The 72089-nt window shown below is 44.8% G+C and overlaps 1 protein-coding gene and 1 long non-coding RNA gene across 2 annotated transcripts in view; one reads left to right on the top strand and one right to left on the bottom strand.

Moving 5' to 3' along the window:
- Positions 1-10461: 10461 nt before the first annotated feature.
- On the bottom strand, positions 10462-49712 carry LOC118833054 (homeobox protein CDX-4-like). The gene is made up of 7 exons (XM_036740439.1): positions 49449-49712; positions 48800-48815; positions 48381-48555; positions 29155-29215; positions 25817-26261; positions 14861-15003; positions 10462-10602 (listed from the first exon to the last, which is right to left on the bottom strand). The coding sequence occupies exons 1-7, from the start codon at positions 49710-49712 to the stop codon at positions 10462-10464; spliced, it is 1245 nt and encodes a 414-aa protein (XP_036596334.1).
- A 16715-nt stretch (positions 49713-66427) lies between these two features.
- Positions 66428-72089, top strand: part of LOC118833000 — an 8300-nt gene continuing 2638 nt past the window's right edge. Inside the window, exons 1-2 of the long non-coding RNA XR_005009265.1 lie at positions 66428-66560; positions 66684-66776. This is a non-coding gene — a long non-coding RNA (uncharacterized LOC118833000). The remainder of the gene's footprint in view (positions 66561-66683; positions 66777-72089) is intronic.

Consider the following 72089-nt stretch of genomic DNA (forward strand, 5'->3'; position numbering starts at 1 on the left):
ACAGCCCCCAGCACTGATTTCTCACCAACTTCAGGGCCACAGGCAGGGGGTGGGGATGGACCCAGGTGGGCTTGAGCTCAAAGCACTCCAGAGAAATAGGACTTAGGTTATGGTCCACAAATGTTGGGCTAACTGCTAAGGTTTGCAGCAGGGGAGTTGGCTGGCCAAGGGGGCCAATGCCTGTAAGGGCTTTACCTAAAGCAGTCAGCCCTGCCTCCTCCCCCCCCCCAATCATCCCCAGTTATTGAGGCTTCTCTCACTGCTTGGGATGCCATCCCTCTCCCCTCCCCCCTCCCTCTCCCCTCCAGCCACACCCCCTCCCCTGAACTCCTACAGTGAGGGCTAAGTTATTTTATATCCTGGCCCAAGGCCCATTTCCCTTCTTGGGACCTTTAAGAGCCTCCCAAGCTAGCAGACACTACAATGCACCCGAGGCTCCCAGCAGAAGATATCTGACCACCAGCCCTCAAATGTACTCCGAGAGATGCCACAGCTATGGTTTCTGTTGTTTTTGGCCTGGACCTTGAAGGGCATCTAGTTGAACGGCCCAGGAGGCCCCAGCTGCACGTGGTCAGCTGGTCTCTGCTGGAACCCGGGGCCGGCCATTTTTGCCACAGACTCAGGAGATTCAAGGCTAAGAAAGGCTCTTTGAAATCACCCCATTTTACAGAACAGGAAACTGGAGCCAGGGTCCAAACCCAGAGCTCTCTGGCTCCTTTTCTTTTCTTCATCTTTCTTAACTTTAAAATGAAATAAAGTATGTCAAGTGCTTTGCAAACCTGAATTGTTGGCTATTAAATGGGCTTCCCCCCACTTTCAGTCAAGCATTTATAAAGCACCTAGCATTTATAAAGTGATGCAGTGGATAGAACCTTGGGCCTGGAGTCAGGAAGACCTGAGTTCAAATTTGGCCTCAGATACTTACTGGCTCTGTGACCCTGGGCAAGTAACTTCACCCTGTTTGCCTCAGTTTCCTTAACTAGACAATGAGGATAACAATACGACCTACTCTCCAGGGTTGCTGTGATGATCAAATGAGCTAAATATTTATAAACTGTTTAGCAAAGTGCCAGGCACACAGTAGGCACTTAATAAATGTTTGTTTCCTTCTTTTCTACTATGGGTCAAGCCCTGGAAAACACAAAGACACAAAACAGCCAGCGTTTGTCTCAAGGATTTCCCATTCCACCACATATCCCTGCAACTCAACCTGACTGAGGCAGAGCAGCGAGGGCAAGATTTGCTATCTAAATGCCTATGTGGCTATATATCTATGCTTCCCCCCAAGATTTTCATAGCTATCTTTTGTTTTTATGTCACCCTAATTTCTGAATATATTCCTCCCTGCCACCCCCAACTCAGAGAGCCAAAAATGAAGACAAAAAGTAATAACCAATATATCCACCAGGTCTGCCAGTGTTTACAATGTTTCACACCCAGAGTTCTCTATTTCTTCGAAGAGGCAGAGACATATTTTCTTCTCTCTTTTCTGGGGGTAAGTTTGGCCTGTACACCTACACAGCATTCCAGGAGGACCAATTGTGGATTCCATGTACATTGTTAGAATCATTCAGTATCAATTCCTGTTCACTTCTCTCCCACCCCATGTTAAGCATTCTCTTTAAAAACAAACATGTTTTTATTGCTATCTTTTTTTCTAACACCATAGCTCCTTCCCTCTTGAAACAAAGAAAAACAGTTAAGCCAAAACAATGGACGGGTCTAACAATGCATGAAACATTTTGCACCTCCCAGGAAGGACATTTGTCTCATTCTCCATTCTTCAGAGCCAGAATTGTAGTTCTTTGGTTATACTGGGCTGATCTGCCTTGACTGCTGAGCAGAGGTCCTCCCCACTTGGGCCTGGACTCAGTGCAGGATGAATGGAGTGGGAGAGCCAAAGATTCTACTGGGCATGCTCAAGGTATTGGCACAAATTGGGCTGACTCCGTGTGTGAACTGCAGATTCCCTCCCTGCTCCCAACATCCCATTTCAGAGTATGGTATTAGCTAGCTGGGCATCTGCAAGCCATGCATAGTGATTCTCAGTCTTAGAATTGGTTCTACCCACTCAGGGTCCCACCCTGGGACCCTGAGGAGCAGACACCGTTTCTAGACCCAACCCGGCCTTGCCAAGCTCCTTCCTGGCCATCTTCAAGCTTCCATACTACCAGGCTCTTCTCCCCTACCTTCTTCCCACCTCAAGTTCTGAAAACAATAAGCAAATAAATACTACCATTCCTGGAAAGGATGCATCAACCCATTGCCTTATGGCTCCATTTACCAGCCCTGTGATTTCCCTGACCAAAGCACTCCTGTGTTTCTTCCCTTATTAGAATATAAGCTCCTTCCAGGCATGGGCTGACTTGATACTCAACTAAAAGTGGCACAGTCTATATAAGCCTGGACTTGGGGTCAGGAAGACTTGGATTCTAGTCTTGCCTCAGACACTTACTAGCTGTGCGACTCTAGGTAAATCATTTCATCTCAGTCCACCTCAGTTATCTCATCTGAAAAATGGAAATGATAATAGCATGTACCTTATAGGGTTGTTGAGGATCAAATGAGATAACATGTAAAGCATGTTGCAAATCTTCAAATACTATACAAATGGGCACTATAGTTATATTATATTGTATTGTATTGTACTGCATTGCATCATATATTATTAGTATATTATATTATATTATTATTATTGTAGCTTGTATTTGTATCACCAACACTTAGCACAGTGTGTAGCTCATAATAATAGTATAATAAGTGTTTTTTTCATTCATTGACTGATTCGTTCATGACTAATAAATCTTGGATTCCAGCCTCTTCAGAAACACTTTACTTCCCTCAAGATCCTAGGAAGGTGGAAACTCACCCCAAGGATGAGGAACCCCCTTTTAAGGACAGCTCTCTCCAAGGACAATTGACTTAGAAATGCAGATTCTGTATGATGGGCCCTTCCTTCATTAGGCTCCTCTGGCTTCCAGGTCTGGGGAAGTCTGGGATGGTGCTTATTTTACCTCTTAACTTTATTGTAAAATGGAGATGAAGAATCATCCTTGTGATATTAGCCTCCCCTGGTTGTGTGGAAAGAGCTTTGGACATTGAAACATGCTCCAGACACTTGACAGGTTATTATTCCTCTATGTAAGGCTTCCCCTGATGAATGATGGCATTAGCTTGGGCCCTAGCGAGGTGCCAGTGGCTGGAAAGCCCTGGCAGGTCCGGCCACAGTGGAAATTCATTGAGATTGGCCCTGGGAACAGATTGGCGATGACATGATCATCAGTAAGTCATTGGGTTGGAGGAGAGCTTAGAGGAGCTTAGAGGCCATCTTGTCCATTCTATACCTAGAAAGGAATCCTCTTCACAAAGGTGTCCAGCCTCTGCTCGGACCCTTCTGGTGAGGAGGAGCCCCTCCCCTTTGGGCACTGCCCCAAAGTTGTTAGTAAAATTTTCCTAGCCTTAAGCCCAAATTGGCCTTTGAAACGCTCCCCCAGAGCTCCCAGCACTGGCTTCTAGGGCCAACCCTCTTCCAAGAGACAGCACTTCGTGCACCTGAAGACAGCTCCCAAGTCTCCCAGCTTGCTGATTTTCTCCAGGCGAAACATGCACAGGTCTTCCAACTTGCTCAAATACCAATCTGGCTGAGACTGGAGAGGCTCCTCCCAAGAGGGTTGGTCACTAGGGAAGGAATGTTTTAGGCCACAGCAGCTCTCTGGAGCCAGTCTATTAAAGCATTTAGAGTGTTTGATCTTTCCCAGTGGAATGAGCACTCAGACTGATGGTGTTCTCATCACATTTGCAGCTGACACCCAGCTAACACACAGTCAGCAGCCAAAAAGATCTTGACAGGCTCAAGCGATGGGCTGAAGAGGAGAAGATGAAATCTGATAGGGATGAATGGAAAGTCTTTCACTTGAGACCAAAAAAATCAACTGCACATGAATAAGATAGGGAATTGTGGGAAGATAGTGGTATGCTAGGACATAGAAGAGCCTGCATACACACACATACACACACACACAGACACACAGACACACCAGTAAAGCTCTAAAAATCTGCCAGACAAAAAAAACAAAGAAAATCCACTATAAGTTCCTCTCTGTAGTCCAGAACTGCACAGAAAGAATCTTGTGGAAGCTTGAAGCAAAGACAATCCAGGGTAGGCAGAAAGCAAGAAATGCAGATACAGAGTGGGAGATAGGGCCAGACCAGTGTATGGGCATTGCAGCATCCAGGCAGCCCACCCTAAAGCCACAGCAGCAGAAAGAGCCAGGGCAGCATCTGGGAAGCAAGTCACCTGGGGTCTCACAGGAGGCCTATTACCAGTGTAATCAATGACATTTTACTGAGGGCCATCAGCAAGGGATGGAGCCAACTCTAGGATTAGGATTGCACAAGAAGACATTTAGCGAAGGAACCAATGGCCAAACTGAAGACAAACAGCAGGAGATTGAGTCAAAAGCCAGGAATACCTGCTGGAGGCCAGACCTGTCAGAGTCACAGCATCCAGGAACAAGCAAGGTCCATTTAAGCATATGGAAGCTGTGGAGTCTGACCCAATCACAAAACCAGAATCCAGAGACAGGCTGCAGATATGAGTAAACAGAAGAAAACATCAAATACAATGAAGAAATACTATTTACTCAGAGAAACCCAAGAGATAAACTCAAGAGAGGAACTGCTCAAGTCTAGCAACAGTCTTGGAGTAAAGAATGTTCTGACCACAGGGACTACAAGCATACCTGGAAGAAATTAAACAAGGGATACAAAATGTTCCACTAAAGGAAATGAAGGCTGGGGGTGGAGGGTGGTGGAGAATGGTAAGGAGAATTAATAGCTCACAGCAGATATGATAAACCTCAGTCAAGAATTGAACTCCTTGAAAATGAGAATGGGCCAAAGAGAAAACAATGATTCCATAAGGGAACAAGAAATTTTCAAGCAAAACCAAACATAAGAAACCAGGAGAAAATGTAAGCTATCAAACCAAACAAATAAACAAAACAACTGACCTGGTAAAGGAGAGAGATTCTAAAAAAAATTAGACTACCTGAAAATCATAAGCAAAAGAAGCACCTAGATATCATATTTCAAAATATCATAAATGAGAACTTCCCAATCTTCTTAGAAGCACAGGGCAAAGGGAAAATAGAAAGAATCCACTGGTCACCCACTGAAAGAAATCCCCAAATCAAAATACCCAGGGATATTAGAGCTGAAACCTAGAGCTTTGGGTTCAAAGAAACTATACTGTGAGCAGCCACAAGAACAGGATGAGGGACAGGCATGGTTAGAAATCAGTTCATCTGAAAAAAAATATCTTGGCATTTAAGTGGCCTGAAAGTTTCTTATGAGTAAGCAGAACGAAATGGCAACCAAACTAGTTCATTTAATCTTCTCGTGAGAGGCATAGCTTTCAGGACTAGGGAGGTGATAGTCCAGCTGTCCTCTGGCCTATTTATGCCATGTCTCTAGACCTGTACTTAGTTCTGGGATCCATGGCTTAGGAAGGAAATTGACACACTAGAAAGTACTCATAGGAGATCAACCGGAATTGGGGCAGGGGTCTTGAGTTCATGCAATAAGAGGATGGTTTGAAGGAACTGCATGTTTAACCTTGAGAAGAAGAAAAAAAGTATGGAGGGAAGAGTACATCATAGTGGTCTATGTTCTAAGGTTCTGTCCAGCTTTAATGTTGCGTGCTTTCTATTCATTGGAAAGAGAAACAGAAGTGATTCTGTCATCCTAATCAGATACATATCACTTGGATGGAAAGATGGATAAAGAAGGCATATTGGAAATCAAAAGCCACCCTCACCCAGAGACATGACATAGTAGTGAGGGGGGACTTTGATTATTCAAGTTGCTCTAGGAAATCTCTCTGCTAAAAGTAGCTAGTAACTTTCCCCCTGAGTGCCCCCTCTTTACTTCCCCAGTTCTGTCAAGGGCACCCCCATTCTTCCAGGAGCTCTAGTTCACAAGGCTGGAGTCTTCCTTGATTCTACCCTCTCACTCACTCCAGTATCGAATCTCTTGCCAATCATATCTCCTCAACATCTTTCATATAAATCACCTTTCCAATCTCCACAATCACCCCAGTTCAGGCCCTCATCAGTACACTTGCTATAGTCTCCTAACTGGTCTCTCATCCTCCAGTCTCTCCCCGTTCTAATCCATCCTTCACATAGCCATCAAACTGATATTTGTAAAGCACAGGTCTGACCATGCCACTCCTCAGCTCAAGAAGTGTCAGTTTTCCCAGCAATTTTTACCAAATAGTGAGTTCTTATCTCAAAAACTTAGATTTTTGTATTTATGAGGTTATTATAGTCATTTACTACTGTGCATTGTATGTCTACTCTGTTCCACACATCCACCTTTCTATTTCTTAACCAGTACCAGATAGTTTTGTTAATTACTGCCTTATAGTACAGTTTAAGATCCAATACTGCTGGACCTACATCCTTTACATTTTTTTCATTAATTCCTTTGAGATTCTTGATTTTTTGTTCTTCCAAATAAATTTTATTATTATTTTTTCTGGCTTATTAAAATAATTTTTGGTGGTTTGATTGATATGGCACTGAATAAGTAGATTAGTTTATGTAGAATTGTCATTTTAATTATATTGGCTCAGCCAACTTGTGAACAAGTAATATATTCCCAGTTACTTATCACTTTATTTGTATAAAAATGTTTCATAATTATGTTCACAAAGTTCCTGGGTTTGTCTTGGCAGGTACACACCCCAGTATTGTGTATTGTCTGTGGTTATTTCAAATGAAATATCTCATCTCTTCTTACAGGGCTTTGCTGGTGATACATAGAAATGCTGATGATTTATGTCAGTTAATTTTATATCCTGCTACTTTGCTAAAATTATGAATTATTTTGGTATGCTTTTTGGTTGAATTTGTAGAATTTTCCAAGTATACCATCATATTATCTACAAAAAGAGATAGATTTACTATCTCATTGCCAATTTGTATTCCTTCAATTTCTTTTTCTTCCCTTACTGCTATAGCTAGCATTTCTAGTACAATATTGAATAATAGTGGTGATAATGGGCATCTTTGTTTCGCCCCTGATCCTATTGGAAGGGCTTCTAGCTTATCCCCATTACAGATTATGCTTGCTGATGGTTTTAGATAGATGCTTATCCTTTTAAAGTAAACTCAAATGTTTTCAAGTGGAGGTCCTGGGCTCATTTCCTTTTCTGATAGGATGACTAGACTAATAGATAAGGGGAATGCTGTAGATATAGGTTACCACCTAGATTTTAACCAGAGACTTGATAACTTATCTTGATAACTTGATAACATACTGTTCTTGTAGAGAAGATAGAAAGATATGGAGTTGACAATAATATGATCGTATGGATTCAGAATGAGTGAGATGCCAACTCAAAGAAGAGTCATTAGTGGTTCAATGTCAATGTGACAGGCAGTTTCCAACAGAGTATCTTAGGGTTTTGTGCTTGGCTCTGGGCTATTTCACATTTTTATTAATGATTTGGATAAAGACATAGACGGTACACTTATCAAATTTGCCAAGGACACAAGATAGGGAGGGTGAGCTAACACTGTGAATGACAGCGTCAGGATCCAAAGAATCCTGACAGGCTGGAGCCTTGGGTTGATTCTAAGGAGATGAAATTCGATAGGGATCAATGTAAAGTCTTGCACTTGGGTACAGGAAATTTCGATATGAAATTAAACTCCAAGAGCCAAATATAGAGACTCTCCAGGCTGGCAGGAACTTTCACTATGCAATTTACGTGAGCCTGAACTATTGCTATCAGATGATCCACCCAGCTCTAAATTCTAAGGGCCTGTGATTCTATTTGGGCTGACCACTGACTACTTCTTACTCCAGTCCTCCTCTTCCTCCCTCCTCCTCCCCCCTCCCCACCTCTACCTCCTCAGTTTTTTGGCTGAGGGAACACCATCCTCCGGGGCTGAGTAAACACAAGACTCAGAGGCCCTAGAGGCTCTTGGGCACCCAACCAAAGAGTTTAAAAGAGATTGACTGACTTTATAAACTATTTCAGCCTGGCTGTGTGACATCATTTAGGGTATAATTCACATAAAATAAAAGCCCAAAGAAACAGGTGTTGATTTTTTTTCCGAGTAGGGAAGGAGATAGGCATCAGGAAGTGATTGTCGTGTCCAAACAAAATCAACCATTAAAATATAAAACTGAAAAAAATGAAGAGGTGCCAATTAACACACTGACTTCATGGAAAAGGTAGAGTTATTTATTGAGATATAATATTTGTTTACAAGGTTTTTGCATTCCCCCCATACCATATACAAAATTACTCTAGGTTATTGATAATATTTTATCAACCATTTACTAGAGTGTAATTCATAACAATCCCCAAAGTCTCCCTTTCCCATGATTAGGAGTTCCCAGCTCTCTACTGGGACGTTGAGTGGCTAAATGTCTTCAGTCTCCCTTCTCCCACCTCTTATGTGAGCCCTTAACTGATCTCCCAGCTGCTAATGCCCCCCACCCCCTGACAAGTTACCTTGTATATATTTTATATACACTTAACTATGTGTCTCCCCATTCCAATAGAATTTTAGTGCCTGGCTTTAGTGCCTGGTATATGATAGGTACTTAAAAATGATTGTTGATTCATTGATTGTCTTCCTTCCACCTCTGACATGATCTGATCGTTCTGTTGGCTCTGGTGCTATGCTTTGAGCACACTAGACATTTTTTTAGAATAGATTTCACTGATTTTTTTTTGTTTTTATATTTCCGAGATTTTTCCCTGTACACTTCCCTATCTCAAAGTAGATATTTAATGTTTGTTGAATGAATGAGTGAACCCAGGATGTCAGAGATGGAAGAGACCTTACAAACTATATCGTATGATTTCCCAAGGTTGAGATCCCATTGCTGGTAAGTCAGAGAGTTGGGTCTTGCACTTGAGCCCGGGGACTTGTTGCCGATTGACTCCAGAGCCTGAGGCTGGAATTGAAAGCTGGATTTTTTTTCTTTTTTTGGCCAGCTCAATCTTTTCTCCCATCTTATTTATTTTTGTTTCATTTCCTAACGTCTTTAGAATGGAAATAACCCAAAGCCACCCCCCAAAACAGGAAAGGTCAAGACTTGGGCATATTTAGAAGAGGTTTGGGGGAAGGCAAAGTACTTCTCTACCCTACAATCTAACCTGAGAGGACCATGGTCTGGATTGACCAGAGATCATGGTAGCAAGCACCCATCTTGAGATTTTTGTGAACTGTGTGACCATGGACAAATCACTTAACCTCTCTGTTCTTTAGCATTTTTTTCTGTAACATGGAAGAGGTTGGATTTGATGGCCTCTGAGGTCCTTTCCAGCTCTAGATTGAGGATTCTATGCGTGACCTTAGATAAGTCATTTCCTTTCTTTGGGCCCTAGTTTTCCCCTCTGTAAAAGGAGTTTGTACTAAATGGCTTTTGAGGTCCCTTTCAGCTCTAGAGGCAGCTTTTATAGTCATAGAGGTTGGAGGACTGGACTCCAAGTCAGAAAGACCTGAATTTGAATCCTGCCTCAGACAATTGCTGACCTTGGACAAGTCTTTGAAGCTTATTCAGTTTCTTCCTTTGTAAAATGGAAGTAGCACCTACCTCACAGGTTCCTTGTGAGAATCAACTGAAATAACGTATGCAAAGAGCTTTGCAAACTTTAAAACACTATATAAATACTAGCTATTATTATAATTATTATTAGATCTAGGATCCTAGGTGTGACCTAACACAACTCACTTCCCCTCCCTGGGCCTCAGTTTCCCCCTGTTAGATGGTCTCTGAGGTCCCTTCCAGCTCTAGAGCTATGAGCCTATAAGTGTAATCCTTCATTCATTTACACAAGTATTTTTTAGGCAACTAGTATGTGCCAGGCACTTACACATTGGCAACCCTTTGGAAACTTATCTACAACTATCATTCCCTCCCCTCCTCACCCCCCCACCCAGGTTTTCTCTTTTGCCCATTCTCTTCTGATACTATATCCAGTCCTCTCATCACTCAACACTCCAAACCCAACCTAACGCCCTAGATAAAGTGACCAGAAAAGAGGAAAATAGGAAGGGAATAAGCATTTATATAGTACCTACAATGGGCCAGGCATTGTGCTATAAATGGACAGCTTTTTACAAATGTGATCTCATTTGATTCTTGCATTATCTCCATTTTACAGATAAGGAAACTGAAGTCAAGTGACTTGCCTAGGATCACACAGCTAGTGTCTGAGACAGAATTTGAACTAGGGTCTTCCTGACTCAAGGCCCAGTGCTCTATCCACTGTACCACCAGCTGCCTCAATGGGATTAATGGGAATGGAGAAGGATTCTCCCCTCCAATCTAGCCCCTGCCTTTCACCTTACTGAGAGCTCACTCACTACCTCCAACTATAAGTCAAGCCCTCCTGGGTGAGAAGTGACCAGATTGGAGGGACCAGGGGATGAGTCATATGAGAGCTAACCCTTGAGCAGGGCCAGCCAGGCCTGAATCCCATGCTAAGGAGCCTTGGCTGTTGTCAGCAGGAAGGGATCTCCTGTTCATTTGTTTTTTTTCTTTGGCTCTACGGTTCTGGAACCAAATCTTCACCTATAAAAGAAAAAAAAAAGAAATCATCATAATATTGATAGTGGACAGCTCTGGAACACTTTTAACATTTGCAAGATGCCTTATGTCTCATTTGCTCCTAACAAGGTTACTAGGCGGTAGGTATTTCAAGGGCTGTTCTGCCCATTTTATAGCTAAAGACACAAAAAGGTGGAGAAACTTGACCACAACCACACAGGAGTCAAGTAGGAGAGAAAGGATAATATTGCACCATCTACTATGTTGGCTCTGAATGTCACAAGATTTAAAATTGAGAGAAACTTCAGAGCCCATCTGGGTCAACCCCCTCATTTGACAGAGAGGGAAACTGAGCCTAAGGAGAGAAATTTGTCCAAGATCATACAGAGTCTAGAATCTACTATTAAAGATATGGTAACTCAATGACTATCTGGAAAATGACATGTGAAATGAAGGAGAAAGAATCTCATTTCCTTTTTTGACTAGTTTCCTAGACTTCTAGGATAAGGGAACAGTGGTGATAGAGTTCACCTTGATTTTAGCGCATTATTTGACAGTCTCTCATGCAGCTAAGGTGGGAAGACACAGGCGAGATTATGCTATACATTTAGGCAGATTCAGAACTACACTTATCCCTTCCACATCTTGGGGGTTAGCGGCATAGCGCCCCAGTGATCTAGAAAATCCTCATAAAATTTCTGGGCCCTCCCTTCATACCAGAGAAAAGAAATTGTGTATATTTATGGTATTAAAAGATAACATATGTTGACATCATATAATACTATACATATATTTTATGGAATTCTGAGTTGCCAAAACTTTTTCTCTGTCATCTGCTGACCTTCCCATGTCATCAGTGGCTTCTGCAAAACTCCCCCCAAATTCCCATTTAATTTCTGTTGCCGACGTGTGATATATTGAAACCATGATGGGGAAAAGTCAAGATGTGGAAGGGAGAACTGTGGTTGCATGGCCAGCCTCAAATGCCCCCTTAGAAGGAGATCCACAGAGAGGGATCTCCTTGATATTTTTATCTAGGACTTGGATAAAGTCATAGATGGCATGCTTGTGGAAGAATTCTGGAAAGGATAAGGGAGACTGGACCACAGTATCAGGATCAATTATACTAAATCTAATAAAAGAAAATTTTATAGAGATAAATTTTTACTCTTGGGTCCAAAAGAAAAAAATCACCTTCACAAGGCCAAGATAGGGAAGCATCATGGATAGATGGCAGTTAATCTGGAAAAGATTTGGGTGGATTGTAAGCTCAATAGGAGTCGCCAATGTGATATGAGGGCCCTCAAAACTAAGGGGGTCTTAGGAAGTCCTCTAGAGTCTCCAGACATCTCCCAGAGATGCACACAACTGTGGCGCTGCTGTGACCAAAAGAGCAAGACAGTTGCTCTCTACATCTCCGACCCCAACATTTCTTGAATGCTGGCCAGTCCTCACAATTTGGGGTAAAAGAAACAGGAAAGTTTCAAATGTGTTTCCCCTTTCATAAACGGGTAGACTGAGGTCTAAAATATTTAAGTGATATAAGAAATAAAAACTTAAAACTGTTAGAGAACTTTTAGCTCTTAGAATTATTGTAATTTTACAGGTTGTGCCCAAATTCACCATCTTGAGAACTGGTAAAAAAGGACTCATTGACCCTCTAAGTGGTCTCTGGGAAAGAGAAATATGAAACAAAAAGAAACCAGGTACCTCAACAAGAAAATGAAGCTTCTGGAAGAGATCATGTAAAAGGTCCAGTGTTCTGGATTCCAAAGTTCCCTACAGCTTGGCAATCTGGAATTTTGGTGGTTTTTGAAATTGGTCTTCTTGGGCCCCTCCTGTCTCTAAGTTCTAAGGCTGTTCCCGGCTCTGACATTCTATATTCTAAGGCCTCTCCCAGCTCTGGCACTATAATCTAAGATCTTTTTTTAGAAGGGGGAAGGCAAGGCAGTTGGGGTTAAGTGACTTGCCCAAGGTCAGACAGCTAGTAAGTGTGTCAAGTGTCTGGGGCCGGATTTGAACTCAGGTCCTCCTGACTCCAGGGCCGGTGCTCTACTCGCTGTGCCACCTAGTTGCCCCATATGATCTAAGATCTTTCCCAAATATTACATTCTCTCTTCTATGTTCCCTCTGTAGAATATTGTATGTTCTAAAGTCCCTCCTGCTCTGACATTCTATGTTCTCAGGACCATCCCAACTCTCACACTCTGTTTTGAAGTTGTTCCGTGCTACAACCTTTTGGTTTCTAATGACCCTTCAAGATGAAACATTCTCTATTCTTGGTGGTGGTGGTGGTGGTTTTCTGGAATTCTTTCCATTTCTAAGCTCTTATGTTACAAAGTCCCTCCAAGTAGTACCATTTTATGCTCTATGGCCTAAAGTCCTTTTCAGCTTAGACTCCATGATGCTCCTGCTAGACTCTATTAGTAGCTAACCTTGGAATAGAATCCCAAGCTCCTACTGGCCTCTGCCCTCATTTTTTCAGCTTGGGGGGAAAAAGGAACAAATATCTGCCATTAGGTAGATGGGCCAAGATCAGTTTTCAGTCCCCAGTCAAGCCTACCCACAGATATCACTGTGCATTTTGTGCTGTGCTGTGTGTGGGTAGGAACAGAGAAGAGGAAACTCGAGTAGTGTTTCCGAGGGGGCCAGAGAATTGGAATTAGAGGCCTCCTCAAGGCCTGCATGGGGCCACATCCAGCTGACCTGAAAGGAGGAATTGGAAGTTTAGAAAAGGCAATGATGGGCAGGACCAGCCTCTCTTGGCAAGAAACTCCTGTCACACCAAGTAAAGGCCACCTCAAATTTTGCCAGGTCATGAATGGCCCCTTAGGCCTTTATTCACTATGGGACAATGGGAAAAATTCTCAAAACTCTCCCTGGTTAAACAAGAACCCCAGGAAGGTGGAATGGGAAGGGATTCATGCTTAGAGAGGTAATGATTACTTAGAAACAAAGATAACTGTACTGCTCTCCCTTCTTCCCTCCAGTAGTACCCCAGGCCCTTCTTCCTTGTATCTCCAGAATCAATCAATCCATCAAATAACAACCATTTATTAAACTCCTACAATGTATCCTACCAGGTACAGGTAGGCTCTGGAGATACAAATACAAAGAATGAAACAATTCCCAGTCTTCCGGAACTTCCAGTAGGGAGGAGTAGGCCATACTGCGTCATGCCCCAGAGCCCAAACATGAAGTGATATGGCTGCTAGAGAGCCCACTCTGTAGCCCAGGAGCGGGATAAAGCCAACTGGTTGGCACAGGCCTCCAACTTTGACTGCTATCACCTGGTAAATTCAAAGTGGATGAGGTAACCTGCCAGAGGTCAGCTCAGACAATATACTTTGACTCCCTCCCTAGTTGGGCTGGCCATTTTGTTAGAATGTCAAATGTACACTTGCTTAAAAGACTATTTTATGGGGAACTCACACAGGGCAAGTGCGTATATGGCGGTCTGAAGAAGCAATAAAAGGACACTCTCAAAGTCTCTCTTCAGAACTTGGGAATTGATTGTGTAACATGGGAGACATTGGCACATGACCACTCAGCATGGCATGCCCACATCAGAGAAGGTGCTATGCTCTATGAGCAAAGCAGAGTTGAAATAGCTCAAAAGAAACGTGAGGTGCACAAATCTAGAGAATCCACCCCAAATGTTCACATGGACTATTTGTGCCTGACCTGTGGTAGAGCCTTCCGAGCTTGTATTGGTCTGATCAGCCACAGTCAAACACACTGTACCTTAACTCTAACATAGTGATGTCATTTTGGTCCTCTTCAAGAACGAAGGACAACAACCAACCAGGTCCTTACTATTTGCAAGTTTCAATGGTGACACACTTGATTTTCTTTTTAAAAATAACTTTTTCCACAGAATCACTGAGATAAAGAAGATTCATAAAGACCATCTCAGTCTTCCCTCTACTGCCTCCAAAGGCTATATTTGAACCCAGATGGGAATCTATCCTTTTTTTTCTAATCCCTTCAAGGAAGGAGACTTAAAAAAAACATCCTTAAATACTTATTTATTCTGTCAGGAATATAGAATCCTCGATCTAGAGCTGGAAAGGCCCTCTGGTGCCACCTTCATTTTGAGAGTAAGACTCATAGAGGTGAACTAGCTGGCCCAAAGTTGCACCAGGATGGCAGCACCAGGGTTTGAGCCCAGGATTTCTGACTCCAGAGACTACTATTAACCTCCCTGTCTCACCTCAGTCTTCTGCTAAGTCCCTGGTAGCAACTCTTGGAAAACCCTGAAGGCCCAATATACTCTACTTACCTGTCTCTCTGAAAGGTTCAAAGAAGATGCCAGTTCTAACCGTCTTGGTGAGGAGATATATCTAGCGAAGTAAAATTCCTTCTCCAGCTCCAGCCTCTGATGATCTGTATAAACCACTCGGTACTTCTCTTTCCTTGTTTTCCCTATTTGGAAGAGAAAGCATATCTGGATTGGAGCATGAAGAAACATTGCCACACATCTAGACTAACCTCTACCTGAGGAGGCGGAAACACCCTATGGCTGCCAGATGACACAATGAATAGAGTGATGCACTTGGAGCCCAAAAGACCTGATTTCAACCCTTGCCTCAGACACCCTGGGCAAGTTACTTAACCTCTGTGTCTGCCTCTGTTTTCTCATTTATAAAATAGCATCTCCCTCCCAGGATTCTTGTAAGGATCAAAAGAGATCATCTACGTTCAAGAGTTATGCAGATGTTAGCTATTCCCAATCAGAAAACATCCAGTGACGGAAAATTCACTCTTTCCCACTTTTGGCCATCTCTAATGATAGAATCCGAAGGACCCCAGGGATCCTCTAGCCCAGAGTTGTCAAGCATGAGGCCTCCTGGCTGTATTGCGGTGATAATACTTCCTAGTGTTGCCTAAACCATTTTCAAATGTCATTGAGAAATATTTAACAAAATAAATTTTAAAATACAATAAACCACAGATAATGTTAATATGTAGTTTTGTAAGTCAATATGCACCCACGAGGATCCTATGTATGGGGGCCTTAGGTTCTATTTGAGTTTGACACCACTGATCTAGCCCACTCCTGCCTACTCCCTGTCCCATTTTTGAGATTAGAAAACTGAGATCCAGACATGTAAAGCCAGTTGCCCAAAGGTCACATTGGTAATAAGAGGCAGAGCTTGGATTTCAGTTGAGGACCACCCACTCCAAACCCCATGCTCTCTTGACTCTATTTTAAGCCCAATTGTGATTTTCACTCATTGTTTACAGGCTTGCCCTTTGGGGCTAAACCAGAGGTTCCCAAACTTATTTGGCCTACTCACTTAAAAAATTACTCAGCATCCCCCTGGAAATCTACTTTCTTTGACCCTTTAATGTTTTTTTAAAAAGATTGCATTGTTGCAAAAAATATAGCATTTTTTAAATGACGCATCTTAAATTTAATAATTTATTGTAAATTTGTGGGGTTTTTTCCTGCATTGAAATTTTGATGATGCAATATTATGTCATGTAACCATATAATATCATATTGTAAACAAGTCATTACATGCACATATCCCTGCCAATGTATGCTGGACTTCTTGACAATGCCTGACACCAACACTTGCTTGTTAAGACCTGTCAGTGGACATCTGGAAAATAATGTAATCACTACCACTTTAACTCTGTTACACAACAGATGAAACATGTACAAACTATTTTCAAAATTTTCTTCTTTCTTTATGCTTCCACCTCCCCCTTATTTTTATTCAACACTCCCCAATTGCACCAGACACTGCTACTGCCAGACCACCTCCCCATCATTCCAGCTCCCCCCAGGGCACTTTGGGAGCCCCTGCAAACAAATCAAGTCTTTTCTAAGTCTCCAGCGCTTATAAAACATAGTCTCCAGTCCCTCTTCAGCTAGCCAGTGTCCTTCCAAAAATATACCTAGATCGGAACACATTGTTCTGGAACGTAGATGTGGTCTGAATGGACTGAGGAGGTGGGACTAAAACCTCCTTCATTCTGGGCCAGGCAGGAAATGATTATGGTAGGAGACAGTTGTTTCTAGAGTGTGTGTTTGTGTTACAAGAGGTCACTCCTACTAGAACAGGACCTCTAGGAGGGTAAGGATTATGTCTTAACTAAATTCCGCATCTCTCCTAGCACAAACACAGTGGAAGCTTAAAGATAGCAATGACAATGACTAGAGTTATAAGTGCTCATTATATAATAGCTTTTACGATTTGCAAAGCACCTTACAAATATTATTTCATCCTCACAACTCTAGGAAGTGTTGTTTAGTCATTTCAGTTGTGTCTGACTCTCTGTGACCCCATTTGGGGTCTTCTTGGCAAAGACACTGGAGTAGTTTGCCATTTCCTTCTTCAGCTCATTTTCCAGATGAGGAAACTGAGGCAAACAGGGTGAAGTGACTTGCTCAGGGTCACACTGCTAGGAAGTATATGAGACTCAGGAAGATGAGTTTTCCTGACTGCAGACCCAGTGCTCTATTCACTGCAGTGCCACCTAGCTGCCTATTCTGGGCAGTTGCTACTATTATTACGCCCATTTTACAGATGGGGAAACAGAATCTGAGAGAGGTTAAATGACTTGCCCAGGGTCACACAGCTAGTAGGTATCTGAGGCAGAACTAGAATTCAGATCCTACTGACCTCAAGTCCATTATGCGGTTCACTGCATCAGTTGGCTACAGATTCATTGAATTAAACTTTTGAATTGACACTGTTTTCCCCCAAATTCAACTGGTGAGTTTCCTTGGCTCTCAGTGGGGCTGGAGACAGTCCACTTGCCCCCAAGCACTGGGCTAAGAGCCCTCTTTAGAATCACTTGGCCTTTCGGGGCTTTTGTTTCCTTATCTGTTAAAAGGGGAAGTTCCACTCCATCTCAAAAGTCGTTAATCTCTGGAACCTTGGTAGGGGGTGGGTTCTTGTAACCAAAGATGCTTCCTTGTTTGATGACAAAATGAACCTAAAAAATGTCTGATGCTCAGCTTGACATTCAAGTCCTCTGCCATCTGACTAACCTTATCTTCCGCTGTGGAGATGAAGAACTAGTATTAACTAGTATTAACCAAGCCCCTGCTATGTTCCAGTCCCTGTGCTAAGTGCTAGGGATATACATAAAGGCAAAAAAAAAAACCAGTCCCTGCTCTCAAGAAGCTCACAGCCTAATGAGAGAAACAACATGCAAGCCATTATATACACTTGGGAGTAGCCTCAGAAGTAAAACACCAAGGTTAAGGGGCAGCTAGGTGGCTCAGTGAGTAGAGCACCAGCCCTGGAGTCAGGAGGACCAGAGTTCAAATCCAGCCTCAGACACTTGACACACTTACTAGCTGTGTGACCTTGGGCAAGTCACTTAACCCCAATTGCCCTGCCTTCCCCCCTCCAAAAAACCCCCACCAAGATTAAGATTAAGGAGGAAAGACTTCTGGCAGAAGGTGGGATTGTAACTGGGACTTGAAGGGAGCCCAGGAAGCAGAGATGAAGAGGAAGAGCATTCCAGGCATGGGGGGGGGGAAGGTGCAGCCAGTGGAGATGTCCGGAGCTGAGAGATGGAGTATCATATGTGAAGGACAGCAAGGAAGTCAGTGTCCCTGGATCAGAGTATGGAGGGCCAGTGGGGAGAGGATTGGAAAGGTAGGAGGGGCTCAGGTTAGGAAGGGCTTTCAAAGACAAATTGAGGATTTTCTATTGCCTGAAGGCAATAAGGAACCATTGGAGTTTATTGAATGTGGTAGGGCTTGGTGGTATGGTCAGATATGCTCTTTAGGAAGATCAATTTGACAGCTGAATGGGAGAATGGGCTGGAGTGGGGAGAGACTTGTGGCAGGCCCACCCACCAACAGGCTATTGTAATAGTCCAATAGTGGTGAGGGCTTACACCAGGGTGATGAGAGAAGGGTTGTATACAGGAGATGTTATGTTCCAGATGAGCAGGCTTTGGCAACAGAGAGAGAGAGGATTCAGGATGACACCTAGGTTGTGAGCCTGGGTGAGGGGGAGAATGGTAGTGCCCTGGACATCAATAGGAAAGTTAGGAAGAGGGAAGAGGGAGATGATGAGTATTGGACATGATGAATTTAAGATCCAGTCCAAGATGGCCAATAGGTAGTTGGAGAAGTAAATCTGGAGGTTGGGGCTGAATTGGTAGAGCTGCGAATCATCATCATACAGATAATTGAATCCATGGGAGTTGATAAGATCACTAAATGAAATAGTATAAAGGAAGAAGAAGGCCCAGGACAGAGCCTGGAGGGATACTCATGGTTTGTGGGTGTGACCTAGAAAGAAGACCCAGAAGGAACAGTCTGACACATAGGAGAACCAGGAGAGAACAGTGTCCCAAAAACCTAGAGAGAAGAAATTATCAAAGGAGAAAATGGTGAGAAATGGGGCAAAAGGCTGCAGAGAGGCCAAGAAGAATGAGGATTGAGAAAAGGCACTCAGTGCAACAGATCTGGGGATTAAGAGACGTTAAAAGGAGCAGACGGACTTCATAATAACCTGGAAAGACTTACATGATCTGATGCTGAGTGAGGGGAGCAGGACCAAGAGAACATTATACACGATTACAGACACACTGTATCTGTGATGACTGACTTTGATAGACTTGGCTCTTCTCAGCAATGCAAGGTTCTAAGACAGCTCCAAAAGACTCATGATAGAAAAAGTTCACATCCAGAGAAAGAATTATGGAGTCTGAATGCAGATTGAAGCAAAGTATTTGTTCTCTCTCTCTCTCTCTCTCTCTCTCTCTCTCTCTCTCTCTCCCCCTCTCTCTTTCTCTCTCTTTCTCTCTCTCTCTCGTTTCTTCTTTTTTTGTGGTTCATTCCATTGGTTATAATTCTTCTTTACAACTTGACTATTGGGAAAATAAGTTTAATGTGAAGGTATATGTAGAGCCTATATCAGATTGCATGCCATCTTGGCGGGGAGTGGGGAGGAGAAGGAGGGGGAGAAAATTTGGAACTTGTGGAACTGAGTGTTGTGAACTAAAAATAAAAAATTAATATAAAAATAGTACATTAGTGACTGTGGAGGTGACAGTTTCAGTGCAAAGATTTAATAAGAGGATGAGAGGGAAAAAATGAGAGCACCATTTGTGGATGACCTCGAGGAGTCCAGCCACAAAAGATGGAGAGAGGACAAAATTAACGGGAATGGAAGGATCAGGCGAGGGTTTTTTGAAGATGGAAGAGACATGGGCATGTTTGTAGGTAGTGGGGAATGAGCCATAGACAGAAAGAAATTGATTAGTGAGAGTAGGGATGATAGAGGGTGCGATCTGCTGAAGAGGATGGGGTGGAATGGAAAGGAAATGAAATGAGAAGGGTAAGAGAAAGAGAAAAGAGAGAAGTATTTTTACACTGAATCTCTAAATCTCTCTCTCCCTGAAGAACTGACCAAAGTCACCTCTCTCTCTCTCTCTCTTCTTCACAGAGGTAGAGGGCCATGGGTGTGTAGTAGTAGTTATGCTGACAGACTACAGGAATAGGTTCGTTTTTGCTGAACTGCGTTTTTCTCCTTTCTTTTTTTTCCCCCTGAAGACTGTGTAGGACTTGTGGGAGGGATATATGCAGAAATGAAGATGATATAAAAGTAAAAGGTATTCATTGGAAGCAGCTAGATAGTGCCGTGGCTGGAGCACTAACTGGAAGTCTAGAACACCTGAGTTCAAATCCCACCTCAGACATTTTCTAGCTGTGTGACCATAGCAAGTCACTGAACCCCTGCCTCAGTTTCTTCAACTGTAAAAATGGGGATGATAATAATAGCGCCTACCTCCCAGGGTTGCTGTGAGGATAGAATGAGATCATATTTGTAAAATGCTTAGCATACTGCCAGTCATATAGTAGACACTTACAAAATGTCGATTATTATTGGTATTACAAAAATAATAACAAAGTGGCCCCCTAGACTCTGCACTGTGATAGACATTCCAAGCAGGGCCAGCACCTTTCCAGATCATCCATCTTCCTCCCCCTTTCCCTTTGAAAAGCCTATTTCTAAGTTTAAAATACTATAGAAAACTGGCTAGCGGGGCTTTTTCCCAATCAGATTCTCTGATGCCCTCAGGCCAGATTTTACCTACTGAAAAAAAAAAAAGATTCCAAGCAGTATAAATGGGGCTAAGCCAGGTAGTCTTGTTCACTAACCAGACTCTAGACCTAACACACAGAGCCTCATAGAGCCAGAAGGGACCTCAGAGGCCAATACTCTCATTTTACAGGGGAGGAAACTGAGTCCCAGGGAGGGGAAAGCACTTGCTCAAGGTCACACCTAGGATCCTAGGTCTAGAGTTACAAATGACCTCAAAGGCCATCTAGTTCAACTTTCTAGTTTCAGAGGTAAACTGAGTCCCGGAGAGGGAAGTGATTTGCCCCAGCTCACACAGCTAGTATGAGGAAGGAAGGATGCAAAGCTAAATCTTCCTGACAATCATCTCAATTCCTTCATTTTTCAAACCGATTTGTACAAGTTTACACAGGTAGCAGTAGCAGAAGCAGGATTGGAACCCAGGTCCTTTGCCTTGAAATCCTATGTTCTCTCCATTGCCCCAGACTCCCCAGGAATAAGGGGCTCCCTCCCAAGCAGCTAGGGCTTAACACCTGAGGTCTTGCGCACAGAGCCAACACCCTCCCTCTTTCCCCCTCCCCCCTTCCCTTTCTCCCCACTCTTTGGCTTGCCAGGCGCTAGACTAGAATGGAGGAGGAGAAAGAGCACAGGCCTCAGTCTCCAGCAGCACTTCCAGAGCCCATAAAGCCCAGCGGTCCCCTCTCCGGCCCTCCCCTGCCCTCCCCTTTCCTCCAGCAGATTCTTTGGGGGGACAATTAAGGCCAGACCAGGCTTCTTTATTTGCTGTGAAAATCATCACCCTTTGTGGAAGGCCAGCTTTCCCTTTGTGAGGAACCGCACATCAAAGGCGGCTGCATTGGAGGCAGGCTAGAGAAGTGTTCAAAGGGTGAGGTGCCCCCTGGGCCAGAGAGGATCTCGGGACCTATGACTCAGGAGCAGCCTCCCACTAACAAGCTAGAAGATCCTCTGAGACCCGGAGAGCTAGAGCCAGAAGGGAACCCCAGAGGCCAGTTAGCCCAGTCCCCTGATTTTACAGAGGGGGAAACTGAGGCCCAGGCAGGGAAATGACTGTGCAACTCTAGCCAAGTCCTTTCCTTTCCCTGGGCCTCAATTTCCCCCTCTGTAAAATGAGGGGTTTGGACTCAATGACTTTCTGGGGTCTCTAGAGCCAGGATCCTGTGTGTGGCCTTGGGCAAGTCGCTTCCTCCTCTGGGCCTCAGTTTCCTTTTCTGTAAAAGGAAAGGGGTGGACTAGCTGAGGTTCCTTCCAACTCTAAGCCTAGGATCCTAAGGTCAGCAGTTCACCTTTCCCATCAGCCTTCGCTTGACACTCTTACTGAGCTGGGCCCATTTGCACAGACCAGGGAGTCAAACAGGTGAGGCAAGTCTTTCTGGGAAGGAAAGAAGTCACACATGACTTTTTCCCCGGGGATCAAAGTTGCTTAACTCCTTACTTGACACCGCCTGTGAGGGCACAGCCTCCAGGAGGTGGTGAAAGCCGTTTGGCATACGGCAATCCAGCACAGGTGCAAACTGGCTGTTCCATCCCCAGCCTAGGGGGAGGGAGGGGCCAGGTATTCCAGGGCCTTTGGTTTCTCATCCCCCTTCGAACTCCTGATCTCCCATCCCTGTGCCTCCTCCCTTTCCCTCATGCTATTTGGGTTCCAATTCTGCCTACACTATATAGTACCTGTGTGACCTTAGGTAAATCACTTCCCCACCTCGGACAAGACAATCCCCAAGATCCCTCCGAGTCCTGCTGTCCTGTGTTCCAAGGTCTCTTTTAGCTCCAATGTCCTGTCAGACACCTCCACCTTACAGAGTCCTTCTCTTCCTCGAAGACATAGCACAAACACCACCTTCAGGAAGACTTTCCTGATCACCTCAGCTGCTCTTGCCCTCCCTCTTTTTCCCTCCCTCCCTCCCTAACCACCTTGCATTTTTTCTGGATGTGTATGTATAGTCTCTTTCTCCTTATCATCTTCACCTTTAGAATGCAAGGTCCTCCAGAGTTAAAGTTGTTTCAGTCCTTATACTTTTATCCCCGAAGCCTGGCACAGTTTGAGGTACACAGTAGGTGCTTAATGAATGCTTGTTGCTTGGTTGATAACTTTGAACTGGTGCTGTAAGGTTTCTGTGTCCTCTTAATTCTATGGATTCTTTCACCTATGCCTAAACTTGCTGGATATTTTTCTGTGTACAATATGTACAAAATCCAGAGGACCCTCCCTCACACGCCTCAGTGCAGGGCAGAAGACAAGGCTTGGATTCTCAGGTTCTCCTAGAAAACCTGACTATACTCAAGGCTATAATGGCTTGAGGTTGTTTGGGTCACTTATCTCAGATGGTTAGAACTCTGAGCCTGGGAGAACAAGGTTGTGGGCTCAGTTCTAAAATGAGTCAATTAGCTTTGTGTAGTCAGGAGACCTGGGGACCAGTCCCAGTTTAGAAACTTACTAGCCTCAGTTTCTTTGTCTGTAAGACAAGAAAAATAATATTGACTCTATGCATTTGACAAGAAGTAAGTGTATATTTGGAAAACCTCAATGGCTATAGCCTTATTACTGGGTGTTATTTTTCCATCTTTAGCACAAGAAAGTGCAAAGAATAGTCTTTCTAGAAATTCAGAGCAAAGAAATCATTGCTCCCCTTAAGCCATTTCTAGCTTTTACCTCTCTAGGACTTCTCTTTAAAGTATCCCGCTTCTTCTTCAATAACTCCAGTGACGGCTGTCTACTAAGATAGCCAATGGTACAGAGCTAGTCAGATGCCTTCCTACACAGATCACACAGAAGGAAAGACATTTGGTATAGCAGAGAGGGCACCAAGCTTGGAAGTGGAAGGCCTATGCCACAGTATCGGCCCCATCATTTCCTTGCTGCATATTTTGTGTGATGCCTCCCCTTTCTGGGGTCTCAATTTTCTTATTTTTATTTTATGTTATTTTATTTGGTTTTTTGGAGGGGGAGGGCAGGGCAATTGGGGTTAAGTGACTTGCCCAAGGTCACACAGCTAGTAAGTGTGTCAAGTGTCTGAGGCTAGATTTGAACTCAGGTCCTCCTGACTCCAGAGCCAGTGCTCTATTCACCGTGCCACCTAGCTGCCCCTATTTTCTTATTTTTAAAGAGAGAATAGTGAGAACTTTTAAAGTTAGATAACTGTTTGGAACAGACCTGGAATTTTATTAGCATAGAGGCCTCCCAGAGCAGAAACTGCCTCCACCAATGCAGAAGAGCAGCTGGAACTTGGAGTCCTGGAGAGGTGCTTGGGGGCACTGGGGCATGATTATGATTAGCTCTGACTTGTTCTTTAGCAAGATTAGAAAAGAAAAAGCTCAGATCAATGACGGAGCAGAAAACACTAAGGAATTATTAGGTAGGTGTGCTTTGGGGTTTTCCCTAGCCCTCAAGTTACTGAGCTTTCCTTCAGGTACACAGTACAGGAGTGGTGATTTGCTTGCTAAAAGAACTACCTATCAATCCACTGGTGTATCTTGTAGAAGGACAGTTGATGTCTGGTGATGTATCAGTGAGCTTCTTTCTTTCAAATCTCCTCATTGGGGTGGGGAGGAGACACCAGTCTCTCCATGCCTTAGATGGGCAAAACCTCTGGCAGGAACTAGCATGCTCAAAAGTCTTCCAGTGCAGACCCAGGGGTGGACTGGGTGTCTGACGTCTGAGCGCCAGCCAGTATCTGAGAGGTTCAGCCATCCAGTTGACTGCGGAGGGGTGGAGGTGGGGGTCAAGGTGCCGGCCCTTCTGGCTAGAGAAACTCTTGAACACCACTGGCTGAACTCCAAAGGGGTTTTTTATCGCATAAGTGGGGGGATTACCTTCCCCCTTCCTTTCTCTTTCCCCTTTACCCCATGGAAATATAGATCCTGGACACACTGGTGTAGCTCAAAGTTATAAAATACCCTAGTGAAACTACCACCTTCTTTCCTCCTCACACAGCTTTTCACCTGGCAAGATTATGCTTTTCAGAGCTTTTAAGGAAAAGAAGTTGGAGGTGTAAGAGGAGTCTTGTTAGCAACTCAAGAGATCTGGATTCGAGTATATCCTCTGAGGCTAGTCATTAGCTATGTGACCTCAGACAGCTCCATTACTCTGACTTGTCTCATTGTCCTTATCCTCTAGAAAATGAGGGAGTTGGACAAGGTGTCTGATCCCCAAGGATCCTTTCAGCTCTGACCTTCTAGGAAGGTCCTTATTGTAGCTGATCTCAATGAGTCTTGCTGTGGTTTCCTAAAGGAAACAAGGCTGGCTGAAGCATTTCTATCCATTTCTGACATTCAGTGTTCTGTTCCAGAGAAGGTATTTGGTTTGGTTTTTTCCTTTCCTTTTTTGATGGAGAGGAGGGGCAGGAAAGGATTCTTTACTATTACTCAAAAAAGAAATAAAATCAGAGGATTTGGATTCAGTGATCTCCAATGTTCCAATTAACTCTGCTGGCTCTTTCTCCCTTCATGAATTCCAGTATCAGGACAATTTGACCTATGCCATTAGCTAACTGTGCTGCCCTCCTCCACCCCTCCCCACCAGGCCACCAGGCACATTTGATGCTGGGCCAAGAGCAGATAGAAACCTGATAGGGGTGGGGAGGGAGAGGGTAACAGACTGTTCTCCTGCATTGGAGAAAAAGCCTGCTTATATCCACAGACAGGGGTTGCACCAATTTGCACAAGTATAGAAAGATACTGTGACATTCTCCTGCCTCACCTGGACCCCTTTAGTCCTCCTCTTACCTATGGAGGGCAAAAGATAAATTCAGTATCTTGTACTATCCAGATGGGGGCAGGGTGTGATTTGTGTAAAGGCCAAAATTCCCTGATCTTGTGATTATTCCCTTATCTCTAGAGGCAGCCTGGTGTAGGGGAAAGAATCAGAAGATCTGGGTTCAAATCCCTGCTTTGCTACTTACTACCTGGGTGACCCTGGGCAAGTCACTTGGCTTCTCTGGGCCTCAGTTTTCTCTCTGTAAAATGAAGGAGTTGGACTAAATGACCTCTGAATTGCCTTCCAGATCTAAGGATATACTTCTCCCCCCCCACCCCCCATAGACCTCAGTTTTTTCTTCTGCAAAATAAGGGGGTTGGAAGAGACCTTTGAGACTAGTTTAAGTCCTATGATCCTAGGTTGGTTGGGTAACAAGGAGAGGGGGAGGCTATTTAGACCTTACCTGTGTATCCCATGGTTTTTTGCATCCAAGCATAGGTGTGGTGGCCATTTCTGCTGCAAGAGTGGGGCTCCACGTCCTTGGGAGAGTACTCTCCGGGGGTGCTGGAAAGGGGCAGGCTGGTGGGGTCAGGGGAGCTGTAGGGGGTCTTACTCAGTGAGGATTTCCTCACATGATCTGAGGGGTCTTCACCAGAGGACATCCAATCCATCTTTGGAGGGGTGTAGGGAGACCCCCAGCTCCCAAACCACTGCCTATGGCCATCCAGGTTGGTCACTTGATGGTATCCCATATAGTATGCATAGGCTGGACCTGGTCCAAAGTTGGGGTTCTGTAGGTGGCCATAGGGGCCACGACTGCTTCCGCTGTGGCTATTGTACCGAAAGGAGCCTGGATACATCTCTGAGTCCTCTCGAGAAGATAACTCATGAACTTGGTTCTCAGAAGTCTGGTCAGGCCATCCCACTGGGCCTATTTAATCTCGTGCTCTCTCTTTTCCACCCTGGCTTCTTGATGCAGCTGGCCCTAAAAAGAAAGCTTGATTACTCAGGCCCCTGTGCTCCCTCTAGTACCCTGGACCCTAGTTCTCTCTGAAGTCACAAGGAGCTCAAATAACATATTTGTACTCAATCAAACACTAACTGTCTACCTTGTTCAGTTTTTAAGCATTCCCTTGCTTGGGTCAGGCTCGATCGTATCAGCTCCATCCCAGCATGGACAAATTGTATCTTTACACTTTGTCCCCAAGTGTAAACAGAATGGGAGACTTCCTTCAGATTTCATGTTAAGGCACCCAAGATGGAGAAGACCTACCTAAGAAGGAGGCTAGTTGGTTTTATTTGGGTTCCTGGTAGGCTGAGAGCGTGGCCCAAAACAATTCAGTCCACCAAATTCTACTCCAGAAGCTCGAGTCAGGATTGGTATCTGATGGATATTCAAAATAAAGGACCTAGATCACCTCTTGTCGTTGACCATTGGGCTCCCCTTTTTACCTCTGTAAGACAAGGGAGTTGGTAATAATAATAGCTAGCATTTATGTAGTACTTTAAAATTGGTAAAGCACTCTACAAATATTATCTCATTTATCCCCTCAACAACCCATGGAAATGGGTTATCATTATGCCCACTTTAAAGAGGGTGAAACTGAGGCAGATAGGGAGTAAATGTCTGAAAGCTGCATTTGAATGTGGGTCTCACTGACTTTAGTCACTTAGGCCTCTTGGTACCAGGTGATGTCTAAGACCTCTTCCAGCTAGAGAGCCTTTGCAGGGGTGGGGAACCTGCTGCCTCGAGGCCACACTCGGCCTTCTAGGTCCTCAAATGTGGCCTTTTGACTGAGTTCAAGTTTTACAGAAAGGATTTGTCCAGTAAAACTTGAACTCAGTCAAAAGGCTGCACTTGAGGACCTAGAGGGCCGCATGTGGACTTGAGGCTGCTGGTTCCCCACCCCTGGATGGTCTCCCTTCCCAAGCTAGGCCTTTTTTCTAATCAACTCAAGAAACATTTACTGAGTGCCCACTGTGCACTCTGTGCCTCAAGCCAGGAATACAAAAAAAGACAAATAGCATTGGCTGAGCAGAGGGAATGGGGAGATAATGGAAAATGGCCCAGATGCAAAAAAAAGAAAGAGAAATATATCAACAGAACAAAAATCTACAGAAATAAAAGACCAGAAAAGGGTAAAGAGATAAAGCAGATAATTTGTTATTAACTTTTAAAACTATTCTCATAAATTATTTTTTGTGAATTATTAAAAAGTGCATATAACCAAAGTTCAGAGTTCCATATATGATCCTCTTTTTCTCTTCTCCCTGTGCTTGAATGTTTGTGTTTGTTGAGGACTACTAAAAAGAAAAATCTCAAAATCTAAATCTAAAAAGAAACACTGACATTAAAAACTAAATACATCTCTGCTTTCTAAGAGCTTTGCCTATTGGGGATGAGAGAGGAGGAGTGGGTGATAGAGATGGGGGGTGTCAAGGATGTGTATAAAAACCAGAATGACCCAAGGTAAGACACAAATCCAATTATGCACGTAAAATGCCCTGTAAACGTCAGAGCCCTACATAAATCAGCTGATATTAGATGGTGAAGACAGCAGAGGAGAAATTCATGAAGAATTTCAGAAAAGAAAGATTTTCAGGGATGACTCCAGGGAAGGCTTCCCAGAGGAGGCGGAGGCATGAAGGAAAGAGGATTTTTTGATCATTGGAGATGAGGGAGAAAGGAGTCTCTTCCAGGCATGGAGGATCATGTGATCCTCCTCCATGTAGAGCCAGAGAGCAGGCAGAAAGGAAGTCACTTTGGTGAGTTTGGTGCCACTGGGGAGGCTGAGGCTGGTGAACTGCTTGTGCTGCCTAAGGAGGGTTGGATTGGTTCATTGGATCCACTGTGATTGATTAGTGCACTTCTAACCTCGCTGAGCTAGGGAAACCCAGACTCCAAAATAATAAAGAAATTAAAAATAAGAAAAAGTCAGATCAAGAGAGGGAGCCATTCAGTGGGGAATTCTCATCCTTGGCTTGGGAAGCGAAGAGAGAGGACACAGCACTAGCCTGAGAATCAGAGGGCCTGTGTTCACATCCTGGCTCTCTGTGAACACAAGCAAGACAAAAATTTCCCAGAGCCTCAGTTTCCCTACCTGTAAAATGAGAGGATAAGACTAGTTGACCTTCAAGGTCCCCTTCTTCTGTTCTGATATTTTCCATTCAAACATCCCTTTGAGCTCAGACTTGATATAAGCCTATCAATGTATTCCCCCACACACACCCCAAATCAGCTGAGCCAGGAGGACACTTACATCTCTCTAAGCAAGTGCCTCTCAGTGGCCACTTTATCCTGCAGCTGACCTGCTGCATTGGACAGTGAACTCTCTCATCTTCAGATTCTGTGTTCTTCTAAGGCCTGGGTAGCATTGCTCTTGCCAAGCAGCAAGCCCAACTTTGGCCCACAACTAAATACCACTTGTCTCTCTTTAGTGCTGTATCCCCTGTAGTGTGTGGGCTTGGGGAGGTGAGTTGCGGGGAGGAGGGGTGGTGCAGAAGTCCCAAGGAAATAATCCAACCTTCTCCGTAAGTCTCTGCTACTTTGCCTGTGGGGCTACATAAACTACGTTTTTGGCCAGGGACTTTGGGAACTGGCTCACAGCCAGATGCTGAGGGTGAGCCCCCAGGCCCAGCAACACCAGCTGGAGTGAGGTACCTTGGAAGCTGATGGTGGGTTCTCTCACCCTCTGGGCAGTGAGGGAGGTAGGCGAGGGAAGGGTTTGGGAGGGAGGGGGTGCTGATGTCTCAAGAGTTACCTCTGGTGGGATGGAAAGCCGGAAGGGGGGCGGTGCTCACCTGTTCCCTGTTCCAGGACTCTGCTGCCAGCTGCCCAAACTCCTGCCTGAATTCAGGGCCTCTGGGAATCAGAATGCTAGAGCTGAAAGAGACCTGAGAACACAGAGTGTCAGTGCTGGAAGGGACCTTGGAACACTGAATGCCAGAGCTGGGAGGGTCCTTAGATCTTGGAATGTCAAAGCTAGAAAGAAGGGACCTTGGAATTCCAAATGCCAGAGCTAGAAGGGTCCTCAGACATAGAATGAATGCCAAAGATGGTACGGACCTTGGGACAAAGTCTGCCAGAGCTGGGAGGGTCCTCAGATCATAGAATGTCAGTGCCCAGAAAGACCTTAGAACACCAAATGCTGGAGCTACAAGGGTCCTCGGCTTATAAATGGGCAGAGTTGGGAGGGTCCTCGTGAACAGCCGTTGTCAGAGCTGGGACGAAACTTGCCTGAGCTCAGATACAGGTTGCGATAGAAATCTTTCTGATTAGGTAGCAGCTTATCTTCGTTGAGTGAGTGAGAAGCCTCACTGGGAGTGGAACTCAGACCAAATATATTCATATGATTCCCTATGATCTATGATCTAGTCTTCTGATCTAATTAATACCACCCTGCTCCCCTCCCCTCTCCCCAGTATCTAGCCTGTGGCAGAAGATGGGGTGTGTGAGCAAATACAGTCCACCTGACCTTGGGGCGAGGCCCTCCCTGAGATTTTTAAGCAACAAATGAATCCAGCAAAAATGTATTTTCTCCTCATTGGGTAGCACTTGTGAACTCGGGGGCCAGGAGAAGTAAGCCCTTAGTCACCAGAAAATTGACTGCCACTAGCTGACTTGGCTCTTGTAATCCTTGGAACTGAGTAAGAATAAAGCTCCCACACAGATTCCATCCTCACAACCACCCTGTGAGGCAGGGCAGTCCCCCCAACATTATCCCCATTTTACAGACGAAACAATTGAGCGTGCTGGTCCAAGTTTACACAACCGTTGGGTGGGTGGATATACTTGCGCTGATGGGCACAGTTGAAGTGTCGGAGTGGGAGGCAAGGGAAAAGAGGGAGGGAGATACTTTCTAGGTGTTTATACCAGAGACTTGCAGTTTCTGCTGCCCTAGGATCATGATTCCCATTCCCCAGCTCTCCCCAAACATACCTTTTCTTTTAGCTCTCAGCTAATTTTCTTTCTCCCCTGGAGCTGTTCCATTCACAGAAGGGTCGAAGTAGTTAGAGCCTGAAGGGAGCTTAGAGCAAAGATAAATAAAGCCCAGCTCCAGCTCACAATCAGAGGAATTTACAAGTTCAACTGGTGGCCTAAGTGTGGGGAAATTCACTGGTACACATATTTATTTTTTAAAAAATCATATAGCTATCCTGGTGGCACAGTGGATAGAGTCAAGGAGACATATGTTCAAATCTTACCTCAGACACATAGCAGATAGCAGGTGTTTAATAAATGCTTGTTTCCCTACCCCTCTTTTTCTTTTTTTAACATTGCTTTCATTTCTAAGACTATCTTACCCCTCCCCTCCCCCCAGCCATCCCTGGTAACGATATCCAAAAAAAGCAATCCAACTTGCCACCAGAGTCTGGCATATAATGTTACAGAGCTGTTGTCTCCAACCTCAGTAAAGAAGGGAGGAGAGAGGTCTCAATCCTTCTCTAGGGCCAAGCTCGGTTTCTTTCTAACTGCATGACGTTTAGTTCCGTTTACATTGTTTTCACTAGTGTGTATACTACCTTCCTGGTTTTGCTGACTTCACTGCATCAGTTACAGAATTCTGGTAGTGTGGTGGTCATGGATAACCCTTCCATCACGCTGCCCGAGTCTGAGTGACAAAGTCCACCCTGGGTTTGGCACACTCACCAAAAGGGTTGAATCCATTCATGGAAGTAGAAAACAAAGGATACTTGGCTGGGAAACGAAGCAGGATTGTCCTACCAAGTTTGAGGAGGGTGGAGTCTTGCCCCAGTTGGAGTGAGAGGTCCACATAGAGGTAGTTGGCCCCGACTTTGTCAACTGTTCCTTTTATAGCTTCATTAGCGTCAGAAGCAAGTGGCCAGGAAGGAAGCATCAGCTGGTCCAAATCACTTGTTGTCTCGGGGACTTGTCAATCTCCCAGGGGAACTCCAATCCTGAGTTGCTGGCCCTCATGCCAACTCCTTATCAGGCCTATGTCACGATCCCTAGGCCAAGAGGAGGGGTGGGCTTCTCCACTTTGCTCTGGACCGCCAAGGAGGACACAGACACAAATCATGAGGTGCTCCAAAATGACAGGATACATGCACACATATACATATATACACACACACACATATATATGTGGATGGATGTGTACTGTATATTTATGTATATATACATAGACATGTGTGCATATATCTATACATATATAGATACTGATGATATAGATACAGATAGAGATGATATAAATATGAAGAGGGAGAGATGAACAAAGGCAGAGATACAGAGAACGAGCTAGAAAGCTAACTGTGGAATGGTATGTACAGAAGCAAGAACAGATATGGAAAACAAGGTTTGTACCGGGGCAGGGGGCAAGGGGCAGGGAGCAGGAGGGAGGGGGCAGGGGGCAAGAGGCAGGGGGTAGGAGGCAGGGGGCAGGGGGCAGGGGGGAGGAGGGAGGGGCTAAAAGACAGGGGGCAGGAGGGAAGAGGGAGAAAGCAGAGGTCGGGGGAGGAGGGGCAGAGGGCAAGGGGGAGGAGGGAGGGGGTAAAAGACAGGGGGCAGGAGGGGCAGAGGGCAAGGGGGAGAAGGGGGGCAGGGGTCAGAGGGAGGAGAGAGGGGGAAGGGGGGCAAAGGGGAGGAGGAAGGGGGCAGGGGAGAGGAGGGAGGGAGCAGGGGGCAGGGGGCAGAAGGCAGGAGGCAGGAGGGAGGGGGCCAGGGGCAGGAGGCAGGAGGGGGGCAGGGGACAGGGGGGGGGGGGCAGGGGGCAATGGGCAAGGGGGCAGGAGGCAGGAGGGAGGGAGCAGGGGCAAGGGGGAGGAGGGAGTGGACAGGAGGCAGGAGGGAGGAGGGAGAACAAACCTGCCATCCATCAACATTTCAGTCAGACTTGAGGCTCACCTCCTGGCCAGTTGCCACCAAGTGTATCTGTGGCCCCAATATGGGCATTAACTCTTAGCTTTCCCAAGATAGTCTTCAGGGGTGGAGGATCTACTGCCCAGCACTGGGCTTTAAAAAGGTTTACTAAGCACCTTTCATATACACACATACTCATACATACACATACACACATATACACAAATACACACACGTACACATACACAAACATACACAGCACACATACATAAACACAAACACATGCACACATATATACATACAGATACATAGACAATACGGACACACACATACAAAGACACAAACACATACACACATGCATACACATACATACACAAACATACACAGTACACACAAAGGCACATATGTACACATATATACAAACATACACAAAAATACTTACACACATACAGACACAAATATACACAAACACATGCATACACAGATATACAAATACACACACATGTACACATACACAAACACAGTACACAAGCATAAATGCAATCACATGCATATATACATAGATAATACAGACATACACACACGTGCGTACACATATATATACACATACACAGTACACACAAAGACACATATACACAAACATACACACATATATACAAGTACACACACGTACACATAAACAAACACTCAGTACATACAATAGACACAAACACATGCACACATATATAGATACATAGACAATACAGACACAAATACACATACACACATGCCTACATGTACATATACAAACATACACAGTACACATAAAGACACATGTACACAAACATACACACATACACACATATACACATATGCATACACAAACACAGCTATATACATAAGCACACACATGTACACACCTATACACATAAATACAAACATATACATACATATATGTACACACATACGGACACATGCACACATGTACACACAAACACATAGACACAAATACACAAACACATACATACACATACAAACACATACATAAATACATCTATATGTAGCACACATATACACCTATACACATAAACACAAACACATATACACACATACATGTAATACACATACACAATATACACACAAACACAAACAAACACACCTTTATGGCATAAGCCATTGTTCAGTTAAAGAGTGAAAGTCTTATTATCATCTCTACTTTCCAGAGGGGATGCTTCCCCTTCCAGCCCAACCCCCCCATGCCCTACCACGCAGTCTCAGGCCTTCTAGAGCCCATTTAGGTTTGGCATTCCCCTCAGGGCCAGAGTGGTCTTGCCTGGCCCCAGCCTAGGCCAGGCTTCCCCTCCCGCCTAGCTGCCCAGCCAGCCATCATCTCCCCATCCACACTGCTTCAGTTTCACACGAAGACTGGGACCTATAACCCACTTACAGACACTTCCTGCACATGATTGATGTGTGACCCTAGGCCAGTCACCTCACCTCTGTGAGCCTCAGGCTTCCCCACTGGAAAATGGGCTGATGATCTATGCCAGAGCTGTCTCCTTCCCAGAGCAGCGAGGTGGTGCTGCAGTGGATGGAATAAAGGGGGCCCAGAGCTAGCAAGACTCCTCTTCCTGAGTTCCAATCTGGCCTCAGACACTTCCTACCTGTGTGAACCTGGGCAAGTCATTGCCCCCTGTCTGCCTCGGTTTCCTCATCTGTAAAACGGGCTGGAGAAGGACATGGCAAACCACCCTAGGATCTCTGCCAAGGAAACCCCAAATGGGGTCATGAAGAGTCAGATGTGACTGAAAAACCACTTAACCACAGTAAAATCCCCCTTCTGGGGTTCTTGTGAAGAACGATATTGGGTCAACTCTAGGATAGTAGGTGATCTCATCAAGCACTTTAAGATTTACATAGCATTTACCGTACCTTCTTATCGGACTCCCTCGTCATTATCCCCATTTTCCAGATGAGGAAACTGAGGCTCAGAGAGGTTAAGTGACTGGGCCAGGGTCACCGAGCTGGGATCAGAGGCGGGACCTGAGCCCCGGTTCCTCCTGACTCCAAGTCCTTCTCTGTCCTTTTTTCGAGTGGACTAACCCACTTCTGTTCTCCCTTTAAAAACCATCTGTTGATGCCTTTGATCAGAACCCACTCATTCCCTGATATTCCCTTCCCATCACAGAAAAAGAACGAAGGGAAACAGCCTGTCCTGTCACCACATCTGAGCGTGTCTACAATATTCTGCCCCTGTAGGCCCACTCTTGAAAACCAGCCTTAGCTGCTGTGACCCCACTGTGTGCCACAGGGAGTCTGACTAGCTGATGGGCCAGAGCACAGGATTCCTGGGCAGGCAGGCAGATAGGCAGGCGTGAGGCCCCCTTTGGGGCGAGGCTTCCCTAGGCTGGGCCTTGGACTGCGGCTGTCCTCAAAGCCTTTCCCCTCAGGAGGACCGGCTATCCTTGACTCTCTGCTGGTCTAGCCTTTCCACTTTCCTCTTGTGCAGAGTCCTGGACTTCGAGCCCAGAGACTTGGGTTCGAATCCTCTTTCTGCCCCTTTACTAGCTGTATGATCCAGCAGTCAATTAACTATTCTGACTGAGCTGGTTGCTGCAGGAATGGGTGGGAGGAGCGGCAGAGAGATTCCTGGACCAAGGGGAGGACTTCCAGGACCCAGGAGGGTTGGGAGCCCAGGAGCAGAGAGAGAGGGGCTGGGGAGGAGCAAACCTGACCCTTGACCTTCACTGACTCTGGGAGTGGGGCGGGGCAGTAACGGGGGAGGGGAAGTCCACTCTCAGCCCTGAGTTCTTTTGCCTTTGGGGCAGGTGCCAATCAGGGTAGCAAGCAGCTATAAGTCTGGAGAGCTGTCTGGATGCCGTGGAGGTGAGGCTGGATCACTGGAGGAAGGATTGCTTGACTCTTAGGGGTCTTGAATACGTTCTTCCACTTGGGGTGCTAGGGGTGGGGGAAGGAGGCCTGAGACCCTCTGCCAGCTTTCCTGGGGCTCAGAGGGGTGCATTGACTCCCAAGCCCGAGGACTTTCCCCCAGTGTGTGTCGGGCATCCAAGGCAGGACCAACCAGAGGACTGTCTGGGTCCCTGGGGGCAGGGCAGAGGCAAATGCAACCCGTAGCTCAGAAATGACAGTTGCGGGTTTACAGGGAGAAGTTTTAATTTGGGGGGATTTTGACCAAGTAACTCAATTTACCTTATCATTGAGACTAAATCTGGAGCTGGAGCTGACCTCAGGGGACATCCAGTACAGTCCTCTCACTTTACAGATAGGGATACTGAAGCCCAGATAATTTAAAGGACTTACCTAAGATCACACAGTCAGCATTTGAACCCACATCCTCCAATTCTAATCCTGCTTCCCCTCCAACTGTATGCATGAGGGAGAGGAGGAGAAGCTGAACCAAGTAATTCCTGAGGCATATCAGGCTCCTGGAAAGGCAGCAGATTCTCAAGTCACTGAATGCTTTCACGTTGTATGTGTAGGTCCCTACAGGAACAAGTATCCCAAATAGAATCCATAATATCATACCCAGGGCTCTGGCTTTACTCATAGCATACTGAAATTGGGAAGATTTCCACCAAGTAACTCTTTTGGGCTAGTCATCTATCTAGAGCAAGAAGAAACCTCAGAGGCTGCCAAGTCCAATGTCTTCATTTGAGCCTTAAGGAAAATTAGTCTGCGAAAGGTTAAGGCACACAGGTAGTAAGTATGAGAGATCGAAGGCAGAATTTGAACCCAGGTCATCTGACTCCAGAGTTAGTGTCCTGGGTCAGGCTTTCCCCCTCCCCACCTTGGATTTCCCAGGGAACACTGGAATTTGGCTCATTTTGCCCCAGAGGGTGGGATTCCTTCTGGTAAAATCACAGTTTTACCTATTTCTAGGTCTCTATCAAAAAAAAAAGTTATAAAGTAGTTCATGTGAAAGTGTTTGGATTAACAATATAGCCAATATGGGACAGGGTTTATTTCACTTGATGGAAAATGCAAAACATAAAGTGTTTACAGAAAAGCACAGCATCAGGCTTGAAAGGGGGCATTCAATAAAGCTTGATGGATCGGACCCATCAAAAAACAAAATAGTTCTTCTTCCCACTCCAGTGGTTCCTACCTTCCCACCTACCTTGTTATATGGAATGGCTTTCTGGGAAGGGAAAGGGAAGAGATACTAGGACTCCAATAAGATTGAGGACCCCCACCCATGAAAGGGAAAACATTCAGGGTCAACAGAGTCTACCCCTCTTTCTTTGGTGAGCTCCACTTTCCAAGGGACCCCCAAACTGACAACACTTGTTGAAAGCCTATAGAAGGGGAGGGGTGAAGATACTGATAATGGTTACCATTTGTACAGCGCTTTATCGTTCGCAAAATGCTTTACAACTATTATCTCATTTAAGCCTCCCGACAATCCCCAGGTGTTATCATCACTTCCATTTTACAGATAAGGAAACTGAGGGAGGAAGAATTTAGGTGACTTGTCACACAACTACTCAGTGTCTGAGGCTGGATTTGAACTTCTTGCCTCCCAAGTTCAGGGTTCTAGCCACTGCATCACCTAGTGAGAGCTTTTACCATTCTCATTATTCTTCTTAGGCCAGCTATATGTTTTCTTGATTACTTTTTGAAGTGATTCACTGGTGGAACAGCCATTCCAGAAGGGGGAGTTAAACACCCTTCTGTTGAGTGAAACAACACTGCCATCTGGTGCCCAGAAGGATTCTCATTTTTAAGGCGAAGTGCCACCAACCAGAGTATTGCATTGAATCCAATTGACATTTCCTTTTTTTAAATAAGTTTTTATTGATGCCTTTTGTATTTTACATCACCATAATTTTTCCTAGTATCCCTTCCCTTTCCCTTCCCAGAGAGTCATTCCATATAACAAATTGCTTCTGAAACACAAAAAAGGATCAAAACATGGAAAAAGTCTGAAAATCTGTACAATGTACACCACTTATGAACCTCCTACCTCTGCAAAGGGTCTTGTCCTCTCCATGCTTGTTCTTTACACTTTTTAAACAATAACTTTGATTTTTTTGGTTGTGATTGGTCTTTACGTTTCCCTTGTTGTGCTCATATTTTTTTCTTGGCTCTGCTTCTTTCATTCTGTATCCGGTCATGGAGCCCTTCTCTGCTACTTTATATTCATCATACTCATAATTTGTTACAGCACAGTAGCATTCTAGTATATTCATTTGTTTAGCAATTTCCCAATCGATGGGCATCTATTTTTCCCCAATTCTTTGTTATCACAAAAGGTGCTTCCATAAATACCCTGGTATTTATGGAGACTTTTTTCTTACCAATGGGGTCCTTGAGATATAAGCCAGTAATCAAATCTTTGGGCCAAAGGGTATGGAGACTTTAGTCACTGTATCGGCATAATTCCAAATTGTTTTCCAAAGTGGTTGTGTCATTCACCAATAATGCACCAATGTGCCTATGTTTCCCCAACGCTCTGCCCACATTTATTATTGCCATCTTTTGTCCTCTTTGCCAATTTGCAGTGTGGAAGGGGTAACCTCAGGGTTGTTTTGATTTGCATTTCTCTTATTACTGATTTAGAGCATTCTTTCATGTGGCTGTGAATACTTCACAATTTTTTTTAAATTAAGATTTTTTTTGTTTTTGGTTTACAACACTCAGTTCCACGTAATTTTGAGTTCCGGCTTTTCTTGCCCCACTCCCTCCCCAAGATGGCATGGAATCCGATACATCTTCTACATGTAACTTCGCATTGAACTTATTTACACAATAGTCAAGTTGTAAAGAAGAATTACGACCAATGGCATGAATCATGAGAAAGAAAAAACAAAACAAAAAAAAACCAAAACCAAAAACAAAATAGAAAAAAAAAGGGAAAAAAAGGAGAGCAAACGGCGTACCTCAATCTGCATTCAGACTCCAATACTTCACAATTAAAAAAAAAACTATTTGTTCAGGGGCAGTGAGGTGGGGGTGGATAGAGCACTAGCCCTGAAGTCAGGAGGACTTGAGTTCAAATCCAGCCTCAGACATTTGACACTTACTGTGTGACCTTGGGCAAGTCATTTAACCCCAATTGCCTCATCCCCGCCCCCCCCAACAAAAACCTACTTATTTGAATCTTTTGATCACTTATTTACTTGGGAATGGTTATTTTATACACACACATATCACCAACATATACTATATATATATATATATATACATATATATGCATATATAACCACCATGTATAATATGGTGGTTTTCTATATTAATTGTTTATATATCTTGGATACTAAACTCTTAGCAGAGAAATTTGATGCAAAGATTTTTTCCCATTCTATCACTTCTCTTCTTATCCTAGATGCAGAAGCTTTTCTGTAATCAAGGTTATCTATATTATCTTTTGTAATTGCCTCTATCTCTTGTTGAGTTAAGAATGTATCTCCTACCCGTAGACGTGAGTAGTGTATGATTTTCTTCTCTTCTAATTTTCTAATAGTATGATCTTCCATATTAAGGTCACATATCCATTTAGAATGTGTTGTAGAGCAGGTTGATCTAAGCTGAATTTCTGCTAGACTGCTTTCCAGATTACCCAAGAATTTTTTTTTATCAAATAGGTAGTTCTTTCCTAAATAAGTCATGTTTTCTAGTACATAGTCTGTTCCATTTATCTATCTCTCTACTCTTTAATCAATATCAGATAGCGCTTTATAATGTAGTTTGAGATCTGGAAGTACTATTTCTTCTTTGTCTCTACCTGATTTTCTAAATGAATTTTGTTGTTATTTTGTCAACTTCTGTATATACAAAATCCCTTTGATAATTTGATTGTCATAGCATTAAAAGTGTAAATTAATTTTGATAGTATTGTCATTTTTTATTTTATTGGCCTAGCCTAGCTGTGAGCACTGAATATTCCTCCAGGTATTTAGGTTTTCTCTCTCTTTTTTTTTTTGGCAAGGCAATCAGGGTTAAGTCAGGGTCACAGAGATAGTAAATGTTAAGTGTCTGAGACTATACTTGAATTCAGATCCTTCTGACTCCAGTACTCTGTCTACTGTATCACCTCACTGCCCCAAAAGTCTTAGCACAGTTGGGGTTGTTTTGTTTTGCTTTGTTTTTTGCAGGGTGGAGGAGAGAGAGAGCAATGAGGTTAAGTGACCTTCCCAGGGTCACACAACTAGGAAGTGTCTGGTTTCAGGTCTTCCTGATTGGTGGTTCTCTATCCACTGCGCCACCTAGCTGCCTGTCTTTATTTCCTTAAGCAGCACTTTGAACAAGTAGGCTGCGGGCGAGGTCAGTCCCCAGATGCTTCTTGTGTTCTGTAGTTGTTTTGTAGTTTTTTGTAGTTTTTTCCCTTTTATTATTGCCTCTTGGATTTTGTTTTTATTAAAAAGAACCACATTTGAGTTCTGAGGATTTATTTTGTAGACTGCGACTTTGCTGGAGCTGATTTTTTGCTGTGTCTTTGCTGATTCCTAGGATTTTCCAGGTAGGTCATGATATCACCAGCAAATATGGATAGTTGTATCTGATCTTTACCTATCTTTAAGTCTTTAATTTCTTTCCTTGTTTTATTACTGTTGCTAACATTTCTAAAACTAAATCAAATAATTGTGGGTAGAGTAGTTATCCTTGTTAAACTCTCATATTTATTGAAAAAGATTCTTGTATATTCCCGTTGTTTATCATGGTTGCATTTGACTTACATAGATACTTTTTATGATAATTCAAAAATATCCTTCTATGCCTGTACTTCATAGAGCTTTAGCTATAGTCCTTTTCCTTTTTTCTTTTCTTTTTTTGCATAAAAGAATGTTGTACCTGCATCTATTGAGATAATCTGTGGTTTTGGGTTTTTTATATGACTACGTTAATTGTTTTCCTAATGTTGAACCATCCTTGCATCTGTGATGTAAATCCAACTTGATAATAAATGAATGATATTTCTTGGATAAATCTCTGTAGTCTCTTTGACAACATACTATTGGAAATTTTTGAATTGATATTAATGATATTTTCATATAGCCTTTCTTTGGTGTTTTATCTTTCTTTGGTTTAAATATCATTCTATATTTATCTTACAAAATGAATCTGCTAGAGTTCTTTCTCAGTTTTTGAGAATAATGTGTGTACTGAGTATACTAATTGTTTTTTTAAAAGCTTGATAGATCTATTGGACTTTCCTTTGAGGTGCATTGCACTAAGTGAAACTTGTTAAATAAATCTTCAAAAACTGGGAGAAAAAGCTTGATAGAATTCTCCTATAAATCCATCAGGACCAGGAATTCCCTTTTCCTGCCTTCCCACTTGGTAGTCCCTTTATAGCTTTTTCCTTTTCTGAGTGTGAGTTCAGATCTCTATTTCCTCTTCTGTTGGTTTGGGTGGTTGCTATTTTTGAAGAGATTCTATTTATTTTGTGTCCCCAGTTTTGTTAAAACATAACTGTATATAATAGTCTGATTATTCCTTTCATTTCTTCTAATTTTGTTGTGATTTCTCTTTGCTCATTTGCTATTTAGTTGATTTGACTTTCTGCCCCCTTTTTCAAAATCAGATTAGCTAAAGGTTTATCAATTTTAGCAATCTTTTCAAAGAACCACTTTTTCATTTCATTTATCATTTCTATAGTTTTTTTGGTTTCTAGTTTATTTCTCCTCTAATTTTTAATATTCTCTCTTTTGTGCTTATTTTAGGCTTGCTTATTTCTTGACTTTCTCATTTTGAAAGCATATTCAGTTCATTAAACTCCTTTTTTCCCCATTTTGTTAATGTCAATGAGTCAATTAACATATATTAAGCACTTACTATGTGCCAATCACTGTGCTAAGCCCTAGGGATACAAAAAAAAACAACCAAAAAACAGTCCCTGCCCTCAAGAAATTCACAGTCTAATGAGAGAGACAACGAATAAACATGAGCAAAAATACTATATAATATAATATTATATTGTTTTATTATATATTGTAATAATAAATTATGTTATTATAACTAATATAAATATTAATAATTAATAAATAAATATATAAATGTGATTTCTCTTTGCTCATTTGCTATTTAGTTGATTTGATTTTCTGCCCCCCCTTTTCCAAACCAGATTAGCTAAAGGTTTACCAATTTTAGCAATCTTTTCAAAGAACCACTTTTTCATTTCATTTATCATTTCTATAGTTTTTTTTGGTTTCTAGTTTATTTCTCCTCTAATTTTTAATATTCTCTCTTTTGTGCTTATTTTAGGCTTGCTTATTTCTTGACTTTCTCCTTTTGAAAGCATATTCAGTTCATTAATCTCCTTTTTCCCCATTTTGTTAATGTCAATGAGTCAATTAACATGTATTAAGCACCTACCATGTGCCAATCACTGTGCTAAGCCCTAGGGATACAAAAAAAACAACCAAAAAACAGTCCCTGACCTCAAGAAGCTCACAGTCTAATGAGAGAGACAATGAATAAACATGTGTAAAAATACTATATAATATAATATTATTTTGTTATATATAATATTAAAATTATAAATTATATTATTATATAATATATCATCATTAATAATAATATAATACAGTTTATATATAACACATTATAATAATAATGATGATGAGTGCAGGGAGCAGAACCAGGAGAACATTGTACACCACCACGGACACATAGCTTCTGTGATAACTAACTTTGATAGACTAGGCTCTTCTCAACAATGCAAGGTTTTAAGACAGTTCCAAAAGATTCATAATAGAAAAGGCTATCCATATCGAGATAATTATGGAGTCTGAATGCAGATCGAAGCAAACTATTTGCTCTCTCTCTATTTTTATTCTATTTTATTTTTGGTTTTGTTTCATCTTTCTCATGGTTCATGTCATTGGTTATAATTTTTCTTTATAACTTGATTGCTGGGAAGATAAGTTTAATGTGAAGGTATATGTAGAACCTGTATTGGATTACATGCCATCTTGGGCGGGGGAGGGAGGAGGAGAAAGTTTGTATAATATATAATATTAATTTTATTACATATAATATATACTATTACAATCTATTATGATATTATAATAGTACAATAATATAATCTAGAATAAATAGGAAATAATTTTAACAGAAGGAAGGCAATAGAATTAAAAGAGGTTGGGGGAGGTTTCCTCTGCAAGATGCGCTATTGGTTGAGACTTAAAGGAAGCCAAGGAGGTCAGTAGTTGGGAGTGGAGAAAGGAGAGCTTTCCAGGAGTGGGGGACAGCCAGAAAAAATGCCAGGAGGTGAGAGAGGGAGAGTTTTGTTTGTGGAACAGCCAGGAGATTAGTGTCACTGGACCATTAAGTAATGCAGGTGCAAACTCCACTCCATCACTATGCAAAACTATGTATTAATGTAGAATGCAAACCTTACTGCTTGCTGAATACCCAGGGCTTCATCCTGCTTTGAAGAAGCTTTTGTTTCTGCAGCTCGACCTTGTATACAGAGAGGGGTCATTAGTTTTGAGTTGAGTCTGACTCTTTGTGACCCCATCTCTGCCCTCCCCCGCCCCCGTGTCTGCCCTCCCCCGCCCCCGTCTCTGCCCTCCGCCGCCCCCGTCTCTGCCCCCCGCGGCCCCATCTCTGCCCCCCGCGGCCCCCATCTCTGCCAGACTTTCTCACATTACTTCTGTTGGTTACTACTACTCGGAACAGAAATGTTACATATAATTGTCAGGAGCATTTCTTATCCCAAGCATTGTTTTATTGGTGAGGAACCAAGTAAAACTCCCTATTTGTCCGTGTTTCTCACCATGTTTCCTCTCATTTTAAGAAAGGTTTCTCTAGAAGCCATGACCTTAGCAAAAGGGGTGGGGTGGGGGAGCTTTGCCTGCGGGATGGAGCAGTTTTACATAACTTTTTTATTTGTTTTTCAAAAACAGAGCAGAGAAGGTGGTAGAGTAGGAGGAAGCAGTATAGCCTAACCCCCCGACCTCATCGAATCTCCTCCATAAAGATTTAGAAAACGTACCAAACCATGTTCTGATTAGGAAAGGCAAGAAAAAAGTCATAGTGGGTCATTTGTCCATCCCAGGGCAGCTTAAGGAGACAGATAGAGAGGCCTGTGGACATGAGATGGGGTCTGGCCAGTAATTCATATGGCAGGGAGGATTCCAAGTGCCCAGGGACTGAAAGACGGCCAAAATGAGCACCAAAACAGAAAACAGTAGGCCAGAAAGAGATCCCAAGGGATCCCTGAAGGGCAGGATGCAGGACCTTCACTGTACTGTGTATAATGGTCTATGATGCCATTTGTCATCTTTGTGATTTTTAGAGCCAATTGAGAATGGTAGAGGAAAAAATGAGAAAAGAAATGAGAGCTAAGGAGGAAAGATATGGAGAGAAAATTAACAGCTTAGAAAAAGTAGTACCAAACTTTACTGAAATAAACAACTCCTTGAAAAGTAGAATTGGACATATGGACGCTAATCACTTAAGTATTAAATAATTAAATTAAAATTAATTTAAAATTTTTTTAAAATTAAGTAAGTAAAGTTGAAGCTTAAAATACTTTGGTCACATAACGAGAAGACAGGACTCATTGAGAAAGACCTTGATGATGGGAAAGATTGAAGGCAAAAGGAAAAGGAGATGACAGCAGATAAGATGGCTAGATAGTGTCATAGAAACAACCAACATGAACTTGGACAAACTTTGAGGGACAGAGGAGGATAGAAGAGCCTGGTGTGCTATGGTCCATGGGGTCACAAGGAGTCAGACTCAACTCAATGAAAAACAACACTAATGACCCCATGAGACATCAAGGAATAATAAAACAAAGTCAAAAGACTTTCCTTGTTTGTCCCTTTTAATGTTTTGAATGTTTGTTTTTTTGCTTTATCTGATAGCATGATTGTAACTCTTGCTTGTTTTGGAGTTACTTAACAGGTGGTTAATTTTTTCTAGACCTTCATTTTTATTCCATGTATATCTCTGTTTTTAAAATGTGCTTCTTAAATAGAAATGTTAAAAAAAATTGGGAAAAAAGTGCTTCTTGTAAGCAACAGATTATGGAGTTGGGTTTTGTTATCCAATCTGCCACTTTTTATTGTTTTATTGGATTGTTCAATCCATTCATGTTTAAAGTTCTGAGGGTTAGGTTTAGATTTTCCTCCATTTGTTTCTAATTAATTTTTTTTTCCAAATTAGGATTCTCCCCCTCTTCTGCTACAAGCACAGTTATTTTAACTTAGCTATTTTAACTTAATCTACTTTAAGGTACTCCTCTTCCCACTGGATCTCTTCCCCTCATCCTCTTGACACACTAAGCCCCCCTCTTGTTTGTTATCCCTTTTCTTGGTTTGGATTTTTGCTTATCAATTCCTTTTTCTTACTTGCTTTTATCTATTTATATAATTCTTCTCTTTTTTCTCTCTCAGTTAAGTAATCAAGTAGAATCTCTTTCCCTAGCTCTCCCCTTCAATTTGTTGTTAGTTTTTTTTAAAAATCGTATTTTCTAAGTTCAATGTGAAGGTAATGTAGAACCTATATCAGATTACATACTGTCTTGGGGAGGAGGAGAGGGAGGGGGAGAAAATTTGGAACTCAAAAACTTGTGGAAATGAGTTGTAAACTAAAAAAATTTAATTAATTAATTAAAAAATCTTATTTTCTGCTCTTTTTTCTAGAAAGAATTTGTTTCCCTCACTCTCCATCATTCATCTTCCCTCTGTGCCTATCCTAGACTTTTATTTCATGGCCCTTGTACTAACTTAGTTTTTCTTTATTCTCTGTATTCCTGATGGAATTAAAACTTTTGAGGTACCTATTTGAGGTTCTTTCAGGTAAACAGTTTCTGCTACTGCTTTGCAGATGTTACCTACACTCCCTTTTTTCTGTTGTGCCTCACTCTTAGAAATGCCATTCCTGCAGGTTATAAGGGTCATATAGCCACATGGCAGAATTCTTCCCATGTCCCTGATTGTGAAGTTCATTTTTGACTTTTGTCCTCTTCTTGGTCAATTTTTCCCTCCAAATCTTTGCCTCCAAATCTCTTCCTTGGGTCCATGCCCTCCCACTCCCACAGGGTGCCATTTGCTCCCTGCAACTCTGACTTCCCCATCTCTCTTAAGTACCAAATCCCAGAAGATAATCTCCATTGTTAGGTCCCCATCTCCCTTTACAGAACGTCTCTCTTCACTTATAGGGGCATTCACCAGTGGTACCTACTCTCCCCTTTTCAATCCCTCCCTTTGCCTCCTCACCAATTCTCCTGAAGGATTTCTCCTTCCTGAGAGACCACCAGAGTTATTCTCCTTTTATGGTCGTCCTTTGACTTGATTAGAGTATCAGGGCTGTCCAAAACGCGACCTGCAGGCTGCACGCAGCTGCAGTGCGATTTATGCAGCCCGCCTACAAGCATAGAAATTTACATAAATGCTTCAGTAACCGAAGCCAAGCTACTGCAGAGCTCTCACTAAAATGGCAAATCAAAATATATTGTCTATTGTTTCAATAAAAACCCAAGGTTGGACAGCCCTGGAGTACATCATACATTTCCCTCTCTGTTTCCCCTTTTTCTGTGCCTTCCTATTCTGAAATTCAATCCCAACAAACAAACAAACATTGATCCCCCTGTAGATGGGGTTTTGTGAAGTTTAGTCTATGACATTTCAAGCCTGTTTATTATTCTGCTTTCACCCTTGTGTACATTTAGAAAGAAATCCCTTAATGGTTTCTCTGTTTTTATTATTTTGTTGTTATTATCCTGGGTGGATATAATTATTTGCCCTTCTGGCATTTTTGTGGCCTGGGGAATTTGAGAAGAAAAGAATCTCTTCAGGTCTGGTTTTCTTCCTAAGAATATTGTGAACACTACGTTAGTATTGGATAGCCATCTTTTCTCATTTATAATTTGGCTGAGATTTGCAGGATAGGCAGCCTTGGACTGCATCTTGGACTCCATTACTCACTGGGACACATTATTCCCTTCTCTCCTGAGTTTTTTGCTGGGTGCAGAATAGTTTTGCATTATTCGGTCTTCCTTTCCTTTACATTTGAAAGTCACTTGCAAAATTTGTTTCTCAATGGAAAGGTTCAATTTAACCACTGTCTCACAGTATGCAGCTTCAGGTTGTTGGGTTTTTTTCCCCCTTCTTCTGGAGGTACTTTATATAGATTGTCTTTGATTGGCACTTTGTTTTCTGTATTCAGAAGTACTGAACCAGGGGTCCAGGGGTGGGGAACCCGCAGCCTCAAGGCCACATGTGGCCTTCTAGGTTCTCAGGTGCCACCTTTTGACTGCATCCTAGTTTGACAGAACAAATCCTTTTCTTAAGGAGATTTGTTCTGTAAACTTTGGATTCAGTCAGAGGGCTGTACTTGAGGACCTGGAGGGATTTGTTCTGTGAAGTTTGGATTCAGTCAGAGTGCTGCCCTTGAAGACCTAGAGGGGTTTGTTCTATGAGGTTTGGATTCAGTCAGAGGGCCACATCTGAGGAACTAGAGAGGATTTGTTCTGTGAAATTTGGATTCAGTCAAAAGGCTGCACTTGAGGACCCAGAAAGCCACAAGTGGCCTGGAGGCCGCAGGCTACCCACCCCTGCCCTAGGAGGTTTGAGAAGAGAAGAGAAGGTCTAGAATAGACTCAAGACTCCTGTTTGTGGTGAATGGGCTAGAGAATCAATCAGGGATGAGAAGGATTGCCTTGCTCCACTCACTGGGGGCCCAGCTGACATCTGATAACAGACATGGAGGATAGTGGTCTGTGGGAGCAATCCAGGGCTGGCCTTGCTTCACTGCTGAGGGGGAGGTCTCTTCTTGATGCCATGTCAGCTCTTTGTCTACAACTCTCCCTAAGCTGGAGCCCTCAGGGAGTGGCTTTGGGCCTTGGTCTGTTCCTCTCAAGTCTCTTGCCTCCCATGGAGCTGGAAGCAGTGGGGGATGCCCATTTTCCACTGGGGGCTGCTCTCCTTCTGTGCCTGCTGTCCCTGTGTGTCAGAGTCACGCTTCAGAAATGGCTCCCTCCCTTTCTGCGCTGCAGGGACATAAGAGGTCATTTAACGCAAACCAGTTGTGGAGAGGGGCTTTGTCCACTGTCACACAACTAATATTCTATCCAGTGGTGTCAAACTCAAATAGAAAGGGATCCCTGGGGGCTGCATATTAACTTTAAAAACCACATATTAACATTATCTATGTTGTATTGAATTGTAGTTATTTATTTGGTTAAACATTACCCAATTTGATTTTAACCTGGTTCAGGCCACCCACAGGAGTTTTGCCAGGGGACCTACAAATGGAAGGTCCTGCCAGTGTCAAAGGGGGAAGAGAATAATAGAACAGGAGAGCTGAACATTACCTTAGAGGCCATCTATCAGAATCCCCCTTGTTTTACAGAGGATATAGCTGAGGCCCAGTGATGGAAAGGGGTTTCTTTAAGGACACAGAGCTAGGAGATAATCTGGCATAGATTTGAACTCAGGCCCTTCGGCTCCAAAAATACACCAGTCCTTCCATTGTGTCCCCCTCCAGGGACCAACAGTTTTGGTCCAAGAGGTCACAGATTAAGAGTGGAAAGAGCCCTGAGAGATGATCTAATCTACACAGCATCCGCTCCGATTTTTTTTTTGGCAGGGTAATTGGGGTTAGGTGACTTGCCCAAGGTCACACAACTAGTAATGTGTGAAGTGTCTGAGGTCAGATTTGAACTCAGGTCCTCCTGACTCCAGGGCCAGTGCTCTACTCACTGTGCCACCTAGCTGCCCCACTCCACTCCAATTTTTAAAACCTTTACAGAATTAAAATAATTTAGTCTCCCCAAAAGGGTGAAGTATGTTTCATTTCAATAGATTTAACACTGCAAATAAGACTCAACTGTGATAATGTAGGTTATAATTTGAAATCTGCAAAGCTAGTAGCTGTGTTTGTGATATTGATTTAAAAAATATTTACTTTGCAGTACTGCTTTTAGGGCAGCTTGGCGATACAGTGGATAGTGTGCCAGGCCCGGGGTCAGGAAGAAGAGTTCAAACCTGGCCTCAGACACTGAACTAGTTGTGTGACCCTGGGCAAGTCGCTTCACCCTGTTTGCCTCCCTTTCCTCATCTGTAAAATGAGAAGGAAAAGGCAAACCGCTGCAGTAACTTTGCCAAGAAAACCCCAAGTGGGGTCAGGAAGTCATCTCCACGCTTTTTCAGATGTCAATTATAATTGAATTCCAGCTGTAGAGCAGGAGAGAAATGTGAAGGGAACCATTCCTCCAATATTGAAGCAAGGGAATGAAAAGTACAATTTTTACTGTGTAGGCACCATTTTTCGGAGTAATTGTCCTGGGTCTGGGGCATCCCACTCGCTGTCACTGAGGGGGTTCATCCAAAGAAGAATGCAATGGCCATTTGTCCAGATGGCCAGTTTCGCTTCCATTGGGCCCTTTCCCCACATTTGCCAGATGGAATCGGGGTGCTGGACAATGACTAGGGGGCACAAACGAGACGGAGCAGACCCAAAGCAGACCAGAAACATGGAATCTTTGTCAAAAATCAGTGTATGCCAAACCCCCCCCCCCCCCCCCCCCCCCCGCTGAAGTATATATAATCCCAGGCCTAGATTTCAGCATAATACCTCTATATACTGTTTTCCAAATAAGTGGTGGGCACCACTGAGCGGGACCATAAATAGATCACACGTTTCATAGGAATGTATGTGCAGAGCCCATACCGGATTGCATGCCGTCCTGGGGAGGGAGGGGAAGAAAATTTAAAACTTATGGAAATTAATGTTGAAAACTGAAAAGGAATAAAATATTTTAAAAAACAGACCACACCAACGGCAATTTTATCATCTTAAGGTTTTTTGTGGCAGTGGGGGCAGAACGATCACTGTGTTCTCGGTTTTGAAATAATGTATCTACCTCGGCTATTTCGCATACTCACTGACTGGAACATGTGTGTTTAAAAAGTGCCTTTTTAGAAATGGTGAACAGACTGATGGTATAATGGCTAAAAGGAAACAAGTATTTTGCAGAATAACATAACGGAGCCCTCTCTCTCACTGCGGCCCCACCCCCACCCCCGCCATGACAAACTCAGCCCATCCTGTGCATGGTGGCGTGAGGTCTCCTCACACTTGCTGGGAGGTATTTATTTAGTCCCAAGATGCCGGGGCCCTTCCAAATTGTCCTTAAACCCAAGCATAGGCATAGTTTGAACGTTTTTGCCCAAATGCCCTGCATTTTGCGTATGGGGAAACTGAGGTCCATGGAGCGGAAGATCCCGCCAGGAAGCTGACTTTTGAATTCAATCCCGGGAGCTTCCCACCACCTCATTGGAGCTTCAGGCAGTTACGTAACCTTGGCCCCAGCCCCCACCCTCTTCCCGCCTTTTCCCCAGGGAAGCAACGGCTCCCACGTTGCTACATTGTTACATTGCTCTCTATAAAAGGCGGGTCTGCTGCGCCATTCCAGGCACTCCCTTCGGGACTGCGAGAGAGGCGGCAGCTCACAGCCAGCTCCGCGCTCCGCAGCCCTGACCACGGGCCCTGGGCCTTTTCCCTTGCCTCTACAGCTCCTGGGTTCCAGCCAGAGACCAGAGGAGGCGAGAGACAGCTGTCGAGGGAAGCAGCAGCAGGCCATAGGGGTGTCCCAGGCCCCAAATGGCTTCTTCCAAGCAAGAGGATAAACCCGCAAAGGACGTGCCGGCTGTTCGAGAAGGGGAGACTGTGCTGATCTTCCATGGGTCCAGGATGCGCAGAGCCCAGTGTATCCAGGTGGACGTGGAGGACAAGCAAGTCAAATACCTGGTACGTTATCAAAGTGGGAGCGGGCTCGGTTCGGCCACTGAGGGTGTGTTTGTTCCCCGGCTGCCTCCACCACTCGCGGGACCTCAGCCCCTCCTAAGTGACCAGACTGCCAGGCCTAGCAGCAGCAGCAGCACCAGCGGCGGTCCCAGTACCAGCGGCAGACCCAGTATCAGCGGCGATCCCAGCACCAGCGGCGGTCCTGGCACTGGCGGCGATGGCAGCGCTGGCGGCGGTCCCGGCACCGGCGGCAATGGCCCCAGCACCAGTGGAGGTCCTAGCAGCAGCGGTAATGGCCCCGGCACCAGCAGCGGTCTCAGCACCAGCGGCGACGGCCCCAGCACCAGCGGTGGTCCCGGCACCAGCAGCGACGTCCTCAGCACCCATGGTGCTCCCAGCACCAGCAGCTATGGCCCCGGCACCTGTGGCAGTCCCAGCAGCAGCAGCGATGAAGCCGGCAGCAGCGGTGGCTTCACCAGCACCAGCAGCAGTCCCAGCACCAGCGACAACGGCCCCAGCCCCGGCGACAACGGCCCCAGCACCAGCGGTGGTCCCAGCACCAGCGGTGGCCGTGGCACCAGCAGCGGCTCCCCCAGTACCAGCCCGGGCCTCAGCACCAGTGGCAGCTTCCGCTCCTCTGGCACCAGTAGCGGCTTCCGCTTCTGCTCCACCAGCAGCGGTTTTCGCTTCTCCGGCACCCGGAGAGACTTCCCCACCATTAGCTTCCCCGGCTTGAGCGATGATGAAGATGACGATGACGACGACGACGACGACGACGATGATGAAGATGACGATGACTACAGCCCCAGCCTCCGGAGCAGCACACGCACTTACAGCCCCAGTCCTGCCCGCTTTACCGTCAGCAGCAGCTTCCCCAGCACGAGAGACAACAGCCCCAATACCAGCGGAGCCTTCTCCAGCACCGGCATCTTCCCCAGCATTGGTCTCGGACACCCGGGCGACGGCCCCAGCGCCAGGGGCCCCAGCCTCAGTGGCAGCTTCCAAAACATTACCAGCAGCTTCCCCAGCTCTAATGGCAGGGGCTTCCCAAGCACCGGATTCCCAAGCACCGGATTCCCAAGCACCGGCTTTCCCAATACCGGCTTTCCCAATACCGGCTTCTCGAGCACCAGCTTTCCCGGTACCAGCTTCCCGAGCACCAGCTTTGCCGGTACCAGTACCGGCTTCCCGAGCACCGGCTTTCTCGGTACCGGCTTCTCGAGCACTGGCTTTCCTGGTAGCGGCTTCTCGAGCACCACCTTTGCCGGTACCAGCTTCTCGAGCACCGGCTTTCTCGGCACCGGCTTTTTCGGTACCGGCGTCTCGAGCACCAGCTTCCCAAGCACCAGCAGCGGCTTCCAAGGCTTCAGAGGCAGCGCACTCACCAGTGGCCCCAACACCAGCAGAGACTTCCCCAGCACCAGTGGAGGAGATGGCCCCTGCACGAGTGGGGATGGCTCCGGCACCAGTGGCGATGGCCCCAGCACCAGCGGTGATAGCCCCGGCACCAGCAGTGATGACCCCAGACCCAGAGGCCCCAGCACCAGCAGCCCTGGCCCCAGCACCAGCAGAGGCTTCCCCTGTACCAGTGGCGATGGCCCCAGCACCAGCAGCGGCTTCCCAGGCACCAGTGGTGATGGCCCCAGCACCAGCAGCGGCTTCCCAGGCACCAGCGGTGATGGCTCCAGACCCAGAGGCCCCGGCACCAGCGGCGATGGCCCCAGCACCAGCAGAGGCTTCCCAGGCACCAGCGGTGATGGCCCCAGACCCAGAGGCCCCAGCACCAGCGGCGATGGCCCCAGCACCAGCAGAGGCTTCCCCTGTACCAGTGGCGATGGCCCCAGCACCAGCAGCGGCTTCCCAGGCACCAGTGGTGATGGCCCCAGCACCAGCAGCGGCTTCCCAGGCACCAGCGGCGATGGCCCCAGCACCAGCAGCGGCTTCCCAGGCACCAGCGGCGATGGCCCCAGCACCAGCAGAGGCTACCCCTGTACCAGTGGCGATGGCCCCAGCACCAGCAGCGGCTTCCCAGGCACCAGTGGTGATGGCCCCAGCACTGGGGGCCCCAGCACCAGCAGCAACAGTCCCAGCACCAACAGAGGCTTTCCCAGTACCAGCAGCAGCTTCCAGAGCACCAGAGGCGATGGCCTCAGCCCCAGCAGAGGCTTGCAGAGCACCAGTGATAACAGTCCCAGCACCAGCAGCGGCTTCCCCAGCACCAGTGGTGATGTCTCTGGCACCAGCAGCGATGGCCCCAGCCCCAGGGGGTCCAGCACCAGCGGCGATGGCCCCAGCACCGGGGGCCCCAGCACCAGCTGCGGCTTCCTCAGCACCGGAGGCGATGGCCCCAGCACTGGGGGCCCCAGCACCAGCAGCAACAGTCCCAGCACCAGCGGTGAGGATCCCAGCCCCAGGGGGCTCAGCACCACCAGCGGAGATGGCCCCAGCACCAGTGGCAATGATCCCAGCCCCAGGGGTCCCAGCACCAGTGGCGGCTTCCAGAGCACCAGCAGCCGTGATCCCAGCCCCAGGGGGCTGAGCACCACCAGCAGCCATGGCCTCAGCATCAGCAGCAGCTTTGCCAGTACCAGTGGCCTCCCCAAGACCAGCAGCAGCATCCAGAGCACCAGCAGCAACAGTCCTAGAACCAGGGTCCCCAGCACCAGCAGCGGCTTCCAGGGCATGAGCTGGGGCTTCCAGAGCTTGAGAAGCAGCGGCAGTGCATACACCAAGGGCAGTTTCCTGACCAGAGCTCCCAGCAGCATTATCAGCCCCAGCAGCTTCCCCAGCACCAGCCAGGTTAGCACCACACCCCTGGGGGCCCCCAGTGGGAGGAGCAGCACTAGTGTGCCCATTTTCCAGGGAGGGGAGGGAGCCAGCACCAGTGGCTTGGGCCCACAACCCCCTGTCCCTAAGTTAACCTCCCGAAAGTTGTTCTGCCCCATAGTCAGTGGCTGGCACTATGAATGGATCCCCGAGAATCGGGTGTTCCGCTACACTTCTGCCCGTTTGGAGGAGGAGAGGGATGCCAGCCTTCAGATGGCAGCCAAAAGGAAGCAGCGGGATGACCCACAGGTCACCTCCTTCCGCTTCAGTGATCAGAGTGAAAGCAGCACCTCTGGGGGTGGAATGATGCAGCCTCCCTCCAAGAGAAGTAGATTAAGTGCTGTTGGAGGAAAAGAGTACCTACCATGTGGAGGCAGGGGCTCTGCTTCAGGCCCAGAAAAAGAATCCCTGGGCAGGCGGGAAGTCCAGATCCACTTGCCCAGTGCCCTGAGGTCCCTGCTCATGCAAGATTGGGAGCTGGTGACCTTGAGGAAGAAGCTCTTCACCCTGCCATCCAAGAAGCCTGTCAGTGTCATCCTGGCTGAGTATGCATCCTTCCAGACAAACTGCCAAACCCAAGACAAAAGGCATGCTGTCAGTGGTTTGGTAACCATGATCAACGAATACTTTGACCTGGTGCTGGGCCCCCACCTGCTCTACAAGTTGGAGAAACAACAATATGATGATGTCCTGGCCCATTACCCCTCTTGCCAGATGTCCCAGATCTATGGAGGTGCCCACCTGCTGCGCCTCATCCAGCGTTTGGGCCCTATGCTCTCCTGCAGTTCTCTGGATGACAGCAGCCTCAATGTTCTGCTGAGCCATTTGCAAGATTTCCTGGAATATCTGGCCAGTGATCCTTCTCGGCTATTTACAGCAGCCACTGATTACCAGGTGGCTTCTGCTGAATACCAGAAAAAAGCTGAGTAAGGGCTTGGGGGGCTTGGCTCCTGCCAGATTAGCATTTCCTGGAGCCAATCTATGGGGTCTATCGGCCCATATCTTGCCAAAATGATCTGTTCCTATAGTGTGTTTGCATTGTTTCAGGGTTGATGTTTGTTCCTTTAAATTTCCCCTTAACTACTTCCATGGAGGAAGCCTCTTCTCTCCTTGCAGAACAGTAACTAGTGTTTGCAGTAATGGACATAGAGACTGGGATGCCGAGAGGGAACATTCCCTGCCTGCCTAGATGACCACAACGCCTGCCGTGTACTCTGCATCCTGATGGCTCCACACCTCAGCACTTAGGAACTGTGTTAATGCTCAGTAATGAAAAACCTTGATTGAAGATTGTCAGTGCCAAAGATATTGTCACTTTAACAGGGTTATTAGGGACATGGGCTGGTTACCTGCCCCTTCTTGCAATGCGACTGGGCTTCTCTTCCAAGTGCTTTGTCTCTATGCGCCATTACTAAACTGTTCTGATCTTTGCTATGTTGATTCCAATACACATTTAGATGACAGGAAAAAAGCGACTTTCTGTATTGACAGATGTCCAGGAAAGTTCCTCTTTCAGAGGTCTATTACAAGTATTGAAAATATATTGATTTTTCTGCAAAAATTAAAAAGTGTGTGTGTGTGTGTTTATAGTTCTGAGAATCACAATAGACCCCAGTGGCCCACCTAGCTTGTAATCCATTAATACTGAGCTTTACCTTTGGACTTGTATTGATCCACTCTAACTCCATAAGACCAGGGACTCCCAGAAGGGGAATGGGCTAAAAAATGGGGTTGGGTTGGCACATCCCCATAATTTCAAGGTCTCTATGGTGGCCCCAAGGGCCAGAAAAAGCTTCTGGGCCAAGGTGATAGGACAAGTTTCTTCTGATGCCAACTAGCAATAGAAATAGAGGTAAGCATGATTATTTCCTTCTGGGAAGAGATGGGGTTGAGGGTGGAGTACCTTTCAGAGGCTCTCTGTTCCCACCACTCAGACTTGCTTCTGAGGCTTCTACCTCAGGGGCAGAGGCCCCAGTAGGGAAGCTGATATCAGAACCACAAATAGCAGCCTCCTGTTTCCACTGCCAGTGGAAGGTGGTTCCCTTCATCAGTAAGTGTCCTGGTGACCCCGTGAGCTAGGAGGAACCAGGGAGGAACTGGCCATAGCTTGACCAGGGTCCAGGAATCCTTGCAATTTTTTCACTGCCAGTGGTAAGCTTCAGTCTTGGGACCCCTCCCATGTGCACCCACTCACACTTTACAACTGTTCTGGGCCCAAGAGAAAGGGGGTAGGACTGGGCTTCTGAAGGAAAAATACATAGGATTAGGGACCTCAGAGGCCATTTATCCTCAGCCCAGCAAACATGAACTCTGAGGCAGAGGGAGCTATACTGACCTTCCCCAGAGGCCTGAACCTGAGGCCTCACTACTTGGCCTCCCTACACAGAGATCATCTGCCTTCGTGGCAAGCATTTTCTCACTACACATTCCTACCCTGATGAATGAAACCATGCTAATAGGTCAGTATAAAATCCAAGCAACCCCTCTTGGATGGAGGAGGGAAAGGGAGAGATTTTCTATTTCAGCTGGGAATTCCTAAAGACACAGAGGCTGTCCAGCTGAGCAACCTTGGGCAAGTGCCCTCCCACCTCAGGGCCTCAGTTTCCCCAAGTGTGAATTGGGCTTGGCACCCTTCTCTGGGATGTGAAGTTTCTCTCCCTCTCCTTCTCTGATGTTCTGAGTGTCTGAGGATGAATCTCCAGTGATGGACCATGCAGGGACTATGGTAGAACCCTAGGGGGGAAGAGAGGTTTGGAAAGACAGGCATCTCTTGGCACCCAGAACTGAACCCAGTTCTGAACTGAGGTCAGAGTACAGTGGGACCATCACCTCCCTTTGCATCCTGGAAGTGGTGCCCTCCTCAGGCAGCCTTAGAGCTAGCATGACACTCTGCTGACTCACACTCAGCTTGAAGCCCACTGAAACCCCCAGACCTTTTCCAGAGTAGCAGCCTCTTCTCCATGTTTCCTCTCTGTTACTATCTTGTACTTGTGAATTGGACTTGTTGTACCCAAGCGCACAACATTCTATGTCTCTTTTTTTAGATTTTACCTTCTTGGGGTCAGCTCAATGCTCTCATCTATTGACATCCATTTGGGATGTGACTCTGATGGGGCGCTTGGGTGCTTGTGCTTGGACCCCAATTCCAAGATCACATTTCTCCCTAGCCGGACAGTTTTGTCCCCAGCCCAAGGACACTATGCTTAGTAATAATTTATGAGCGGGCCCCAGTAAGAAAACTACCTTTCCTCACAATTACTCATAAGTGGGCCCCAGTAAAAGAGACTATCCTTCCCCATCACAAGAACAAGCTGACCTCTGAAGAAATTTTCTTGCTAAAAGAAGACTATCTTGTAACCACAGAAATATGTATTGATTCCCAAAGTTATCATATTCAATCCAGAGGTCAAGCTATAGTCATCAACTCTCAAAGCTACATTGCTACAGACTTGACAGACCAAAAGTACACTCCTGAGAAACCCCTTCCCCTGTTTTCCAGTAGTGAATGACGCCAGTAACTAAGGTTGTAAGTTATCACCTAATTAGCATATCTGCCAGATAATCCACTACTTTTCTATATAAGCTTTAGCATCATTCCTGTTAGGTTGCAGGTTCCTTAAGAACTCTTGCCAGCTGAAAAGCATAACACTAAACCTTTGCCACCTTGACTTAAAGAATGCTTGAGTCTGTGAATTCATTCCAGGCTACCCTCTCCTATACTCTGGTCCTCGAGGGGTCCCTGAACCTCTCAAATCCTTGCCAAACTTCAGCAACTCTGTTGTCCAGAGTGTTAGCTCTCTCTCCCAGCTTGATGTCATCTGCTAATCTGATGACCTTGCCATCTAAGCAAGATCCAAGTCACTGATAAAAAAACAAAACAAAAAAAACACCTTAGAGGGAACAGATCCCTGGTGCACCCCTCCACTGAAGACTTCCTGTTATGCTGACATTAAGCAATTCAAAGCAAACCTACTCTTTGAGCTCGGTCATCTAGACCCAGAGTCAGGAAGCCCTGAGTTCAGATGGAACCTCAGAAACTTCTTAGCTGTGTGACCTAGCTGGGGAAAGCATTTCTCCTCTGCCTGCCTTAGTTAACTCATCTGTAGCATTGACCTCCCAGGGCTGTTGTGAGGAACAGATGATTGAAAAGCGCCTAGTGGTTATTGTCATGATCGTTGTCGTCCATCTGACCAGAAACCCTCTCCTCCAGCTTTTTCAGGCACAGGCAGAGGGGCATTTGCAGCTGCTTGCCCCAAGGCCAGCTTGGTCAGCATAATTACATGCACGGCCTGGTTTTCCTTACAATTAAGCAGCTGGCGGCATCTGTTATGAACCCGTACCCCGTTCCCTGGCTTGGGCTCCCATGCCGGCTTTTTGGGGGGTGGGGGGTGGGAAAGGGAGGCCTCTTTTTCATCTAGGGTGGAATTACTCTGTTGACCTGTAGGGGCAATAGAGAGGCAGGGGTGCGGAGGAGGACTCCGGCGTCCCCATGAGTGCTGAGACCCTAAACCGCCGGGCGGAGGAGCCCCCTGTGGTGAAGCGGCGGGCCACGTGCCTGCCCCTACCATGCGGCAGGAACTCCCTGACGCCGTCGTACTCGTCGTCTTCGTGGTGGTGGTGCCTGGTGGGTGAGTGGACAAGAGGGGGTCCTTGGGGGTCCATGCTTGTGGAGCGGGGGAGGGGGGCGGGGGCGGCCTGGGCCTTCCCCCCTTACTCCTTCCTCCAGGAGGAAGCCTCCGTCTGTCCCTCTGTCTATCCGTCCGCCCTCCCCGGCCACCAGTGTACCTGAGGCTGGAGGGGGGTGCCCTTGTGTCCTACCCCCCCCCCCCCCCCGCCAGGGGAGCCGGCCAGGGAAGGCCCAAATGCCTCGCCCTCCAACCTGGCCTGGGGGTCTTGGAGGAGCCCGGGCCCAGGCTAAGGACCGAGGGGTGAGAGCTGGACGGCAGCCAGGGGCGGACCTTGACCTTTCTCCCCAGGCCTGACCACCCGGAGAGCCTTCTCTCCCCTCTTGCCCCATCTCCCCCTCCCCCGCCCCCTTCCACCTGGCCCCCCTTGACTTCCCCTCCTCCTCCCAGGGATTGGTCTTGGCCACGATCTTGATTATCCACAGCCCTGAACTCCCAAGGGTAACTCTTCTCAGAGACAAACCTTGATCATTCCCCCAGGTCTGATCCCCAAAGAGCCTCCTCCCCCAAAGGGTAATTGAATTTATTCTGGCCTCATTATAAGTGAAATTTATTATTGTTTACTATTATTGCTTTTATACTCTATGGGTCAGGAAGTTTGTTAGTAAGCCAAGTCACCTCAGTTGTTTTGTTGTTGATTTGAAATGCAATAAAGAAAAATGCTTAACGTTAATTTGATCATTTGTTGTATTGTAAATACTGTTAGAAATGTGAAATCTTCCTTCATTTCTTTGGGCTGTGGATTTAATTGTTAAAAGACTGGTGAAAATATGTTGAAAAAATCAGCAGCAGATTAGTAACTGGGTTGGGGGTGTTAATATTTCAAGGTTTCAGGATCTAGCCCCATGCTTAGTTTTCCACTGCAGTGTTTTGACTTCATTTAAGAACTAGGAATTGCAAAGGAAAAGATTTTTAGAAATCAGTCTTTAACCAGCTTTAGTCTAAAGAGGATGGTTAGCTAAATATCTGGGGACTCCTGTCCACCCCACCCTTCAGGATAATCTGTAGGGAGCCCATAGTAAATCTAACACTAAAGAAATGTTGGATGTGGTGTGTGTGTGTATTATATATTATAAATAACATACATATATTTATATATGTACACACAGACACATATATGTATATATGTACGCATATATGTATGTACACACATATAGAGAGGTTATTCTGATCTGTGATTATTATAAAAGATCTTAAATGCTTCCTTCTAGTATTCAAACTGAGAATTATTTCATTACCTCCCTCTGTGAAAGCTCTCCAAGGCTTCTCTGCTTGGGAACGCAAAACCGCTTGAGAAAAGAAATCACTCATCTAGAATCTTAGAGTAAGAAATTCTAAAAGCAGTAACTTAGAACCCTTAGCCCAGCACACTTTAAGCTAACCTAATGATGACAGGTGTGAATTCAAATGGTGTGTCAAACTTTCTGTCTTTCTAAGTATTTATCTATGTTAGCTGAATACTCAGGCCAGCTCTTTATATGACAAGTCTCAGAAAGGCAAAGGAGGCAGGGCATTGAGAAGCGATCCAGTTCTGCAAGGAAGCAGAGGAAAAGATTATATGGAACTGGGAATTGTCATCGTGTGTCTTTAAGAAAATGGAACTATATGAATTTATATCCAGATAAAAATCCCTTTTCTTTTGAAGTGCCAAGAGACAGGGCCTTGGAAATTAAAATGTTACCATTAGCGATTATAAATGTGGATTTGATTGGAAATTTCTTGGCTCTGTGACCCCAAACAAGTAACCCTATGTCTGTTCACCTCAGTTTACTGAGGTCTGTAAGGGGTTAATAATAGCACCCACCTGCCAGGATTGTTGTGAGGACCACATGATTGTAAAGGGCTTAACACAATATTGAGCAAGTGCTATGTGAATGTTAACTATTTTTATTATTTCTTTAATTAGATGTAATTGCTTCACACTTGGTAACTTTATCTGCGTATTTAGATCTGATCAGCATGCAATGTCAGTGGTGGTGAGATCTGTGTAAGATAATTTGGAAATGCATTCAACTGAATTGAGGCTACCTCAGGTGGTAATGGTTTTGTTTGATAATGGTTTTTGTTCCAAATGTTAAATACACGATATTGTTTATGGTATTGTCATGTTTCTAAATTTTCTCCTGTTGGGAAATTTAGTAAATTTGGAAACTGGTAAAATTTGTATCTGCTGTATTGTTAGGTTAAGAATTTTACCCTTAAAAGAGGGTTCAGAAAGGGGTAGAAAACTGCTGAGTAATTTTCTGAGCCCTGCTGACCACAGGCTGTAATACTCTGAAGTCCTGCATTTAAGAATTTAGAAACTTCCACTTTTACCTGTAATGAAAGAGGAAGTTTCACCTAAACTATTTGAATATCTCTTTTCAAAATTATGAGAATAAGTTATTTGGACTTATAATGTTAAAATCTCTCAAGTAGGTACATAGGTTTTGTAGAAAGAAAAACTTGTCAAGTATTTAACGTGTGGGAAAAGGTACAAAGGAAAGACCTTGTAAAATCTCTTTTGTAAACCTACAAGGATTCTTGGAACCATCTAGTCATAAATTCTTATCAACCCTGTGCAAGGGTTTTCTATATTGTGAAATTCCTATTGAGTAAATGGGATACAAATACTAGCAAAAAAATAGGGCTGTAGTTTTCAAGCCTGCTTAGAATGACGAGTTTCACCTAAGGTTGTGTGTGTCTGTGTCTGTTTCAATCTGGAGGTTTACAGTGACTGGCCAGTGCTGTTTTTTTAGGAGTTTAAGTGAATTATAGCATATTCACTATCTCTGGGGCATTCCAGAATGTAATTATTTTCTTGATTTCTAGTGGTATATTTTATGCCAGGTTGACTTTATACTCTAGGAGAAGACAAAGGAAGAAAAAACAATTGAGTAGATTTTTAAAGGCCTGGTGAACTTTGTTATTGTGATAAGGCTATTTTAGTTGGGTAGTTTTTTGGCATTGCTTCACTTAGAAAAACTGAATCTTCTTCCTATTGCAAATAATTTTTGACTAGAGGGAGGAATTTGTTACAGTGAGGATGAGGATTAGGAATTTATGTTTTTTAGGATACTTAGGGGATTTATTTATGATACTTAAAGATATTTTGCACCAATCTCATTTTGATAAATTCCAATTTTAGAGATTTATTTTTGCTTTAAGGTTGAGTAAGAGATAGCAGTCAGTTTAGAGGTTTCCAACTCATTTACTTCATGAAAGTTTAGTGATTAGCTTTTTAGCATGAGGATAAATCAATTTTAAGCTGTTTTTATGAAAAAGAAGTACTTTTAGGCAGGAATGTTTAACTAAAGCAATCCTTTGTGTACATATTTAAGTAAGGATATTTTCTGTGATTTTTAGAAGGCCTGATAAATTTTATTCGTAAGTTAACTCGTTACAGTAATTTATTGGTATCGATAATAGCAGTGTCCAGACCTACTGTTGATTAGTGAGACTTTATTGTTGGAGGAGAAAGCTTGTTGGGACCTTGAATATTCTTTTTGGAGCTTCCTCCTTGGACTGACCTTATTTAAGAAAAACCATTGGCAGTCAGCAGCTCAGTGGGAGTGACATCTTAGATCTAAGGCTAATGACAGATGTCCTGGGGGATGAGGTAGGGAGGTTGCCTTGGAAAAGCTAAGGTTGGACTCTCCTTAATTCATTTTCCCATATAAGAAATCTGTCCACCTGGTTCCATATGCTAGGCTACTTACAGTGACGTGGGCCTTCAGGCCCAGTTTTGATGCTGTTACGAACCATGTCCCTGCTTCTCACTCTCCTAGTAAAGCTCTATTATCAGGGTAGCCAAACGGTGGACGTTGTTTTTGCAATACATAGATTAATACTGTTAGTTATTAGATTAATACTAATACTGAATCATGGTACTAAGCTGCCAGTGAGAAAGGTCTTGCTGTTTGGATCTGAATTTGTAGTTATTCCACGGCCTAAGCAAGAGTAAATTGCTGCTTGAACTTGTCATATGTATAAGATTCAATTCCTGAAGTATCTCATTCTTTCAGAAAGATATGAGTATAATTAGACAGAGGTAGAGAAGCTTTTGTGAAACAGAGAGAGGAACCCATTAAGTTGTGAGGTTAAGGTCAGGAACCTCTTTTGTTCATGGTTTAAGCCAAGGAATAGGATTTCAGTATAGTTAGTTATATTAGTGGAGCTAATTTAGTCATTTAGGAGCAATCCTGTGTTCCCTTCGTGGGAAATCTGACCTTACTTATGATTGTCATTTAATCTGGGATTAGAACTTGTGTGTAGACCATGCCCCGAAATGCATGCAAACTACTTAAGAGTCGCCTTGAAAATGTTCCCATTGTTTAAAAGAGATTCTGAGAGCAGTCGTCTCTGTTTAGGTCCATTTGTACAGGTTAATAACTGAACGTGTTTGACTGTAGACAACTTTTTATATAAGCTGTTCTCTGGATACAGTTTGGGAGTATTATATTTATACATCCCATCCCAAGTCTTTCGTTGTTTGTTATTAAGCATCTTCAGGCAAAAATCACTTGTGTAATGTTGGACTTGGGGATGAAAAAGCATCTACTTACCACGAGTGCTACTTATATCAAGATAAATTGTGATGTTTTGTGACGAATCTCTTACTGTTACCAATGTGAGGTTATAGTCAATACTTGTTATTTGGGGAATGTGATCCTTGAAAACGGAATCCAGCCAAAGCTCTCATTAATGGAACTTGCTATTTAAGATCTTATGGGACTAGAACTGGTAGTATTCTGAGTCTGTGAAACCAATGATCCACGATGCCAGCAACCCTGTGGGATTGACATCCATGTACTGCAGGTGGAATCTCAAGGAACAGTGGAGAGAAAGACTCTCACATGGACTGAGGAAGGTGTCTCTTGACTCAGTTTCTCCAGTATGACATTTCCTCTTGAATGGAAGATATCCCACCTGGATGACTTGAAGGCTGGATTAGTGAAACTGTCTATATGACTTTTGCCTGGACTTGACATGAATTTAGAGAAGCATTATTACCTTACTGTGTAACTATGTCCCTGATTCTTCTTTTATGGAAAATTTCTATAATCATGTTAGGTGATGAGTAGAAATGTAATTAAGTAGGTTTTTTTATGTTATTCCTGGGCAACATCTGAGTTACTATAGTGAGATACAGGTATAGGATTTGACCTATTTGGTCTAGAATTTTAGTCCTTCCTATATTCCAAACAACTAGGTAATTCAGTGTTTAACCTTGCCATCTGCCTGTTACTAGTTATCTATTCCTGTGTGAGATAAGGTCCTTTAATTTCTCTTAATGGTATGGGGATAATTAGGCAAATGATGCAAAGACTTGGGAAACCAGGATATAATTCTGCTCTTTAGGGAGGTTAATATCATAACTATCTCAGTTCTTTGTTAATGAGAAGAATAAGAGCACACTGAGTTATCTCAAGAGAAGAATGGCTTTTGGTTCATCTTAGAAGTGACTTAGAGAAAGATTCGCTTTTACTGGGGTTATTCATTTGAACGGGACTAGGAGTTGCAAATGTTTTATTCCAAGTAACTTACTTGGTATGCACTGTTTTGAAGTTGATTATTCAATGCATTTCTATATCCCACCCCAGAAATTTTTGTTATAATTGAAGTCAATCTGGCAACTTTTATATGAATTCAGTTTTGTATTAGAGTCCATCTTCTTGTGAAAAAGGTTTTATTATCAATTCCTTAGCAGAATCTCATCCTCCTAATGGGGGAATGAACAGTGCTAAGTATAAAAATTGTGTTCTGATTTTCTGTTTGTATGTGAGTTAGATATATCAACACGGCAATTGGCTAACCTAAAAATGTAAATTCTCTGGTCTAAAAGGTTCCAAATCTGATTTTCTAATAGTAGAGACATAAGGCTTGAGCTCACTTTCGTCATTTGATGTGGTTCTTGGCAAAGTCAATTAAAATTGTGTTAAGACCTCTTTTGTAGGAGATTTTGTAGTGAGAGAAGAGGATCGCAAGTGACCTGAACCAGAGAAGCCGGTCAGCCAGGAACTGCTCTGAAGTCCACCCCCAAATCAGAGGGCTGCAGCAGATGGTGTCCCGAGGACGACAGCTGAATGAGATGACAATTGTCTTTGATTACTTGGTTTGCCCTGTGTGCCTTTTATCTGTAAGGGGAACTGCCCCAGTGCAACAGATCTCTGTAAGACCCCTAGTTAGACACCCTTAATGAACTGTTTGTTGTATCAGTTAGTGATTCCTTGAGGAGACTTTGTCTCTCAATAGAATCAAATGGGAGATGGGAGAAATGATGATTTCTCTCTCGTATTGATAGCTGATTATCGTATCGAGACCAAGGTTTTTCCCCTTTTCTATTTCCTCATCCAGAAATCAACCAGTGTTGGAAGATTTAGGCAAAGACTTATTAGCCAAGCCACGCTGTAATCAGACAGTAAAAGAGATTCTGAGTTTGGGTAATGGGAGTGTTCCTGCTCATTGTGTTTACTCAGGCATGTCTGGGAAGGTGTTGATTCTCCCTTTTGCCAGACAGGTGATATGGAAATTGGTAAGTCTCTTTAACCAAGACTTGAGCGATCCAAGTCACATACCCCACCAAGACCCTCATTTTGATGTTGCTTACCTCCCATTATAATACTTTCCTTTCTCTCTTTACTTGTTGAGCAGAGTTGATTGCCACCCTCAGGAACACCTGCTCTTCCAAGGGCATATAAACTGTGAGCCCACCTCCATGAGGGGTCTTTGGCATTCAAGAGGGCCACAGAACTCTTTTTATTAATAAACATGCTGGCCTAAAATCATTAAATCACCCATAAACTCTGTCTCTTGAACTTTTTAAATGCCACAGTTTATAGCAAACCACGATGGGATTTTAGAGGAAGACAGACATGTCTGGCTTCAGGTTTAGGAAAATACAAGATGATATTTGAGAAGGTTTAGTCCAGTGCCTGGCACATAGTAGGCCTATGTTAAATGATTACTCCCTTCCCCCAAGCTGTCCAGGGGGTCTGATCCCAAAGACTGACCTTGCTTATTCTCCCTAGGACTGAGTTCCCAGAGGAGTCTCCAGTCAGACTGACCCTGGCCATCCTCCCTCAGCCATCTAGAGGCGTGCACCCAGTCTCTCCAAGTCTGAGGTCTTCCAGCCCCACCTTCTCCCCTGACTATCTCATAGACACACAAACATTTGATCAGCCACCTGTAAGTATGTTTCTTTCTTTGTCTCCTATTCCCTGCTGGACCAGTATCTCAAAAGCCTTTCTTCCCAGACTGACTTTGACCACTCTCCCCAGACCTGAGCTTCTTAGAGGCAGTTCCTCCAAGAAATTGGCCTTGCCCTTGCCCATTCTTTCCAGATCTAAGCTCCCAAGAGGTATCTTCCCAGAGACTGAGATTGGCCATTCCCTCCAGGCCATGACTCTTGAGAGGCATCTCCTCCCAGAATGAGATAAGATTTGTGAAGGGCTTAGTCCAGTGACTGGCACATAGTAGATCCATAATAAATATCTTTCTCCTTCCTCAGTCAGGCTGATCCCAGAGATTGACTTTGCTCATTCTCTCCGGGCCTGAGCTCCCAAGAGGTATCTCTTCCCAGAGACTGAGGTTGGCCATTCCAGCCTAAGCACCCCAAAAGTTTCAACGGACTGATTATTCAAATGCGAGAGAAAAAAACAAAATGCAGAACTGTGTATAGAAGTACACAGGACACACATAGAAGACAGGCTTAATTCTCTTTCTGCCATTTTGGAAAGCAGTCTTTATGGCTGGGCTGGGTTTTCCCCTTCAAAATTTCCAAGATAAATATAATCTGGTGTGCACAGAACAATTTCTCAAGTGCAAGGCCCAGTCTTTCCAACCTCACTGTCTGACCCTATGTGGTCGCCAAATTCGGTATGGGAAAAATATCTCCACTTTGAGTTTGTCTGGTAGTTTCCTACTACCGAAATACATTTACCACAACAGAGAGATTATAGAGGCCAAAACCTAGGTCTTATGCTAAAGCACAGGTTTAGAAGGTAGAAAAATAATCCTGAAATAAATAGGATTCTAAAAGGCCTTTTTATAGAGAAAATAATGCCAGAGTGAAAGATAAATAATTCTTTTACATATTGATATCTTGTACATTCATTTATGCTATAAAAGATTTTTTTTAAAAAGACAGATTCATTGGGGGCCGCTAGGTGGCACAGTGAGTAGGTCATCGGCCCTGAAGTCAGGAGGACCTGAGTTCAAATTTGGCCTCAGACAATTGACATACTACTTGTGTGACCTTGGACAAGTCACTTAACCCCAATTGCCCTGCCTTCCCACTCAAAAAAAACCAAAAAACAAAAAAAACAAATAAAAGACAGATTCATAATGTCATGTTTCCTTCAGTGTCCCAGAATTTGAACCAACTTAAACAGAATCATAATCTCATACTTTCTGTAATGGAAAAAAATACACTCTCTGGGTAAGCTGTGCCAAGTTACATACACATCAAATACTGTTTGCAAAATCCTACACTTATAAAACTACAAGGCTACATCTTAAAGAAGTCAGAATGGAATAATTCAGAGCAAGGGATTTACCTGTCAGGAAGACTCAGTATCAGGGAATTCTTCCACAAATAAAATATTTTGGGGAGGTTTTTTTCTTCCTCTTATTTGGTTTCTTATTTCAGGAATTTTGATGTTAAAATTAAGTCTTCCCTTAAGATTGATTCCACGAGTCAGGTTGTTGCTAAGTGAGTATAATGTTAACTTAAGACAGGCTATCACTTGAACAAAAGTTGCAGGGGCAATGTTCCTTTGCCCCCAATAATAAAAATTCATGACAAAGAAGTGAAAAAGTCAAAAGTTTCTACCACGGTATCATAGAAGGCATTTCCAAGGATCCTTTCTTTTCAACTTTTGTACAAATTTTTTGTGTAATATTGAATTAATCATTCTTGGAATGTTTGGTAGAAATCGTTGTCAATCTGGTCTGGGGGGTGTTTCTTTCTGAGGTCACCAATAGTTTATTCATTTTTTTTGGTGAAACTGAGTTATTGAAATTTTCTATTTCTGTTTCTTTCCGGCAGGTGCATGCCAAATGACAAGTCACTCCAACTCGAAAAACCTTAGTTATACCTGTGCAATTTGGAGAGCCACCTGATACCACCTAACTTCCTAAGGTCGTGGTGAGGAGACAGTTCTGCACATCTGAAAGTCTTACAGGCATGGGAGGTAATTGATTGACTCCAGATGGAGAGCTCTATCCTGAATCGGGGAGCCCTGAGTTCACTTCCAGCCTCTGAAACATCCTGTTATGTGACCCTGGGCAAATCACTTAACCTTTCTGTGTTCCAGGAAACGCACAGAAGAAGTGTGGATCATCTGCCTGGGTGGCAAATGTTTTCTCACTACACATTCCTACCCTGAGGAATGAAACCATGCCATTAGGTGAGTATAAAATCCAAGCAACCCCTCTTGGGTGGAAGAAGGGAAGGGAGAGATTTTCTATTTCAACTGGGAATTCCTAGAGACACAGAGACTGTCCAGCTGAGCAACCTTGGGCAAGTGCCCTCCCACCTCAGGGCCTCAGTTACCCCAAGTGTGAAATGGGCTTGGCACCCTTCTCTGGGATGTGAAGTTTCTCTCCCCCTCCTTCTCTGATGTTCTGAGAGTCTGAGGATGAATCTCCAGTGAGGGACCATGCAGGTACCATGGTAGAGCCCTAGAGAGGGGAAAGGTTTGAAAAGAGAGGAGCCTCTTGGCACCCTCACATGCCACTGCACCCAACCTGCCCTGGATCCATCCCTGTGACAGGCTGACCTCAGTCCCCTGCTAGTTTATAGGCCCTATTAGAATGAAATGAGACACTGGTGGGTCATTGAACAGTGAACCACAGGAGATTTGCTTGTCTATAGCAGGAGAAGGAGCTGAATTAAGGAGATGCACAGAGGACAGTCACCCTGAGTTCTTTCAGCCACCCAGGCTTCCCTGCCCCTGAGTTGCCCATTTTGGTCTGCCAGCCAGTTCCTAGAGCAGGTTCCTGGAGCAGCTCCTGGCTGTTTTGTCCTCAGGCCACCAGGATGTCATCTCAGTAGCCTGAAGCTTTACTCCCCCGAGCCAGTCAGGCCTCCAGGAGGGTTTCAGTAGCTTTACAGGGAACACTAAGCTGCCTTACGTGGGCTGGGGGATGTTTTGGACATGGTTCCCACCATACCTGCATCTGCATGATCATTGAACCCCTGGGAGCTGATGAGGCCACCAGGACAGAATGTAGAGAGAGCTGAGAGCCCAGGACACTGGGAGTTGAGGGGAGGGGGTGATGGAGATGATGAGCCACCAAAGCAGATGGAGGGGAACAGGCAGGAAGAGGACCAAGAGAGCCCAGTGTCAGGAAGACCCAGAGAGGAGAGTGTCAAGCAACAGAGTGGGCCCAGCCAGTAGCTTCTAATGCTGTACACAGGGCAGTAAGGATGAAGCCAGAGAAAAGGCCACCAGCACCTTGGGAGGGGGCGCTTTCTGTTGAGTGGTAGGGTCAGGAGGCAGGTGGCAGAGGGTGGAGGAGTGAGAGACTGGACAGGAAGTGGAGGCAATGAGATGGACGGGCATCTGGGACGGTGGTGTGACCAAGGATCGGCTGCTTCAGGTCATGAGCCACTTTCCAGAAGGGGAACATGTCACAGAGCTTGTCTCAGTCCACACAAAATGGTCTGGGATTAGAAGGTGGCTGCTGAAGAGGAAACCACTGACCAAGACCCCTTGCAGAGTTCCTGGAGAGCCCAGGCTGTTGGGGGCTTCCACTTGTTTGCACCATTGTGTTCTCAGTACCTCCTCTCCCCCTCTGAGCTAACCTGTGGGACAAGCCTCAAGCTTGGTGGACCTGTCTGTGAACCCTGAGGAAAAGAAATGCCCCCTCTGACCCAAACCACTCCCAACCTGTGCAACTCCACAATGGCCCCCATCTTGGAGAGGAATCCGGCATTCACTCTACTTTGTGAATTGGGTAGGGGGTGGTACAGAACAGCCAGTTGCTTAGCACAGTCAGTCGGTCACCACTTGGCAAGTGCCTGCCTTGCTCCAGGCACTTTACTGAACAGTGGGGATCAAAAGAAAGGCCAAAGACACTTCTTGCCCTCAAGGTGTTGGGCTTTAAATGGAGGGGGGAGAGGGAGGAAGTGACATACAAGTCACCTAGTACAAACATGATTTTTGCAGAACAAGGAGATCATAGAAGGAAGGCATTCTACCTAGGAGGCCTGCGGCTTCCTGCAGAAGCTGGGACTTGGGAGACCCTGGTGGGGGGAGAAGGGGAGGGGGAGGGCCTTAGGCAAGGTATTACAAGGAGTAAGGCATCACCCAGTGACGGGGCCTGTGGGGACACATGAGCCAGGTATAAAGTACCGGAAGACTGAAAAGGTGGGAAAGGAGCTTCTGAAGCGCTCTGAATAGCATCCAGTAGGTTTTGTATTCGGTGCTAGAGGGAATAAGGAGCCCCAGGGGTTTCTGAGGTGGGGCAGGGGCATGGGATAAACAGACTTGAGGATGATCCCTTGGACAGGTGAGTGGAGGATGGACAGGAGTGGGGAGAGCATTGTGGCAGAGATGACCTCCCAGCAGCCTTTGCCATATGCATGGGGAGAGGAGGTCCTGTAGCAAAGGGGGTGCTGCCACAGGAGAAGAGGGGGGCATTGTGGTGCAGGGCTATTGCCAAGGTCTGACTGACAGGGCTTGATGACAAAATGGGTGTAGGGGGTTCAAAAAAAATGAAGAGCCTGTGGTTTGGTGCCCTGTTTGTGAGCCAAGGTAACAAGGAGGATGTGTTACCCTGGACAGTACTGTGGAATTTAGGAAGAGGGAATGGCTTGGGCGGGGTTGGGGGGAACAGAAGGACTTCCACATTGGACATGTCAACTTTAAGATATCTACAGGACGTCCATCCAGCTTGAGATGGCCAGTAAGTAGTTGGAAATGTGAGTCTGGGGGCTGATTAAGGTGGAGTGGAGAAGCAGCCTCTTGCAGGTGGTTGAATTCATGGGAGCTGAGATCACCCAGTATAGAGGAAGGAGAGGGTCCAGGACAGCTTTGGAGGAGGGATACCCAGGGTTAGAGGGAGGGACCTGAAGATGACCCAGCACAGAAGACTTAAAAGGGAGGTCAGATGTGTAAGTGGAATCCATCCATCGAAGACCTGGATTCTTTGCACAGACCTAGGTATCCTGACACCCCTCACTCCCCAACCAACGCACAAGCACATAGCTTTTAAGCTTGTTTTAGTGAGGACACTTGTCTGACTCCTTTGGCACCTGCCCTGCCTAGGGTACTGGGACAAGAGGGAGATGGTCTTACCAGGAAAGAAAAATGCTTTAAAAGAACAAAAGGGCAAATACCCAGTCATTTCCCACTCCCATTATGACCTCCCCAGCAAAGCCTCTCTGGTGTCCCTGGGCAGTCACCTAAACTTCCCCAAGGACACATTTGTGAGTTTGGCTCCTAAGGCTTCCCTGCACTGGACAAGGGGACTGTGATCAGAGACCAACTCTTTTGGTCTCCTTTGCTCCAGGTAGGTGGGTAGGGAGTGGAGTGGGAGTAGGGTTGGGGCTGGGGATGGGGGTAATTCTCAGCTGTCCAGCTAATCACATTTGCTTCTTTGAGCTATATTTCTCCCCCAAAGAGGCCTAAAAATTGTGTGTATGAATATAAACAGTCCCACAACCTGGAGATGTCAGTAGTTAGTACCCCTTCCGCTTTGCTGAGGTAGATTCCTTTGCTGAGGTGGATGCTTTTTCACGATTTAAACTGCTAACAGAATGTGAATGTACTGAACCAGTCTCAAACCTGACAACGGTGAGGTTGCAGGCCAGAGACAAAGTCCCAGTAATCAGGTAGCTGTTTAAATAGTTTTATTATGAGGAACAGATTGGCAAATTGGGAATTCCGATCAGAATTCTACCTTGCTGAAGTGAAGGCAGATTATATACGTAAATAACAGTGGGGAAGGTGGATTGACAAACAGTTGTTCTCAGGACTTGGGCAGTTTGGAATGACAAACCCACACATGGAAGACAATTCTGGAGTCCCGCGGGAGCAATATTGTTCAAGTTTTGCGGGGGGGAGGTCTTTACTTGGTGTGTCACACGTCTGAGTCCTGATTGCATTCACCTAACGTACACAGGCAGAAGAATGCAGTGAGAACGTTGAGAGGTTGAGCATTTCAAGCTGTGTTGTAAGTCTAACAAGCTAGAAGAGGCAATTCTGAAAAATATCGATAGCAAAATCATAGTTTTCTTCACATTGCCTCCTTTCCATCAAGAAGGTTGGAAAACCACCCTTGTAGACTGATGAGGAACATTCATTTGAAACACGATTTTGGTTTTATGTAACAATAAATGAGTTATCTAACGCCAAGGTAGACAGCAAGACAAACAGGCAAGCAGGAGAGTAGATCAAAGGACAGTGAAAGGGAAACGTGCTTCAGAATGCTTTGACATTTATAAATCTGCTTGCTTGTTTAGAGTGCTAAGGTCTTCATCTATGTGAGAGGATGGGTTAACCAAGAAACAACATTCCTCCCCAATGACGTTGCAGCCCCTACCCGAGCTGTTAGGGTGGCCAGTACCTAAAGGTTTTGTAATACCCTGAGGGTGTGTCAACCTGTGTTGGGAAGCTGGTGACAGACTTTCCTCTGAGCTCCGGGTTCATGGCTAGTTTGGGGAGAGGTTCCTGACAGATGAATACAGTGTGCCAAAGGTGGCTGTGGTACTGGTAAAGGATCCAAAGGATGCTCACAGGGCTGCAATGGGCAGGAAAGCAAGCCTTTGCTGCTGATGGAGGGACACTTTTGTTTTTTTTTATTTTTATTATTTATTTATTTAACATATTTAGTTTTCAGCATTGATTTTCACAAGACTTTGAATTACAAATTTTCTCCCCATTACTACCCTCCCCCCACTCCAAGATGGCGTATATTCTGGTTGCCCTGTTCCCCAGTCAGCCCTCCCTTCTGTCACCCCACTCCCCTCCCATCCCCTTTTCCCTTCCTTTCTTGTAGGGCAGGATAAATTTCTACGCCCCATTGCCTGTGTATCTTATTTTCTAGTTGCATTTAAAAACATTTTTTTTGTTTTTGAACATCTGTTTTTAAAACTTTGAGTTCCAAATTCTCTCCCCTCTTCCCTCCCCACCCACCCTCCCTAAGAAGTCAAGCAATTCAACATAGGCCACATGTATATCATTACGTATAACCGTTCCGCCATACTCATGTTGTGAAAGACTTACTATATTTTGCTCCTTCCCAACCCATCCCCCTTTATTAAATTTTCTCCCTTGACCCTGTCCCCTTTCAAAAGTGTTTGTTTTTGACTACCTCCAGCCCCATCAGCCCTCCCCTCCATCATCCCCCCCATTTTTTTTATCTTCTTCCCTCTTCTTTCCTATGGGGTAAAATTCCCAGTTGGGTATGTGTGGTATTCCCTCCTTAGGCCAAATCTGATGAGAGCAATGTTCACTAATTCCCCCCTCACCTGCCCTCTCCCCTCCTCCCACAGAACTGCTTCCTCTTACCACCTTTATGAGAGATAATCCACCCCATTCTATCTCTCCTTATCTCCCTCTCTCAGTATGTTCCTCTCTCATCTGGAGGGACACTTTTAACCAGAGAAGAACTTCAGTGGAGTGGTTCCCTGGGAACTGAGACAAATTTGTCATAGTATAGACGAGGACAGAAGCCTTCCCAGAAGGGAGGGAAGCTGTGATATAGCATAAAGC

The sequence above is a fragment of the Trichosurus vulpecula genome (genome assembly GCF_011100635.1).
Source record: "Trichosurus vulpecula isolate mTriVul1 chromosome X unlocalized genomic scaffold, mTriVul1.pri SUPER_X_unloc_1, whole genome shotgun sequence".
In the NCBI taxonomy this organism is placed as follows: Eukaryota; Metazoa; Chordata; class Mammalia; order Diprotodontia; family Phalangeridae; genus Trichosurus; species Trichosurus vulpecula.

Excerpts from the sequence above, each read along its gene's own strand:
- LOC118833054 (XM_036740439.1), bottom strand. The coding sequence starts at position 49,712 with ATGGCCTGCTGCTGCTTCCCTCGACAGCTGTCTCTCGCCTCCTCTGGT. Across the intron at positions 15,004-25,816 it reads AAAAACCATGGGATACACAG|GGAAAACAAGGAAAGAGAAG; the intron begins GTAAGGTCTAAA and ends TCTTCCAAATAG. Across the intron at positions 10,603-14,860 it reads TGAACCTTTCAGAGAGACAG|GTGAAGATTTGGTTCCAGAA; the intron begins GTAAGTAGAGTA and ends TTTCTTTTATAG.